The sequence below is a fragment of the Dipodomys merriami genome, unplaced genomic scaffold, assembly GCF_024711535.1.
Source record: "Dipodomys merriami isolate MVZ:Mamm:240054 unplaced genomic scaffold, mDipMer1.0.p SCAF_34, whole genome shotgun sequence".
Lineage (NCBI taxonomy): Eukaryota > Metazoa > Chordata > Mammalia > Rodentia > Heteromyidae > Dipodomys > Dipodomys merriami.
Window position 1 is genome coordinate 17390175 of NW_027204937.1, and position 70915 is coordinate 17461089.

Here is a 70915-nt window from a genome sequence, read left to right on the forward strand (position 1 = left end):
TTTGCTCAAGGCTAGCACTCTACCACTTGAACCTCAATGCCACTTGCTTTTTTCTGCTTATGTGGTACTGAGGAATTGAACCCAGGGCTTTATGCATGCCAGGCAAGCACTTTACCACTCAGCCACATTCCCAGCCCCTGCATACATTTTGGTAAGTAATTCTCTTTCCTCTTCTGCAGTATAGTGTGAATTTTTTCACATCTAGTCTCATAAGAAAGGGAGAGGGGTGAAGACCAATACCTGGGAATGAGTACAAATAGCTTTCTGGACTCCCTTGTTCTTTCCTTTGTCTTTTTTATTATCCTGTGAAGCTTCCCAGTGCAGGGTTTTATGCTGTTGTTTTGTTTTAGAAATACTAACTCCTGATCATAGTCTTCAATTTCTTAATTTGCCCTTAAATTTAATATATCTGATTAGAATTTCAAGACACAGAATATATCTTTCAGGAACTATTTTCAGTATAATTTAGAGTTCAGGAGATCATTAGGGAAGAAGGGATGCTAATAAAATAGCTCAAGGTATTTAAAACAACATGTTCCCATTTTCTTTTAGTCAGACTGGTAGAAATGCCGGGAATGGAAATTGTCTGATGTTTTTCTCACTTCTCATTTGTTTTGGACCACAGGCTCCATTCTGATTTAGGAGTGTTTCCTGCTCAGCATTTCAGTGATAATTCTCCCCATGGTCTACAGGATCCCTGTTCTCCTTGTTTCTATAGCAACAGTCCTGTGTTGCTTGGCTAGAAGCAATTTTCTGCTGCTGTGGTGAAGCCCTATTTTTTCATTCCTTTCTCTCCCGTTGCCTTGGTAACCAGCTTCTTCCTCTTCTTGTTTTTTGGTGGTAAATCCACCCCCCTTTTTTTTTTCTCTTTCTAATAACAGTCACCTGGTCATGACTTGGACAGTACTATTCCACCTGTGAGTAAGCATACTCTGTCACTGTCAGACTGTCATGAAATCAGCCTCCCCTTTCCTTTCTTTGCATCATTTCTCTAGCCTGCCATCTCTCTGGTGGTTGCCAGGGTAGCAATACCCTCTGAAAGTCTCCAGGCAAAGGCTCTACAGCTAACAACCATCATGTGAGAGTGTCTGCCAGTATGTGGCTACACATCTCCATTTTAAACCTAGCCTCAGGCGGGTACCACAAATTAGAGAGAAGAGAGCTTTTCATCAGAGAAGACTGGGTTGAGAGAAGGCAGTACCAAGGACCAAGAACTGATGTTCTCCAAACAATATATGTGGCTATAAGGTTCAGGCTGGGTCTGTAAGAGTAGTTATTATGTCTGAGGAGATTCAAGTGATTGACTAATATATTGGCAGTACTTCTAGGTAGGCAGTGATATTATATGCTATATGCTTCCAGAACTCAGTCCTTTGACACAAGGAATTATTCTGGTCTAACCTAGGCAGAGGCAATCTTAGGGAAATAGCAGTTAGAATCTTTATATCTTTTTTTTTTTTCCTCTGGTACCGGGTCTTGAACTCAGGATCTTACCTTCTCTCTCAGCTTGCTTGCTGGGTCATAGGTTGGAGTCATGCCTCCAAGTATGGCAATTTTCTAGTTAATTGGAGGAGCTGGATGTGTGTGTGTGTGTGTGTGTGTGTGTGTGTGTGTGTGTGTGTGTGTGTGTGTGTGTGTGTGTGTAGTGGAAGTGGCTCATCCTTATAATACTAGCTAGTCTGGAGGCTGAGATCTAAGCATCATGATTTGAAGCAAGAAAATCCAAGAGACTCTTGTCTCCAATTAAACAGCAAAAATTTGAAGCGGAAGTGTGCCTGCCTTAAGTGAAAAGCTAAGGTATAGTGCTGAGGCTCTGAGTTCAAACTGGCATGCACAAAAGAAAATTGAAGGAGTTTTTAATTTTTGTTAGTCTTGGGGCTTGAACTTGGCCTGGGAATTGTCCCTGACCTCTTTTGTTGAAGGCAGCACTCTACCACTCTAAGCCACAGCACCACTTCTGATTTCTTGGTGGTTAATTGGAGATAAAAGTCTCACATGGACTTTTCTGCCCAGGCTGGCTTTAAACCAGGACCCTCAGCTCTCAGCCTCCTGAGTAGCTAGGATTACAAGTGTGAGCAACCTGGACCCTGCTGTAGGAGTCTTATTAGTTAATTAATTTTTGCCTGGGCTGGCTTTAAACCTTGATCTTAGTTTTCTAAGTAGTTAAGATTACAAAGGTGAGCCATTAGCACCCCACTAAAAAGTGTGTGTGTGTGTGTGTGTGTGTGTGCTAGGAATTAAACTCAGAGCCCTATATATGGGGGCAAATGTTCTGCCACTCCAGAAATCAAGTTGGCTAACAAAAAGTTGGTCAAATAGGTGTCCAGGTACTTTTTATGCACATTTCTCTGCTCTTTGGCTGCTGCATTTACCTCTTGAGGGAAGCAGATGGAATATTATGATTATAATAATACAAAATATTCAACAAATGGTGGTTGTTATGTGCCAGGCATTTTCCAGACACTTTTTTCATTATTTTATTTTCTCTTTATGGCAACCCTGAGAAGAATGTAATGACAAGAATACAGAAGTTGAGAGGTGAAATTAGAGGCTTGGAATGTAATCTAGTCATGGAGCCTATGACTAGTTCTGGGAAGTCCTATCTCCCCCAATAAAAGAAAAAAAGTGAATTTAATAAAAAGTCACACAACAAATAAGTTAAAGAGTTGGGATTTGAACTGAAGTTCACTGTATTCCTTTCTTTTTTTCCCCTCAGTCCTGAGGTTTGAACTCAGGGCCTGGGTGCTATCCCTAAGCCTCTTTGTGCTCAAAACCAGTGCTCTACCACTTGAATCACAGCATCACTTTGACTTTTTGTGAGTAGTTTATTGGAGATAAGAATCTCATGGATTTTTCTGCCTTGTCTAGCTTCTAATGTCAATCCTCAGATCTCAGCCTCCTGAGTAAGTAGGATTACAGGCATGAGCCACTGAGCTGGCTTGAAATTCATCTTATTCTAAAGTCTTTTTTTTTTGGATGTTCCTTTTTTAGTTTTGGTGCTGGTACTGAGGGCTTACAAAGAGCCTAAGCTGGCTCTAGTAGCTTTCCCCCCTACTTTTCAAAGCTGGTCCTCTAACACTGAGCCATATCTTTACTTCCAGTGTTTTTACTGGTCAGTTGAAGAGTCTCAGAGTTTTCTGCCCTGGCTGGCTTCAAACTGAGATCCTGAGTAGTTAGCATTACAGGAATAAGCCACTGACACCTAGCTGTTTTTGTTTTGAGACAGGATTTCATTATGTAGTCCATGATGGCTGGCCTCAAATTCATAAAAATCATGCTTCAGACATTTAAGTGCTGAGATTGCAGGAATGTACCATAAAGCCAGTTTATAGTTTGTTGTTTTCTTTGGTTCTGGGGACTGAACCCCAGAACCTTATGGATATGAGGCAAATGCTCTACCACTGAGCTACAACCCAGTTCAGAAAACCTTTTTTTTTTTTTTTTTAAACAGGTCTTAGGGCTTCCAGTAGGCCTGGGCACTGTAGCTGAGCTTTTTTTGCCCAAGGCTAGTGCTCTATCATTTGAGGCACAGTTTCACTTTGGCTTTTTGGTGGTTATTTGGAGATAAGTCTCAGGGATTTTCCTGCCAGATCTGGCTTTAAACTACCATCCTCAGTTTTCAGTCTCCTAGGCATGAGCCACTAGTAAGGGCTTTCCCAAAACTGTTTTTGAAATGGACGTGTGTAAACTCTTAAACCTTGGTCCGTATGGTCCTAAGTTTTCCCATCCTCACTGGAATCTAAGGATTGTCAGTGCTTTATCCTTTCTGCATTCCTTTCATTTCCTTTTCTAGTTTTCTGAATTGTTGTTTACTTGCTTGTTTTTCTGTTCTCTCATCATATCTTTTGTATCCTTTGGCCAAGAGGATGGAAAATTTTGTCCTACCTTCTGATTGCATCTGAGGTTGGGAAGTGAAAACATTTAGAGCAGCCGCCCTTGTGTGAGAACTGAGCAGGTCTAGTTGTGGAGAATGTCACGCCTTTTACCTCCCTACCTTCAGCACCAAACAGGCAAGTCATTCTCTCCTCCATTTAATGATTGAGGTGGGGTGAAGGGGAGAGGGAGGAGTCTATTCTGTAACAGAACTGTGCTTGCTAGGCAGAAGAGATACAGCAATAACCTAAACAGAATTTATCCTTTGTCTTTAAAGTCAGACAATAAAATACACCAGGGGCTAATTTACAATAGTGATATAAAAGAATTGGGTGTCCTAAAGAAAGAAAAATTGCACAGATCTACTTGGATGGAGCTGCCATTCCTCTTTTAAGAGAGCAGGTAGTTGAAGTTCAGATACTAACAGCTAGTTTAGGGCAGTCTTCTAGTGACCCTCGATAGTCTAGGCACCTTTGTCTCCAAGCTCCCTCCTCCCTAGGGCTTTCCCTGGAGAGCCCGAATTCCGCGCAGGCGCACTGACTGTTGCCATGGTGACAGAGGCTCCGGCGCAGGCGCAGAGGAAACCAAGATGGCGGCAGCGGCTGCGGCTGCACGAGCGCTTCCTGTGGGCTCTGGGCTCCAGGGTCTGCAACGCACGCTGCCGCTTGTAGTGATTCTCGGGGCCACCGGCACTGGCAAGTCCACTCTGGCCCTGCAGCTAGGCCAGAGGCTCGGTGGCGAGATCGTCAGCGCTGATTCCATGCAGGTATGGCCCCTGTGGCTGGCCCCGGGCTTGGGAACCTGGGAAGGCGCGTGCAGGCCTTGGGAGAGTGGACACCGGCTCGCGTGGTCGTGGGGGGTGACCTCCGAGCTTCTGCCAGCGGAGGAGGTCGGTGAAGAGAGCCCAGACTCACTAGGCCCACAATGTGCTGAACCTTTCTCCTTTGATCATCTGATTCACTTCCCACGATGTTGCTCTAACTCTCGATACTATTGTGATCTCCACTTAGCGGGTTGACATTGGGGCCTGGACAAATGAAACGGCTCTCCCCTTGTCACATAGCGCGTAAGTGGAGGAAATGGTGTTTCACCTTATGAAGTTGACTCTACTAGTAAATATCTTTTCAAGTGGCAGTTATTCCAGAGCTTTTTGCTGTAATTCTCACCTTAATACGCTGAGATCAGAATAAGTAAAATGCACCTTTCAGTGTGTACTGGGGCAGTGGAACTGGGCGGTCAGTCAGAAGACTTGTATTCTAGTCAGATTCTGCCATTGGCCACGTGGCTTGGGATTCACAGTGTCCTTTATTTGGGTGTTATTTGTGAAGTGGCTGGAGTGATTAATAAAGAGATCGTGAGTGCTACAGTGCAGAGCAGGATGACCTTCCCGAAAAAGGCCAGAGGTATGATAAATACAGAATTAAGATTTTTAATCCTGTGGCTGAGCTAAGGGAGAAGGTTGTTTCCTTCTCTAAGCAGGGAAGCAAGGAATATAGTTTTTCATGTGGGTGCATTTGTGCTTGATTGAGAATGGGTGAATGAATCTAGCAGAAGAATTATAACAACTATTTGCTGGAGAGAATTTGCTGTATGAATGTACGTCGTGTAAATAAGATGTTGGACATGAAATGTCTATCGGTAAACCGAGCATCAGAAAGGTCCATTCTTCTCATTCCACCCCTGAGTCTCCTGTCCTGGTTTCTACCCCAATTGGTTCACTTGGGGTGACAAGAACATCAGCACACATGAAATGATAAGGTAATTCCACAAACATTTGTTAATAATGTATTTGCTGCTAACTTTAGGAGACAGAATTTAGCTCAAATCCCAGCCTTTTACAACTTCAGCCTAACATCTCTGTGACTTTACTTTATTCTTCTGAAAAATAGGAGGGACAAGAGCAATAACACAACATTATTGTAGTTAAATGAGATAACACTATGTGAAACAGTAAGTACAATTTATAGCACACAGAACTAAAAATATGAATATTTTCTGCAAGAACCTATTGCAGAGATAAGACCATAATCCCTGTATTTAAGGAGTTTAGTCTGGTTAGACGTGAAACATGGCAGAGTAAGTATTTATGGTGCTTTGCAAGGTGGACAGGATTGGGAGAGGAGAAAAACTGTAAATAGTTTTTATGGTAAGCTGTTAAATATACAGTTTCTTTTCTTTCTTGCTTTCTTTCCTTCCCTTCCTTCCTTTCCTGCCTGCCTGCCTGCCTGCCTGCCTTCCTTCCTTTCCTTCCTTCCTTCCTTTCTTCCTTCCTTCCTTCCTTCCTTCCTTTCCTTTCCTTTCCTTTCCTTTCCTTCCCCTTTCTTTCTTCCTTTCTTTCTTTCTTGGTCCTGGGGCTTGAATTCAGGTTGGAGGCACTGTTCCTGAGCGTTCTCAAGGGTAGTGCTTTACCATTTTGAGCCACAGCTCAACTTCTGGCTTTTGGTGGTTAATTGGAGATAAGATTCTCACAGATTTTCCTTCCTGGGCTGGCTTTGAACTACAATCCTCAGACCTTAGCCTCCTGAGTAGCTAGGATTACAGGTGTGAGCCACTAGCACTTGGCTTAAATATACTTTCTGAGAAGGAAGAAATCAGTGAAGGTTGGCATGGTTATGGAAAACTCTCTAAAACAGGGCTTGAAAAATAGATCAAGGGCTGGGAAGGTGGCTTAGTGGTAGAGTACTTGCCTAGCATGCATGAAGCCCTGAGTTCAGTTCCTTAGTACCACATAAACAGAAAAAGCCAGAAGTGGTGCCATGGTTCAAGTGGTAGAGTGCTAGCCTTGAGCAAAAAAGAAGCTCGGGGACAGCGCCCAGGCTCTGAGTTCAAGCCAGGACTGGCAAAAAAAAAAAAAAAAAAGGAAAATAGATCAAGTTTGGATAATAAGAAAGAAGACAAAGCATACTAAAGGAAGGAACATGAATGAAGATTTTAGAAAGTAAATAGTCATAGTGAATATGTGAGATGGTAAAGGAGACTTTCCATAGGGAGGTATGGACCAGGAGATGAGTAGTATGAGAAAGGTAACATGGCAAAACATCCGTCTATAAGCAGTGTGTGATGAATTGGACTGGTAGGATGGGGCATATAAAATTTTTGTGTGGTGGGCTGGGAAGGTGGCTCAGCGGTAGGGTGCTTGCCTGCATGCATGAGGGCCTGGGTTCGATTCCTCAGCACCACATAAGCAGAAAAAGCCAGAAGTGGCGCTGTGGCTCCAGTGGTAGAGCGCTAGCCTTAAGCTGAAGAGCTGAGGGACAGCACCCAGACTCAGAGTTCAGGCCCCATAACCAGCAAAAAAAGAAAAAATAAGCCGGGCGCTGGTGGCTCACGCCTGTAATCCTAGCTACTCAGGAGGCTGAGATCTGAGGATCGCGGTTCAAAGCCAGGCCGGGCAGGAGAGACCGTGAGACTCCTATCTCCAATAAACCACCAGAAAACCGGAAGTGGTGCTGTAGCTCAAGTGGTAGAGCGCTTGCCTTGAGCTGAAGAGCTGAGGGACAGCGCCCAGGCCCAGAGTTCAAGCCCCACGACCGACAAAAAAAAAAAAAAAAAAAAAAAAGAAAAGAAATAAAAAACTTTTGTGTGGTATAATTATAAATCTGACACATCAGAATCTCATATCAGTGGATGGTGCCTGTAATCCTAACTACTCAGGAGGCTGTGATCTGAGGATTAGAAGACGCCAGGCAGGGTGGGAAAGTCTGTGAGACACTTGATTTCAAATTAGCTAGCAAAAAACAGAAGTGGTGCAATGTCTCAAGTGGTATTGCACTAGCCTTGAGCAAAAGAAGCTCAGGGACAGAATTTAGGCCCTGAGGGCTGGGAAGGTGGCTCAGCGATAGAGCACTTGCCTAGCATGCTTGAGGCCGTGGGTTCAATTCCTCAGCACCACATAAGCAAAAAGAAAAAAGCCGGAAGTGGCTCTGTGGCTCAAGTGGTAGAGTGCTAGTCTTGAGTTGAAGAGCTGAGGGACAGTGCCCAGGCTCCGAGTTCAGGCCCCACGACCGGACCCAAAAAAAAAAAAAGAAAAGAATTTAGGCCCTGAATTTAGACCTATGAAAAAACAAATAAAAACAAAAAATGTATGTTTGCTTTTTTTTTTTGCGCATGCGGGGGGGGGTGTTGGTGGGGGGAGATGGTACTTAGGTTTTAATTTGGTGTCTCACACTTGTTAGGCAGGTATTCTAACACTTGAGTCATGTCCTGTCCTCAGCCCCTACATAGGTTTGTTTTTGTTTTTTAATCTTTATAATAACTTTAAAAGTGGGCTGGGAAGGTGGCTCAGTGGTAGAGTGCTTGCCTTGCATGCCTGAGGCCCTGGGTTCGATTCCTCAGCACCACATAAGCAAAAAGAAAAAAGCCGGAAGTGGTGCTGTGGCTCAAGTGGTAGAGTGCTAGCCTTGAGCTGAAGAGCTGAGGGATAGCACCCAGGCCCAAAGTTCAGGCCCCACAACCGACCAAAAAAAAAAAACCCAAAAACTTTATTTTATTTTTTTTGGGTCTGGTCATGGGGCCTGAACTCTGGGCCTGGGAGCTGTCCCTCAGCTCTTCAGCTCAAGGCTAGCACTCTACCACTTGAGCCACAGCGCCACTTCCGGCTTTTTTCTTATGTGGTGCTGAGGAATCGAACCCAGAGCATGCAAGGCAAGTGCTCTACCACTGAGCCACCTTCCCAACCCCAAACCCAAAAACTTTAAAAGTAAGTATCATTCTGCTCAAGTGGTAGAACACCAGCTAAAATACAAGGTCCTGTGTTTAAGCCCCAGTATCAGCACAAGACAAAACAAAAAAAACACACAACCAGGGGCCTGGGAAGGTGTCTCAATGGAAGAGTGGTTGCCTTGCATGCATGAGGCCCTGGGTTCCATTCTTCAGTACCACATAAGCAGAAAAAGCTGGAAGTGGGGCTGAGGCTCAAGTGGTAGAGCACTAGTAGACAGCTGAAGAGCCGAGGGACAGTGCCCAGGCTCAGAGTTCAGGCCCCACGACCAACAAAAACAAACAAACAAAAAACCCCACAACCAAAGGGGCTGGGAAAGTGGTTCAGTGGTAGAGTGCTTACCTCGCATGCATGAGGCAAGGGTTCCATTCTTCAGCACCACATAAGCAGAAAAACCAGAAGTGGCGCTGTGGCTCAAGTGGTAGAGTACTAGTCTTGAGCTGAAGAGTGCCCAGGCCCAGTGTTCAGGCCCCACAACCAAAAAAACAAAACAAACAAAAAACAACCAACCCCCCCCACAAAACCTCACTTTGAATTCCCTGCCTCATCTAAGGAAATATGCCTATGTAAGTGATAAAGCATTGGGCATGGAAAGTAGAGACTTTTGTTCAACTCCAGATCTGCTGCTTACTCTGGGATCTTGGGCCTGTTAACTATGAAATAATGGTCTACTTTTTTGAACTCAGGGTGTTGTACTTGCTCTGTTTGTTTGCTCACTAAGTTGGCACTCTTTGTCATTTAAAGCTATTATGCCTCAAGTCCTGCTTTTTGCTAGTAATTGTGGAGATGCAGTCTCAGACTTTTCTAGCTGGTTAGTTACAACCCATCATTCTTCAGATCTCAGCTTCCTGAATATGAGCCACCATTGCCTGGCTACACAGAATGGTTCTTGCATGCATTCATCTTTCATAGGAGTATGCTACACTTTGATCAGGATATAAAAGGTATTTTATATGGGGTGAATTGTTACTGTGAATTCACTACAATATCTGTCAGGTGGAGCTGACTGGTGAGGCAGGATAAATGTTCAGAAGGATAAAATGACTACAGTTGCAAGAGATAATTGTGTGTGTGTGTGTGTGTGTGTGTGTGTGTGTGTGTGTGTGTGTGTGTTTCCTGTACTAGGGTTTGAACTCCCAAGTTTTGAACTTGCTAAGCAGGTGCTCTACCCTTTATTTAAGCCACACCTCTAGCAGTAAGAAATAGGATTTGAATGCCAAGTCAGTACCAAAGACAGAGAATGTTTACTGGAATGAAGGGGAAACTTGGCCTTCTGGAAAACTTAGCACAATAAATTTCTTGTTAACAGCCACCCATGGCTAAAGAGTAACTGAATGGAAAATAGGATAACCAAAAAGTTTTTTTTAAGCTTCTTCTTCTTTTTTTTTTTTTTGGTCGGTCGTGGGGTTTGAACTCTGGGCTTGGGCGCTGTCCCTCAGCTCTTCAGCTCAAGGCGAGCACTCTACCACTAGAGCTACAGTGCCACTTCCGGTTTTCTGGTGGTTTATTGGAGATAGGAGTCTCACGGTCTTTCTTGCCCGGGCTGGCTTTGAACCTCGATCCTCAGATCTCAGCCTCCTGAGTAGCTAGGATTACAGGCGTGAGCCACCAGCGCCCGGCTAAGCTTCTTTTTTGAGTTATTTTTATTTGTTTCTCAGACAGGTTGGAGCTTGGGATCCTTAGTCTTGTATTCCCAACACTGGTTTTGAACCTATGGACTTGAGATCCTTTGTCTCCCAACTAGCTGGAACTGTAGTTCCCTCCCCCTACTCCTACCACCAGGGAGTCAATCTTTTTATTTTAATGATCCTTTTAGGTATAGAAGTGTATCAGTAACTTAAAAAAAATTGTAAAACACCATCTTAAATACTAAATTGTCTTGTATCTTATTGGCTTTTGGTTGCCCCTTGTTCTACCTTAACCATAGGGTCTTTTGCTATTTTGTGGGGGTGGGGGTGGGGGGGCTGGGTGCTGTGCCTCAGCTTAAGGCTAGCGCTCTACCACTTTGAGCCACAGGGCCACTTCCAGCTTTTCCTGCTTATGTGGTGCTGAGGAATCGAACCCTGGGCCTTATGCACGCAAGGGAAGCACTCTACCATTGAGCCACCTTCCCAACCCCAACCATAAGGTCTATCCAAGGCATTTCCTTTTCAAAGAAGTACTTGTTTTGGTAAATATGGATTAAGTAAGTACTTTAAGTATGGAGATTGTTATGTGACATAAAAATATAATGGGGTTGTTAAGGGTAGCAAGTCTAGAGTGGTGATTTTATCTTTGGAGCCTGGTATAGAGTGACTTGTTTCTAAATCCACCTAGCATCTGAAGGCTATGCATGCCTGGCCTCTGGTTTCCCATTATTCTTTTTTTGTTGTTGTTTTTAGTCATGGAACCTGAACTCTGAGCCTGTGCGCTGTTCCTCAGCTCTTCAGCTCAAGGCTAGTGTTCTACCACTTAAGCCACAGCACCACTTCCAGCTTTTTCTGCTTATGTGGTGCTGAGGAATCAAACCCAGAGCCTCCTGCATGCAAAGCAAGTACTCTACCACTGAGCCACCTTCCCAGCCCCAGAACTACTTTTTGAGGGCTCATTTGCTTAGGCATTCTTGTTGGGCTCTACCATAGATTTCTATATGGCAGATCTGACAAAAATGAAAATTCTATGTTTAATTTTTTTTCACAAACCTTGTTTGTTTCACAAATTATAGGAACATAAATAGTTTCATTCAGTAGTTGAGAACCTGAATTCAAGGAGGGACCAGTAATATAATCTCTGTTTTCCAAGATGGAAAAACTGAGATACAGAAAGATTAAAGAGCTGACTAGAGATCCTACTGCAAGATGCCTGCACACCTGGAAATTGGATCTGGGTCTTCTAACTCATTTGTAGAGTCTGATAATATTGCAGGAAGATGATACTGAACATCTTCTTTTCAGCCTGAGTCATCTTCTTGGCATGTAAATTCAAGGTACAATGAATCGCCTTCAGTGACTGGATGAAACATTGTACTGAGAAATTTGAAAGCACTTGCCAAACATGTACAAAGACTGCCTGGAAGCACAGACTAGCAATATATACTAAGAAAAAATAAAGTGTTCTGTTTGGGTTTGTAGAGAGGAAGTATCTCTGATGCCTCAATTCTTCTAGTCATGTGGAGAAGCACTAGTCAGACCTAAGAGTACAGTTCCCTTTGTGCTTTCTCAAACCTACAAGAGGATAAGAAAATGATTTTTGGCAGTCTGACTGGTAAGCACAGTATGTGTCATCTAATAGATGTGGAGCTCTGTGTTCTTTTTGTCTGCTGTGGGATGTAATTTAAGATCAGGGTTTTTTTGTTTTGTTTTTTGTTTTTGTCAGTCATGGGGCTTGAACTCTGGGCTGGGTGCTGTCCCTTAGCTCTTCAGCTCAAAGTGAGCACTCTACCACTTGAACCACAGTGCCATTCTCATTTTCTGGTGGTTAATTTCTCATGGACTTTCCTGCCTTGTGCTGGCTTTGAACTGTGACCTCAAACCTCAGCCTCCTGAGTAGCTATGATTACAGGTGAGAACCACTGACACCCAGCATGATCAGGGTTTTCTACTAAAGGATTGTCTGCTGGTGCTCAAGGAAGATTTGTGGGGGAGAGATATAAGATAGGCCATGGCCGGGCGCTGGTGGCTCACGCCTGTAATCCTAGCTACTCAGGAGGCTGAGATCTGAGGATCGCGGTTCAAAGCCAGCCCGGGCAGGAGAGACCGTGAGACTCCTATCTCCAATAAAACCACCAGAAAACCGGAAGTGGCGCTGTAGCTCAAGTGGTAGAGCGCTCACCTTGAGCTGAAGAGCTGAGGGATAGCACCCAGGCCCAGAGTTCAAGCCCCACGACCGACAAAAAAAAAAAAAAAAAGAGATAGGCCATGAAATAACAGACACAAATATGGGTTAACCAGGAGGTGGGGCCTACCAGAGGCTTTTTGCTATAACTGTTAGAGGTGGTCTTTTTTTTTGGGGGGGAGGGGTCTGGTCGTGGGCCTGAACTCTGGGCCTGGGCACTGTCCCTCAGCTCTTCAGCTCAAGGATAGTGCTCTACCACTTGAGCCACAGCGCCACTTCCGGCTTTTTTTTCTGCTTATGTGGTGTTGAGGAATTGAACCCAGGGCCCCATGCATGCAAGGCAAGTGCTCTACCACTGAGCCACCTTCCCAGCCCTAGAGGTGGTCTTTTTTATTTTTATTTTATTTTTATTTTGTTGGTCGTGGGGCTTGAACTCTGGGCCTGGGTGCTGTCCCTTAGCTCTTCAGCTCAAAGTGAGCACTCTAGTACTTGAGCCACAGCACCACTTCCTGTTTTCTGGTGGTTAATTGGAGATAAGAGTCTCATGGACTTTCGTGCCCAGGCTGGCTTTGAACTGGGATCCTCAGATCTCAGCCTCCTGAGTAGCTAGGATTATAGGCATGAGCCACTGGCACCGAGCAGTCTATTTTTATTTTGTGTTTTTATTTTTATTTTTATTTTTTGTCAGTTGTGGGGCTTGAACTCAGACTCCCAGTGCTGTCCTAGAGCTTTTTCGCTAAGGATAGTGCTCTACCACTTAGAGCCACAGCGACACTTTTGGTTTTCTGATGGTTAATTAGAGATAAGAATCTTCTTATGGACTCTCCTGCCAAGACTAGCTTTGAACCATGTTCCCTGAGTCACTAGGATTTCAGGTGTTAACAACTGGCAAGATAGTCTTTTAAAATGACCATGACAAGGGGCTAAAAAGGAAATCTTAAAATTTTTGATTCATCTACTATAAATATATAAGATCAGTTTTTAGGTCCCTGGGTTCACTTCTCTTTTAAGTAAATTTAGTTTTTCTTTGGCTGTAGTATTAAGCTGTCTAGGTTGTACATATCTGGTTACTTTTTTTGCCACTACAGGGAGAACTTTGAAGTAAAACCTTCCATGTTAGGAGGGAGGAGAAGTGACTACTGGCCAAACAGGAAGCCACAGGAAAGCACAATGGGGCTTGAAGATTCAGATTGGTGCTGAGAGGGGTTGCCCTGATGCTTCAGTGTCTGGGGCAGGGTGCTTCAACTACAAACACATGGTGTACAAGTGTATGTACAAATACATACACTTTAGGTGTATGTGCTCAATTTGATTTAACTGAATTGGACTCTTGGGTAGTTTGATTTTTTTTTTTTTTTTTTGTACATTTGAATTAGACCAGGGTCCTGTTTGCCTCTTTGCTTACAATTGGCATCCTGTTTCTGAGCTGAAACCTCACTGCTTCATTCTCATTGTGGAAGCTACAGTTAAAGCCCTCACTGCTGTACTATGAATGACAAAAATAAACAATACTGGGAAAAAAAATAAGATTAATACGTATCTACCAGACACTGTCCTCACATTTATATTTTCACATACATTGTCATATTATTATCTTGGCCACAGTCTTTTGGGGTAAGCACTGTTATTTCATCCTTCCCAAATTACTTTCTTGAACCCTTACCTCCATGCTGTTCTGTATTTTCCCTCTGTCTCTTTTCTTTTTTCTTTCTTTTTTCTTTTTTTTTTTTTTTGCAGGGCTGAGGACTGAACTCAGGGCTTTGCACTGGCCAGGCAAGTGCTTAGCCACTGCTTATCCTACATCCCTTCTTTCCTCTCTGTCATACTGTGTACATTTTATCAGGCACACAAGCAGGAAGGATATTCTAGAGAAAAAGAACAGCATGAGCGAAGTGAAGGAAGAGCTAAAAGTCCGGTTCTTTGTGTGTCTTCAAAGAATGGTCAGCAGCTATTTGGCACAAAGGATTCTTGAGTGACAGTTATAGGAGGTAACACTAAAAATAAAAGACCCTGGGAACAAATTGTTGAGGCCCTCAGAAGCCATGCCTTGAGATTGGGGTTTTAACAGGAAAGTGATATTAAATCTATTCGATGAAGTAACTCGGTGTTTGGGTGTAGAGTAGGTTAGAGAGTGAAATCAATGGAAGATACTGTGACACTAGCCTGGATGAGGGGGCTGTAGTACGCTGTGGCTGGGGGGAAAGGATAACCTATTTTGACACTTTTGAGATAACTTAGTGATTTGGAAGCTTTAAGAGAAGAAAACCAAATGAAAAGGCCTTTTGTGTTTGAAAAAAGAGAGACATACTTACTGAAAAAGATCCAAATAACACTAAAAAGTACAAAGAAAATAATGTCTAAAAGTGTCCAGGGTGGCCACTTTTAATATCTTTTTTTTTTTTTTTTTTTTTTTTTTTTTGGGTCCGGTCGTGGGGCCTGAACTCTGGGCCTGTGCGCTGTCCCTCAGCTCTTCAGCTCAAGGCTAGCACTCTACCACTTGAGCCACAGAGCCACTTCCGGCCTTTTTTCTTTTTGCTTATGTGGTGCTGAGGAATCGAACCCAGGGCCTCATGCATGCAAGGCAAGGGCTCTACCACTGAGCCACCTTCCCAGCCCCACTTTTAATATCTATTGCACATACTTCCAGAAATAATCTGTGTACTATGTACATGTGCATATGTTTTATGTAAGTTGATACATAGTTGAGGCTCTGCTGTATTCTGCTTTTCATCTTTATTTTACCAAGCTATCATGTACGTCTTTAGCTGTTAATATATATAACTCCATATTAGTGGTATCAATCTGGAATGGTTTTGCTTGCCAAGGGAATATTTGGCAATCTCTGAAAACATTTTATTTGTAGTAACCAAGGAGCTGGTTTCCTGGCACTTGGTGAATATAGGAAAAAACATAGTGAAACATCTTACTAAGTATAAGACAGCCCGCCACAATAAAGAATTGTCTGGACCCCAAATAATAATGGTACTGAAATTAGGAGACAAACAGGTTTTACAAAAGTCTTAAAGATAGCACTGAACGGGCTGGGAAGGTGGCTCAGTGGTAGAGTGCTTGCCTTGCATGCATGAGGTCTTGGGTTCGATTCCTCAGCACCACATAAGCAGAAAAAAAAAGCTAGAAGTGGCGCTGTGGCTCAAGTGGTAGAGTGCTAGCCTTGAGCTGAAGAGCTGGGGGACCAGCACCCAGGCCCAGAGTTCAGGCCCCATGACTGGACCAAAAAAAAAAAAAAAAAGATAGCACTGAATTCCTGTATATATTTTGAGTTTGTACTAATACTAACATCTTGTGTCATCCTATTACATTCATCACAATGAGGAAACTGATTGTAGGTGTCTACCTAGAGTAGACCTGGATTTTTTACCAGCCTTTTCACCAGTGTCCCTTTCTGTTTGAAAATCCAGTTTAGTATCCCATGTTACATTTAGTCATCCTGTGTTTTTGGCTTTTTTTTTTCTTCTTCCAGTCCTGGGGCTTGAACAGGGCCTTGAGCGCCTAGGCACTGTCCTTGGGCTTCTTTTGCCTAAGGCTAACACTCAACCACTTGAGCCACAGCGCCACTTCTGGCCTTTTCTGTTCATGTTGTACCATTAAACATTCCCGGCCTAAGTTGTGATTTTTTCTTTTGGCCAGGCACTGGTGGCTCATGCCTAGAATCCTAGCTACTCAAGAGGCTGAGTTCTAAGGATCAGGGTTCAAAGCCAGTACCCTACTACCACTTTGAGCCATAGTGGCACTTCTTGTTTTCTGGTGGTTAACTGGAGGTAAGAATCTCAAGGGGATTTTTCTTACCAGGCTGGCGTTGAACCACGATCCTCAGATCTTAGCCTCCTGAGTAACTAGGATTACAGACGTGAGCCACCAGCACCCAGTTCCCCTTGCATTTTATTTTATTTTATTTTATTTTATGTTTTTAGCCAGTCTGACTTCAAACTTGTGATTGTCTTGTTTCTGTCTCTTTAGTGCTGGAGAATATATATATATATATATCACTGTGCCAGGCCACCCTTGATGCCCATGTTTTGGTTTTACTTTCCTTCCTTTCTTTGACCTCCATCACTAGAAGTAATGTTAGATATTTAGATATGAGAAACTTGAGAAAATGACTTCTCCAAATCTGAAAGCTTGATTTATGTAGGCCAGGTGTTAGCAACATGATAGGGAAAGAACATTGTGAGGTTAGATGATACAGATTCAGAGTTTGTCTGTGTCACTAATGACCTGTGTGACTTTGGGCAGGTTCCCTAATGCATCTGAGTTTCATTTTCTTCATTGGTAAAGAGAGGGTGTTGGAAGCATAGAACTCAGCATTTGTGCCTGAAGTGTTCACTGTTTTCCTTAGATTTAGTACTGTGTTAGATGCTTGGTTGGACTAAAGGTGCATGTTTCATTTCTTCCCTCAGAACTTGTACGCTAGCTAGCAAGGGAGATAGAGTATTTTAAAGTCATGTACAACAAGTTCTGTAATAGAGGAAGATGCAGGTTATGGTGTGAGGATGGGGAGAGATGGTTTGTGTGTGTGTGTGGTGCCAGTTCTATGGCTTGAGCTCAGGGCCTGTCCCTAAGCTTTTGTGCTCAAGGCTGGTACTCTACCACTTGAGCCACAGATCCACTTCCACCTTTTGGTTGGTTAATTGGAGATAAGAGTCTCACAGACTTTCCTGCCTGGGCTGGCTTCAAACCATGATCCTAGCTGGGCGCCAGTGGCTCATGCCTGTAATTGTAGCTACTCAGGAGGCCTACTTCAGACTTAAAAATAAGAAGGGTGTATAAAGCCAGTGCTGGTAGCTCCTGCCTGTAATCCTAGCTACTCAGGAGTCTGAGATCTGAGGATCGCAGTTCAAAACCAGCCCAGGCAGGAAAGTCCGTGAAACTCTTATCTCCAATAAACCACCAGAAAACCAGAAGTGGGGTTATAGCTCAAGTGGTAGAGTGCTCGCCTTGAGCTGAAGAGCTGAAGAACAGGGCTCAGGCCCAGAGTTCAAGCCCCATGACTGACAAAACAAAAAAACCAAAAAACCCATGATCTTCACATAGGTTGCCAGATAAAACTAAGCTCATTTACTATATTAACTCATTTAATTCTTAAGACAGCCCTGAGATACATGTTATTGTCTCTGTTTTACTGGTAAGAGATTGAGGTGCAGAGGGTTAGAAACTGAATACTCCAAGAACAAATAAAAGTAAGTGGTGGAGTTCAGAATTGAGGCAGCTTGGCGCCAGGGTTTTCTTCCTAACCATAACCCTGCACTGCACCTATCTGACACCCATATAAGTACAGGGAAATGGAAGACAAAAAATGCTTTTAGCATCTTTGTGGGCTCTGTGGAACTTATTATTTGTTCATTCGGTGCTCTATGTAGAATCAGTGATTACAGAGGGCACATTTAATTCCCAAACACTTGTTCCTATTTTCAAACTATTATTTTCAGATCTGTTCTCCATCCGAGACCTTGCATTTACACAAAGTACGCTTGAACTTTTTAGTTCAATTGACAGATCAAGAGCTTACAGACAGGATATTGAGTATTTAGACTATGTGCTCACCCCCTGAAGCAGTAATTTGGATAGATCAAAATGTTTCTACTAGAGTATAGCAAGTATTAGGGGTTTTGACTTCAAAGTGTGTATGTGTGTGTGTTTTATATGTATCTTTGTAGATAGGCCACTTTTCCATAAAACAGAACCAATCTTACATGAATTCTAACAACCTTTTATAACCATTTAAATCCAAGAAATATTTTAAGTATTTTGAAGTAGAATTATGAGCAATGCAAAATTTTACTTTCTTAGAGATTTGTGATAAGTAGAATAACTTGTTGTAAGTAGACTAAACAATACAACCTCCCTTTTTTCTTTTCTTTTCTTTCTTTTTTTTTGTCAGTCGTGGGGCCTGAACTCTGGGCCTCGGTGCTGTCTCTCAGCTCTTCAGCTCAAGGTTAGCACTCTACCACTTGAGCCACAGCACCATTTCTGGCTTTTTCTGCTTATGTAGTGCTGAGGAATCAAACCCAGGCCTCATGCATGCAAGACATTTTCTCCTCCTCCTCCTCCTCCTCCTCCTCCTCCTCCTCCTCCTCCTCCTCCTCCTCCTCCTCCTCTTCTTCTTCTTCTTCTTCTTCCTTCTTCTTCTCCTCCTCCTCCTCTTCTTCCTCCTCCTCCTCCTCCTTTTTCCTTTTTCTCCTCCTCCTCCTCCTTTCTCTCCTCCTCCTCTTCCTCTTCCTCTTCCTCCTCCTCCTCCTCCTCCTCCTCTCCTCCTCCTCTTCCTTTTCCTCCTTCTCCTTTTTCCTCCTCCTCCTTCTTCCTTTTCCTCTTCCTCTTCCTCCTCCTCTTCCTCCTCCTCCTCCTCCTCTTCCTCTTCCTCTCCCTCTCCCTCTTCCTCCTCCTCCTCCTCCTCCTTTCTTCTTTCTTCTTCTTTCTTCTTCCCAGTTTTGGAGCTTGAACTCAGAGCCTGGGCACTGTCCTTGAGCCTCTTTCTGCTCAAGGCTAACACTATCACTTGAGCCATAGCTCCACTTCTGGCTTGTTCTGCTTATGTGGTACTCAGGAATCAAACGCAAGAACCCTCTTTTGATCTTTCATAACTACTTCTTACTTGGGCATGGAATTATACACCCTTCTTCTTTTTTTTTTTTTGGTGGGTTGTGGGGCTTGAACCTCTGGGCCTGGGCGCTGTCCCTCAGCTCTTCAGCTCAAGGCTAGCACTCTACCACTTGGGCCACAGTGCTACTTCCAGTTTTTTGAGTGATTTATTAGAGATAAGAGTCTCACAGACTTTCCTGCCCTGGCTGGCTTTGAACTGTGATCCTCAGATCTCAGACTCCTGAGTAGCTAGAATTACAGGCAGGAGCTACCAGCAATGGCTTTATACACCCTTCTTATATTTAAGTCTGAAGTAGCTATTATTTGATAAATAAGCCACTGTTGTAATTTCTTCTGTGTTGAAGCTTGTGGATCTGCCTGTCCTCTCAGACATAGACTAGACCAGGTGTTTTAAGTCAGTCAAGTGTTTGGCAGGAAGGAGGAATACACAATCATCTTCCCCATTCCTCCTCTCCTCTCTCCCCCATCAAGCATACCTTTTGTGGAGGCAGATGACTTTCCTTATGTTCATTTTCTTTGCCTAGGTCTATGAAGGGCTAGACATCATCACCAACAAGGTTTCTGCCCAAGAGCAGAGGATCTGCCAGCACCACATGATCAGCTTTGTGGATCCTCTCGTGACCAGTTACACAGTGGTGGACTTCAGGAACAAAGCAACTGCTCTGATATCCTTAAAAAAGCCAGGTTAGGGGCTGGGAAGGTGGCTCAGTGGTAGAGTGCTTACCTTGCATGCATGAGTCCCTGGGTTCGATTCCTCAGCACCATATAAGCAGAAAAAGCTGGAAGTGGTGCTGTGGCTAAAGTGCTAAAACATTAGCCTTGAGCTGAAGAGCTGAGGGACAGCACTGAGGCTTAGAGTTCAGGCCCCAAAACCGACCAAAAAATAAAAAGCCAGGTTAGGTGGGGGAAAAGCAACCAAAGCCAGGAAAGGAGTTCTCTTTCTTGTGATAGTTCCTTCAAAGCAAGGGTCCCCATGACCTAAATACCAGTAGGTAGCATGACTGCCACACCTGTGGGGCTTAAAAGATACAGAGCTTTTCCTACTTAAGTCTCAGCCACTCACAGCTGGTTAGAAATGCTGAATCTTAGATACTTCTCCAGAACTACACAACTAGAAGCTGCATTATGACAAGAGGGCCAAGTGATTCTTACGTATAGTAAAATTCGTTTTAGTGACAAAACTCAGATTTAGGACTGAAAAAAGTAGTTCTGGATAAGACTTAAGTTTTTGAGAAAAGATTAATATGACTGTCCTTACACTTCAAAGTCTAGATTTCCTTTAGAATCTGAAATGCCAGATATTAAAGTATACTGAAAATTCATGACAATTATACTAGCATGGAATTTAACATGAAGTTTAGCATGGAATACTAGAAAAATTATGGCACAGACTAGAAAATCCAGTTAGAGGTTCAAATGGTTATGAAGGTGGCATTTCACAATAATAAGAAATGAGGAAGTTGTTAATAATTATTCCTGTGACAGTTAATTGTTTTGGAAAAAAATTAGGTCTTATATTACATATGCCATAATAAATTTCAGATTGGTTTTGATATCTCTATCTCTATCTATCTCTATATATATCTGTGTATGTGTCTGTGTATAAAATGAAACTTTGAAGTAGATAAGAGAGTATACATTTGATTGAATAGAGTCTTGTTGTTGTTATTGTTGTTTTATTTTGTTGATTGTGTGGCTTGAAGTCAGGACCTGGACTTTGTTCCTGAGCTTTTTTGCTCAAGGCTAGAGCTGTACCACTTTGAGCCACAGCACCACTTCTGGTTCTGGTTTTCTGGTAGTTAGTTGGAGATAAGAGTCCCACGGACTTTTCTGTCCCAAGTCCCGGCTGGTTTTGAACTACGATCCTCAGAACACATTCTCCTGCATAGTTAGGATTATAGGCGTGTGCCACTGGCATTTGGCTCATTAGACTATGACTTTAGAGTTTTGTGGAGCTTTGTTGGTAATCTTTTTCTTTTTTTTTGGTGGTACCAGGGTTTGAATTTAGGGACTTGTATAAGGTATTGCACTTAATAGTAAAAATGTAAATTCCTAAGTTCCCACTCAGAGGAGAGTGTATAAAATTTGTTTTACTAGGGCTGGGAAGGTGGCTTAGTGGTAGAGTGCTTGCCTGACATGCTTGAGGCCCTGACTTCCATTGCTCAGCACCACATAAGCAGAAAACTGGAAGTGGTGCTTTGGCTCAAATGGTAGAGACTGCCAGCCTTGAGCTGAAGAGCTGAGGGACAGCGCCCAGGCCCAGAGTTCAGGCCCCACGACCGACCCCCCCCCCAAAAAAAAAAAAACCAACATTGTTTTACTCATAAATTCTTTTCAACTGTGAAAATGAATAAATTGTAGCTAGGTGCATCAGTTGGAATGGAAGAATCTCTTTTCAGAAAGAATGTAAATGTGGGAAGTTACAGAAGAGTACCTGTGTGTATGTCCTATTTATGCTACTATAAATGCTAAAAAGGAAGCAGAACTAACCAATGTGTACTTCTTTATTGGGGACCCATACACATTACTAATAATGTAAGAAAAGTGATGGAATGATAACATTTCAGAATGGCAATTCCTTTTTAGATCAGAGCCAGGTGTTGGGATGAGAATGCATATACTGGAGGCTTCAGTGATATTGGTAGTGCTCTATTTCTTACGTTGAGTTCACAAGTATTTATTTTATTATTAGGCTTCATAATTTATACATGTTTCTTTCTACTGGTATTGGGGCTTGCACTTGGGCCTTGGGCTTTTCCTTAGCTTTTTTTTCTACTCATGATTGATGCTCTACCACTTGAGCATGCCTCCAGTTCCAGTATACAATATACATATTATATATATCCTTTCATATGGAGTACTTTATAATTTAAAAAAGGAGCCAGGTGCCAGTAGCTCACCCCTGTAATCCTAGCTACTCAGGAAGCTGAGATCTGAGAATTGTGGTTCAAAGCCAGTGGGCAGGAAAATCCATGAGACTCTTATCTCTATTAATCAGCAAAAAGCCAGAAGTAGAACTGTGGCTCAAGTGGTGGAACACTAGCTTTGAGCAAAAAAGCCCAGGGAGGGCTGGGTATATGGCCTAGTGTAGAGTGCCTTCCTAACATGCATGAAGCCCTGGGCTTAATTCCTCAGTACTACATATACAGAAAAAGCCAGAAGTGGCATTGTGGCTCAAGTGGTAGAGAACTAACCTTGAGCTGACGAAGCTTAGGAACAGCACCCAGGCCCAGAGTTTTTAAACCCTATGACTGGGGGAAAAAAAAAGCATATAGAATCTCATCACTTTTTTTTTCTTTGTTTTTTGGTTGGTTGTGGGGCTTGAACTCTGGGTCTAGGCATTGTCCCTAAGCTCTTTAGCTGAAGGCAAGTGCTCTACCACTTGAGCCACAACACCACTTCTTGGTTTTCTGGTGGTTAATTAAAGATACGTCTCATGGACTTTCCTGCCCGGACTGAACTGCGATCCTCAGATCTCAGCCTCCTGAGTAGCTAGGGATTATAGGTGTGAGCCACTGGCACCCAACTCCATCACTTTTTTTTGGACCAGTCTTGGGACTTGAACTCAGGGCCTAGGTGCTGTCCCTGAGCTCTGTGCTCAAGACTACCCCTCTACCACTTGAGCTTCAAGTCTACTTAGGATTTTGTGTGTGTGTGTGTGTGTGTGTGTGTGTGTGTGTGTGTGTGTGTGTGTGTGTGTGTGTGTGTGTGTGTGTGTGTGTGTGTGTGTGTGTGTGTGTGTGTGTGTGTGTGTGTGTGTGTGTGTGTGTGTGTGTGTGTGTGTGTGTGTGTGTGTGTGTGTGTTTAATTGGAGATGGGAGTCTCATAGACTTTCCTGTCTGGGCTGGCTTTGAACCAAAATCCTCAGATCTCAATTTCCTGAGGAGCTAGGATTACTGGTGTAAGCCACTGCCTCAGCTCAGAATCCTAGCACTCTTTGCTGCAGGAGGATCAAAAGTTCCTGACTAGGCTAAGCTACACAATGAGCCTAACTAAAAACAAAAGTATCCTGTCAGCCTGTTTGTTTTGTTTGTAAATGGGGTCTTTCTATGTTTGCCAGGCTGGCTGATAGCTCCTGGGCTTAAATGATAGTCGTCCTGCTTCATTCTCCCACTTGTGGTTCAGTCAACTTTTTTCCCTTTTTTTTTTGGGACCAGTGATCTGACCAGGACCTTGTATGAGCTAAGCAAGTACTCTACTCCTGAGCTACTCTCCAGTCAGCCTTATTAATTTAACAGGCAAAGTATTCATACTGAGGCCCAGAGAGTAGAGTATTATCCAAGATCACAATAGTTTCAGGGCTTAGGCAAGTATATTAAACTTTTCCCCATCAAATACATTGTACTACATTTCCCCCCTCTTTTCTACTCTCAGTCTGATATCTCACAGTTTTTCCTTCCTCTTCTCCTAGCTCCCAGCCCCTTTGCTAATTATGTTATATAATGATGCTTTATTTTAGTCTGTAATTATGTTCCCTGTACTTAAAAAGAATAAAAATTTTGTTTTTCTTTTTAAAATACAAGGCAGTGCTTTTTCTTTCTTTCTTTTTTTTTTTTGGTCAGCCATGGGGCTTGAACTCTGGGCCTGGGCGCTGTCCCTCAGCTCTTCAGCTCAAGGCGAGCGCTCTACCACTTGAGCTACAGCGCCACTTCCGGTTTTCTGGTAGTTTATTGGAGGTAGGAGTCTCACGGTCTCTCCTGCCCGGGCTGGCTTTGAACAGCGATCCTCAGATTTCAGCCTCCTGAGTAGCTAGGATTACAGGCGTGAGCCACCAGCACCCAGCAAGTGCTTTTTCTTTATGAGCCTTGATTGGTAACTTTTTTTTTTCCTACGCTACCAGGTCTTCTTAAGTGTTAGTAGGTTTCCTTCTGAAAGAAAGAGATTACCTGTTTCTGTGCCTACAGATTGACTGGGAAGGGAAGGAGGGTAGAGATGGTGATTTTTTTTTTTTTTTAAATCAGTTGGGTTGCTGGTGGCTGTAGTAATCCTAGCTACTCAGGAGGTTGAGATCTGAGGATTATGGCTCAAAGCCAGTTTAGGTCTGAAAGTCTATGAGATTCTTATCCCCAGTTAACCATCAAAAAAGCTGGAGGTAGAGCTGTGGCTCCTGTAGTAGAGCTATCGCTCTTGAGCAAAAAAGGTCAGAGATAGTACCTAGGTCCTGAGTTCAAGCCCCAGGACACACACACACGCACACACGCACACACACGCACGCACGCACGCACACACACGCATGCACGCACGCACACACACACACACACAGAAGTTCTTTTCAAAAGGAAAACCTCTGTTAAAGCAAATAGTAAGTAGCAGGAATATAGAAACAAGTGACTAAAGTAAATGGAGTGCTTGTTATTTTCAGGGGCTTTTAGTGGGGGCTTTACATGTTACATTGGACAGATGAGAAGACTGAATTTCAGACAGGTCGAGTAACTTGCCCAAAAACGGGGCTCTGGAATTTGAAGTCTTTCTGAGAACTTGTGCTTATTTGGTAAAGTCTTGAGTGACAAAAATGTGTACTTTTACAACATAGAAGTAGAGACTTCCTGAGTCTTAAGAGCTGTAGCTTAGAGACCAATTTATATTTTCTCTTAAAAAGCAAAGTTGCACACTGGATGTCACCTTGGTAGCTTCCTCTACAGCTGACACTTGGTTCTGTGAGAACCCTTGTGATTATGCTTGGTAAACTGATTTGAAATAAAAGTTAGAAATTTTCTTTTTTGTCAGTACTGGGGCTTGAACTCAGCCTCATTTGTTAGTCAGGCTCTTCACCACTTGAGCTGCATACCTGGCTTGAAAACTTTGGCTTTTAAGCTGGGCGCTGGTGGCTCACGCCTGTAATCCTAGCTACTCAGGAGGCTGAGATCTGAGGATCGTGGTTCAAAGCCAGCCCGGGCAGGAGAGACCGTGAGACTCCTACCTCCAATAAACCACCAGAAAACCGGAAGTGGCGCTGTAGCTCAAGTGGTAGAGCGCTCGCCTTGAGCTGAAGAGCTGAGGGACAGTGCCCAGGCGCAGAGTTCAAGCCCCACGACTGACCAAAAAAAAAAAGAAAAGAAAAGAAAACTTTGGCTTTTAGCAGCAAAACTCAGAAAGTTCTTTTTTTTGGGGGGGGGGGGGAGGGGTCTGGTCATGGGGCCTGAACTCTGGGCCTGGGCGCTGTCCCTCAGCTCTTCAGCTCAAGGCTAGCGCTCTACCACTTGAGCCACAGAGCCACTTCCGGCTTTTTTCTATTTGCTTATGTGGTGCTGTGGAATCGAACCCAGGGCCTCATGCATGCAAGGCAAGCGCGCTACCACTGAGCCACCTTCCCAGCCCAAAACTCAGAAAGTTCTATAATAAAATAATACTGAAAAGAGACAAAAAGACCTAAAAATTTCTAGACCTTGGAGGTATTACTACCATATATATATTTGTGCCTTGTCTTTTTTATGTAAGTTCCTTCAGAACTAAGTGGAAATGTTTGTGTGAGCTTAGAGGGAACATTCAAGCCTGGCATCAATTCATCTTTGTTCTACCTTTTTTTTTTTCTCTGCAAATGAATGGGATTTCTTCCTAGTACTCTTCCCAAGTGTCAGGATTCTCTTCTTCATATTAACTATGATGATGTCTTCCTTAATGTCCACATTGAAGATATATTTGCTCGGGACAAAATTCCTATTGTTGTGGGAGGAACCAATTACTATATTGAGTCTCTGCTCTGGAAAGTTCTTGTTAATACCAAGGTAAGTTTAGTTCATTTGTAACTCACTGAGGAAATGGGTGTTTCTTTCATGATAGCTAGTTTTAATGGGAGGAAGGTTGACTCTTGGCTTATTTCTTATGCTCAGCAGTTGTAATTTTCCTACTTAGTATTCTGCAGAAAACACTACCTCCATATGTGAAGTATGTTCCTCCAGGCAGGCCTAAGGGCAGGGGCTGTGTGTGGGAAAAAATATTCCTGTGGATTAATTAGCATCTTCATGTAAGTTAACAGTGCATTAGTCTGATTCAGCATTTCCTGGCTGGCAGCATAATACATATGTCAGAGAGATGGCCAACACTGACTGACCTTTCTTGTGGAGATGCCTCTGTGTGGGGAGACTTATCCAAAGGTAATTTACCGGCAGTTCTGGTCCTCTCTTTAGTCATCCTTGCTGAAAGACTAGTTTCCTGGATATGTTAAATGGATGTGTTAGCACCAGTACAGGGAAGGGTAGCTGAGTACTTCCCTATGCAGTAATCCTTCCTTCTTTGTTTGCTGTGGCCTCACAGAACTTAGCATAGAATATTGAAATTTTTGGTTTATGATTTATCTCTCACTATACAGTAAGATCTTCTGATACATCTCTGTTCTTTATTCATAATGCTAACTAAGCAAAATGTCTGGCCCATACAGTCTAAAAGTGTATTGCATTATTAAGTGACATTTACTCTAAATTGCATTTTAACAGTCTCAAGAGATGGGCACTGGGAAAGTAATTGATCTGAAAGTAGAGCTTGAGAAGGAGGATGGCCATGTGCTGCACAAACGCCTAAGCCAGGTAGACCCAGAAATGGCTGCCAAGCTGCACCCACATGACAAGCGCAAAGTGGCCAGGTAAGAAAGCAGCATGTGCCGGGGCTGGGAAGGTGACTCTCCTGGTAAGCTTTGAGGCCCTGGGTTCAATTCCTCACCACCACATAATCAGAAAAAGCAAGAAGTGGTGCTGTGGCTCAAGTGGTAGGACACTAGCCTTGAGCTGAAAAGCTGAGGGACAGCACCTAAGCCCAGAGTTTAGGCTCCATGACAGACAAAAAAAAAAAAAGTAAGCATGTGCCTACTGCTCCTGAATTCTTATAGAGTTGAGAGGCAGAGAAGTTTACTTTGCCTAAGTAACAGAAGACTTCGTAATAGTGGAGATTGATATGTTCTTCCAGCTCAGCAGGTTAGGAGGCCCAGGACTTGAACTGAAACAGTTGGACTGTCTCAGTCCAACTCCCTCAATAAACAGTTGCACCCTACTTTGTTGTTACATTTTAAATGCATAGTACATGATCGTTTTTTTCCCTAGGGCCTATGTAATCTTGCTTCGTTTTCTATTTGATCTTTGCTTGTATAACAGTTTTCATATAAATTTTTTCTGGCATGTAGTCCGTTTACATTGTGATTTGGGTTTCATAATTGATTGTGCAATGCTGAGTTCTGCCCCAGCAGCTTTCCCAGTGGGAGGTGAATTTTGTAAACTGTCTCATAGATCAGCTCACCTTTGCACATGAACACTGTCTCATAGGGAAGAGACGTGGTGAATTACTTCATAAGGTCATGTTTTCTTAGGTGGTTTAGAATTGCAGTTCCATGTGTTAGCTTTACTTTTCTGCCACGTTGAGGGATTATCACATCTAGCACAACGGAACATCTAATGAAGCTGTATGGATACAGTTTACATAGTACAGTAAGAGCTGGGCTTCAGTGCCTCACACCTATAAATCCTAGCTACTCTGGAGGCTGAGATCTGGAGATTGCCATTCATGGGCAGAAAATTTTTGCTAGACTCCATCTCCAAAATAAGTACCAAAAAGCATGGTAGGGTTATGGCTCAACTGGTAAGGGGACAACCCTAGCAATTGGGCTACAAACCCCAATGGGAGGTACATATTATGGAAACATCTAGCAATCATAGAGGTTGTGAAGTAGTTTACCCAAATGATTTTTCTTTCTTCATTATTCTGTCTCCTAGGAGCCTTTTCAGAATATCTTTTCCTAATTGTACCACATCTGCCGATGAAATTTTTCATGAAAAATAATAATTTATTTATTTATTTATTTTTGTGTCTGGGGCTTGAACTCTGGGCCTGGACACTGTTTCTGAGCTCTTTTGTTCAAGGTTATTGTTCTGCCACTTTGGACCACAGCTGCACTTCTGTTTTTCTGGAGGTTAATTGGAGATAAGGGTCTCATGGGGACTTTTCCACCTAGGCTGGCTTCAAACCGTAATCCTCAGATCTCAGCCTCCTGAGTAGCTAGGATTACAGATGTGAGCCACCATTGCCTGACAGAATAAAATCTTTCCAGATAGGATTGTTGTTTAGAGGGCCACCTTTCATTCTAACATTTTTTGTTTCCTTTGGGCAATATCACTCATGTTCTCTCTGGGGTACAGAACCCTCTTTCTACCCACTGCTATCTGGATATTTGTAAGATCATTTGTAGACCATACAAAAGTCAGTATAGGCAGGTGGGCCATGAGTAGCATAGAAGCATATGTGTCTGGCCTGTTAGGTACCAAAAGATTTTAGCTGGTGCCAGTGGCTCATTCTTATAATCCTAGCTACTAAGGAGGCTATGATCTGAGGATCATGGTTCAAAGCCAGCCTGGGCACAAAAGTTCCTGTGAGACTTTTTTTTTTCATTTTATTTATTTATTTATTTTTGTGAACATACTGTACAGAGGGGTTACAATTACATGGGCAGGATAATGCGTACATTTCTTATCAAGCATTGCAGCCTCTTCCTTTGTTTACTGATCCCTTCCCAGCCTCCCCCCTCTCCTCTCCGCCCCTGAGACTTTTTTTTTGTCAGTTGTGGAGCTTGAACTCTGGGCCTGAGCACTGTGCCTGTGCTCTTCAGCTCAAAGGGAGCACTCTACCACTTGAACCACAGCGCCACTTCCGGTTTTCTAGTGGTTTATTGGAGATAAGAGTCTCATGGACTTCGCTGCCTGGGCTGGCTTTGAACCGTGATCCTCAGATCTCAGACTCCTGAGTAGCTAGGATTACAGGCGTGAGCCACTGGTGCCTGGCATCCTGTGAGACTCTTATCTCCCAATTAATCACTCAAAAACAGTAAGTGGAGCTGTGACCCAAGTGGTAGAATGTTAGTCTTGAGCAAAAGATTTTAAGGGACCTTGGACTGTTGTTTGCCACCCCTGTATGATGAAGTTTATACTTTCTAAAATCCAGACATTTTTTAAAAAGCATTTTAATAGAAATACTTCTATTAAAAAAAAACCCTTAGGAATATTTTGATGAGCATTCATTTTTATGACTTTTTTTTGCGGGGGGGGGGGGGGGGGGAGGTTGGTTGTGAGGCTTGAACTCTGGGCCTGGGCGCTGTCCCTCAGCTTTTCAGCTTAAGGCAAGTGCTCTACCACTTGAACCACAGTACCACTTTGGTTAATTGGAAATAAGAGTCTCACAGAATTTCCTGCTCTGGCTGGCTCTAAACCACCATCCTCAGATCTCAGCCTCCTGGGCAGGCATGAGCTACTGGGGCCTGGCTTATGACATGATTTTTTTTTTTTGGTCGTGGGGCCTGAATTATGGGCCTGGGCTCTGTCCCTCAGCTTGTTAGCTCAAGGCTAGTGCTCTACCACTTGAGCCATAGCACAATGTCTAGCTTTTTTTTTTTTTTTTTTTTTTTTTTTTTTTGCTTTTGTGGTGCTGAGGAATCAAACCCAGGGCCTCATGCATGCAAGGCAAGCACCACCACTGAACCACCTTCCCAGCCCATGACATGATTTTTTTTGGGTCCAGTTGTGGGGCCTGAACTCTGGGCCTGGGCGCTGTCCCTCAGCTCTTCAGCTCAAGGCTAGCACTCTACCACTTGAGCCATAGCACCACTTCCGGCTTTTTTTTTCTGCTTATGTGGTGCTGAGGAATCGAACCCAGGGCCTCATGCATGCAAGGCAAGCGCTCTACCACTGAGCCACCTTCCCAGCCTCCATGACATGATTTTAAAGCGAGGTGTTTATTCTGTTTCTGTCAGTTTGTCTCTCTGTCCACCTGTCCCTCTCCTCGGTTTCACATTTTGTGGTCCTAGGAGTTGAACTCAGGGTCTCTATTTGCCAGGTAGATATTGTACCATTTGTGCTGTACCTCAACTCTTATTCTCCACTCCTTGGACAAATCAGTTAAAAAATTGTTATTGTTACTTATTAAGTAGTTGTATATACAGGTTACAATTCCATACCTCAGGTAATGAGTATATGCTTCTTGGGTGTCACCCCTTCCTTCATTCTCTCTCCCATTTTCCCCTTCCCACGGCGACCCTCAAGTTATATAGTTCATTTTTTACATAATGTAAAAATGTAAATTCAATATAATGACTACATTTTCTTACCTTTCCTCCCTGCATTCCTGTAGCCTGCCCCCCTTTGTTTACCCCCAAAACATGCTTCCACTTCCTGGTATTCATTTTGATATTTTAGTTGTTCAGAAGAGTTACACCTTTGGATTCCTTCTCCCCTGAGCATACTGTACCCTCCTGTAATCAGTTTGGACAAATCAGTTTTTTCTTTCTTAGCATTGCTCTTTATTTTGCTGCTTCTATGAGCTTGAGGATCATGTTTTAATGAGTCATTAGAAGAGTTCTAGAGTCTCTCCTTTAGAGAAGACTGAGGGTTGTGTGTGTGTTTTCACCTTTATTTTGGGTTGAGTCTGCATTCTAAACTCCTTATAAGTGAAATATGTTACTTTTTTGTTTCTGATAGATCCACTTTGAGTGGTCATTGATACTGAAAGACAAGGGGTCTCTACTCTTGTGTTAGAGTTCCCGAAAACAGAAGTGAGTCAGAAAGGGAAAGATCACTTTCAAGCTGATAAGTTGCAATCATGTAGAGTGGTAGAGTATAGTTTGAGAGTTTAGTTACTTAGTGCTGCATAATATAATAGACACACACAGCTTAGAGTAAGTCTGTGTATTTTTTCTTCAGTGATCTTTGTGCCAACAGAGTACTGGATTAGCCAGGAGTATTCTTGATTAATTTTAGACATATTTAAGAAGAAAGTTGATGAGCTGGATATACTACATACTTTCGAACTGTGGGAAAGGCACTCCAGCGAGACCAGACTTGTTGGCTTGTACAGAGTGTCCCAACCAAGCTCTTTTACTGTTCACTTGAAAGTGAGTCTCATTCTATTTGTGTGGAGAAAACTTAGTTATTTTTGAACCTATTTAACTTGTTTTAGAATATTGGTTGTATTTCTCACATTCTATAGAATTTTCCTATTTAAGATCTTTCTGAGACCTAAGATTATACTCACCCTGGACCTTGTTTGGGGGAAGGGGGAAAGATACACCATAAAAATGAAAATGTGGCTTTCTGTAACATTTGTCCTTTTTCTTTGTTTCAGTCGGGAATGATTATTTACTAATAATTTCTATGGATTCCTTCCCCCTTTAAACAACTTAGGAGCTTGCAAGTGTTTGAAGAAACAGGAATCTCTCACAGTGAATTTCTTCGTCGTCAACATGCAGAGGAAGGCGGTGGTCCCCTCGGAGGCCCTCTGAAGTTCCCTAACCCTTGCATCCTCTGGCTTCATGCTGACCAGACAGGTAAAAGCCCTTTGATCACCTAGAGTCCATTTGAGGTAAAACTTACAATGCTAAGTTACTATTTATGCAGTGTTAGAACCATGGGTGGCTCATAATAATCACTAGTTAGTGCTAGCTATTAAATTTATTATCGCAATTATTATTTGTTGACTTAGGCACAGTGCCATTCCCTTAGGTATCTGTCTGAAAAGTGAAGGTTAATGCTGGTTCTAAACATGAGATGCATGGCTTGAATGAGATGAGTAGAATGGAAGTAAGATGGCTGTCTAGTGAAGGTCCAAAGGAGAATAGAAAAGGAAGTTTTCCTGTGGAAAGCATCCCATCGGGGTTGGCTGGAGGGTGGATCACTCATAATTTTAGCACAGGCCTGAGAAGTGGATATGATGATATGCTGATGGTGTTTATTGCTCAAACATAACAGTGTCCTGTAATAATAGTAACTCATCCAACAAAGATTCAGTGAGCATTCTAATGAAGAACCATGTATTCTATGAAGTAACTAGGTTTCAGAGACGATGTCTGCTCTTAAGGACTGCCCAGTCTGGTAGGGTGCCAATAAAGAGATGGATATACTGCAATGTGAGAAATGCAGGTTAGTAGTATGTTCAGAGTGCTGGGAGCCACAGAAAAGAGATGGTGATCATTCTCTCGGGAGGTGGACAGTTTGTAAAGGTGTGAGCTGGGGCTGAGAATGAGATGATTGTGTAGTATAGTCATAAGCAGAACTTGTGCCAGTACTAGCTAGGACTTGAACTCAGGACCTGGGCACTGTGTTAGCTTTTTTGCTCAATGATGACATTCTACCACTTGAGCCACACACAGTTCTACTTCTGGCTTTTTGGTGGTTAATTGGAGATGTACGTCTCAGATGTTTTTGCCTTGGCTTTGGACTGTGATCCTCAGATCTTAGCCTCTTGAGTAACTAGGATTATGAATTACAGGTTTGAGCTACCAGTGCCTGGCCTGTGTGAGTTTTTAGTTTACTTTCTGTGCTCCAGTTCTTCTATGAAATGGAGATAATCATAGAACATATTTCATAGCATCAGTGAGGATTAATGAATTAATAATACATACTGAGTTGTGGGCCAGGGTATATAGCTCAGTAGTAGAACATTTGCCTGACATGCACAGGACCCCTAGGTTAAATCCCAGCACTGCTAAGTAAAGGAGTTAATAAATGAAACACAAGATTTTTTTTTTTGGGGGGTCCGGTCGTGGGGCCTGAACTCTGGGCCTGAGCACTGTCCCTCAGCTCTTCAGCTCAAGGCTAGCACTCTACCACTTGAGCCACAGCGCCACTTCCGGCTTTTTTCTTTTTGCTTATGTGGTGTTGAGGAATCGAACCCAGGGCCTCATGCATGCAAGGCAAGCACTCTACCACTGAGCCACCTTCTCAGCCCCACACAAGATATTTAGAATGTACCTGGCAAGTGGTCACCCTCAACAATGCAAACTTTTTAGGAAAGTAAGAAAGTATACATCATTGCATGATGATAAGTAGCAGAGATAGCAATGGAGAATGTAACTGAAATGATAAACACTTGGTGTTATTCTGTTACTAAGTTTATGGAAAAAATTATATATATTTGTGATGGTCCTGGGGTGTGAACTCAGGGCCTGGATACTGTTTCCGAGTTTTGTTTTGGGTTTGTTTGTTTGTTGTTTTTTGTTTTTTTTGGTCAGTTGTGGGGCTTGAACTCTGGGCCTGGGCACTGTCCCTCAGCTCTTCAGCTCGAGGCAAGGGCTCTACCACTTGAGCCACAGCACCACTTCTGGTTTTCTGGTGGTTAATTGGAGATGAGTCTCACAGCCTTTCCTTCCCGGACTGGCTGCTGTGAAAGTGGATCCTCTTATCTCAGCCTGAAGGTCTTTTTTTTTTTGCTCACAGCTAGTGCTGTATAGAGTCACAGTTCCACTTCTGGCTTTTTGGTGATTAATTTGAGATAAGAATTTCATGGGGGCTGGGAATGTGGCTTAGTGGTAGAGTGCTTGCCTTGCATGCATGATGCCCTGGGTTTGATTTTTCAGTACCACATAAGCAGAAAAAGCCAGAAGTGGCACTGTGGCTCAAATGGCTAACCTTGAGCTAAAGAGATGAGAGACAGTGCCCAGGCCCAGAGTTCAGGCCCAAGGACCGACAAAAAAAAGAATCTCATGGACCTTCCTGGGCTTTGAACCATGATCCTTAGATCTCATTCTCCTGAGTAGCCACTAGCACCCAGCTCAGAAGATTTTTTTGTGTGTGCCAGTTTTGAACTCAGGGCAAGAGTGCTGTCCTGGGCCTTTTTTTTTTTTTTTTGCTCAGGGCTAGCCCTGAGTTCGGTCGTGGGGCCTGAATTCTGGGCCTGGGCGCTGTCCCTCAGTTCTTCAGCTCCAGGATAGCACTTTACCATTTGAGCCACAGCGCCACTTCTGGCTTTTTATTTTTATTTTTTTGCTTATGTGGTGCTAAGGAATCCAACCCAAGGCCTCATGCACATGCATGCAAGGCAAGCTCTCTACCACTGAGCCACCTTCCCAGCCCCCGAGGATGGTTTGAATGAACTTCTGAGATCTGAGGAACATGTTTGAAGACAGCCCAGGCAGAAAGTCTGTGAGACTTACCTCCAAGTGGTATATTGCTAGGTTTGAATGAAGAAGCTCAGGGACAGTGCAAGTGACAAATATAAGACAAGAGTTAAGAAAGAGCAGATGCTGGTGGCTCATGCCTGTAACCGTAATACTCAGAAGGCTGAAACCTGATGATAATGGTTCGAAGTCAGCTTGGGCAGGAAAATCTATGAGACTCTTGTCTCTTAAGTACCTCAAAAGAGGTAGAAATGGAGCTGTTAAGAACAGTAAACTAGGGGATCCTTACTCACCTTTACAAAGCTAGTAAGTGCAGTTTATATAAAAATAAAATATTAGGGCTGGGAATGTGGCTCAGTGGTAGAGCTAGTAAGTACACAGTTTATATAAAAATAAAATATTAGGGCTGGGAAGATGGCTCAGTGGTAGAGCGCTTGCCTTGCATGCATGAAAAAAGCCAGAAGTGGTGCTGTGGCTCAAGTGGTAGAGCGCTAAGCCTTGAGCTGAAGAGCTGAGGGACAGGGTCCAGGCCCAGAGTTCAGGCCCCACGACTGGACCCCAAAAAAATAAAATAAAGTATTACCCTTTACACAGTTGTATATAGCTTTATATAATGAGAATGGTTATGTTTTATTTTGGCCATTTTTGTTTGGAGTTGCTGAATCTGTCATGAGTTAAGTTATATAAATTATTATCTCACTTTTCCTGGGTTGGTTGTGGGGCTTGAACTCAGGGCGTGGCCCTGTCCCTGAGCATCTCTGTGCTCAAGGCTAGTGCTCTACCACTCAAGCCACAGCACTACTTTCTGTTTTTGAGTGGTTATTGGAGATAAGAGTCTTATAGGGACTTCTCTGCCTAGGCTGGCTTTGAACCACAATCTTCAGATCTCAGCCTCCTGAGTAGCTAAGATTACAGATATGAGCCACTGGTACCCAGCTATTAGCTCACTTATAAAATCTGAATAGCTCTTCCATTTGAACAGATTCTTTTCTTTGTGGCAGCCTGTCCATTTACTGTGTAAGTATACAGGAGGTACCTGCAATATGTTGCTAGTTCATGGGCTAATTTGATTTAAGTTTTAGATGAGCGCTTGGATAAGAGAGTGGATGACATGCTTGCTGCTGGTCTCTTGGAGGAGCTAAGAGATTTTCACAGGCGCTATAATCAGAAGAAAGTTTCAGAAAAGAGGTGAGTATTTGACTGTGACTTTAAAACTCTCCACTCTTTGCCTTTGGCTGAAAGACCAGAGACATAAATACTAGCTTTGGATCTTGTTTATCAGTCTTTACCCTAGGCTTTGGGAGAGCTGGAAGGCAGATTAGTGTACTTGTTACAGTTGGAGTTTTTATTCAGGCATTCCTGGGAGTTACTTTTCAAGGAAGTAATCTGGGAGGGAAGGGGGAGAATTTTAGAGTCAGTATCTGCTCTGAATCTCAATGTTTTCATCTGAAATGAAATGGTTCTAGAAGACAGTGTCCAAGGCTTAGTTTTCAGAGGCAATGGCTCATCTGCTAATGCTCTCCTGTTCCCAGCCAGGACTATCAACATGGTATCTTCCAGTCAATTGGCTTCAAGGAATTTCACGAGTACCTGATCACTGAGGGAAAATGCACACCAGAGACAAGTAACCAGCTTCTAAAGAAAGGTGTGAATCCATCCTTCTAACTAGTCTTGGACATCCTTGGATGAGAGAGCACCCTACTGTTATGGTCTGAGCAAGAGTTGAGGCTAGAAGAAGCCCCCAAATGGCCGTCAACTCAAAACTGAGATTGCTGCCTATGTAGTCTAACTTTGTGCTGCTTTTCTTTCTTTCTTTCTTTCTTTCTTTCTTTCTTTCTTTCTTTCTTTCTTTCTTTCTTTCTTCCTTTCTTTCCTTCTCTCGCTCTTTCTCTTTCTCCTTCCTTCCTTCCTTCCTTCCTTCCTTCCTTCCTTCCTTCCTTCCTTCCTTCCTTCCTTTCTTTCTTTCTTTCTTTCTTTCTTTCTTTCTTTCTTTCTTTCTTTCTTTCCTTTTTTTTGCCAGTCCTGGGACTTGAACTCAGGACCTGGGCACTGTCCTTGAGTTCCTTTTGCTTAAGGCTAGCACTATACTACTTGAGCCACAGCGCCACTTGCAGCTTTTTCTGTGTATGTGGTACTGAGGAATCGAACCCAGGGCTTCATGCATGCGATACCACTAAGACACATTCCCAGCTCCTGTTCTGCTTTTCTCTGTTGGGTTGTGTGGGCCTTTTCTTTTCTTTCTTTTCTTTTTTTTTTGGGGGTCCGGTTGTGGGGCCTGAACTCTGGACCTGGGCGCTGTCCCTCAGCTCTTCAGCTCAAGGTGAGCATTCTACCACTTGAGCCACAGCGCCACTTTCCAGCTTTTATCTTTTTGCTTATGTGGTGCTGAGGAATTGAACCCAGGGCCTCAGGCATGCAAGGCAAGCGCTCTACCACTGAGCCACCTTCCCAGCATGTGAGCCTTTTCTTAACAAGGAAAGAAATGCTTACCTAAATTCTCCTGTATCTACCATATCTTTCAGGTATCGAGTCTTTGAAGCAAGTAACTAAGAGATATGCCCGGAAGCAAAACCGATGGGTTAAAAACCGTTTTTTGAGCAGTAAGTCTCTTGTTTATCATTATCCCTTGGGACCATTCTTGATAGAATATAGGTATCCTCTTCTCATCCAGAAAATGAACTTGTGTTTCTGTACCTTGCCTGGGGGAAGACCTGCCTATATAAATAAATGATTGTTCAGGGGTATTTTCTTGTGATATCCCAGAAAAAATCCAGACAAAAATGACTTAAGTTTCTATTGAGTAGTCTCCTTACACTTTGATGAGATGGTATTGACTTCTAATATATAAGGGTAAATGAGGGGGTAGGGGGGAAGGCTGGGAAGGGATGTGAAGGGTAAACAAAGGAGGAGGCTGCAATGCTTGATAAGAAATGTACGCATTATTCTGCCCATGTAATTCTAACCCCTCTGTACAGTGTTCACAAAAAAAAAAAAGGGTAAATGAGCAATGTATCAGCAGAGTTGATGTTCATGGTTGATTTTAGCTTCAGCTTTGTATCTAAAGAACACTTAGAAATCTATAGAGTGGTACTGTGGCTCAAGTGGTAGAGCGCTTGCCATGAGCTGAAGAGCTGAGGGACAGCACTCAGACCTAGAGTTCAAGCTCCACGGCCTAGTTAGTATGGAGTCCTGAGTTCAGACTACAGTACTGAAAAAAAAGCTTCTGAGCCAGGTGCCGGTGGCTCACACCTGTAATCCTAGCTACTCAGGAGGCTGAGATCTGAGGATCCTGGTTCAAAGTCAGCCCCATGACCTGCCAAAAAACAAAAAAAAAGCTTTTGAGCCGGATGGTCACATATAAAGACAAAACTGTGCTGAGTAAATATGGCTTAGTGATAAGAGTACTTACCTAGCATGCATTAAATCCTGGGCTCGATTCCTTAGTACCACATAAACAGAAAAAGCCAGAAGTGGCACAGTGGCTCAAGTGGTAGAGTGCTAGCCTTGAGCAAAAGAAGCTCAGGAACAGTGCCCAGGCCCTGAGTTCAGGCCCCCAAAAACCTTCAAGCCAGCTTGGTGCCAGTGGCTCTAGCCTATAATCCTACCTACTCAGGAGGCTGAGATCTAAGGAATACACTTCATATTCAGCCTGGGCAGAAAAGTCAGTGAAACTCTAATCTCCAATAAACCACCAGAAAACTGGAAGTGGTGCTGTGGCTCAAGTGGTAGAGCACTTGCGTTGAGCTGAAGAGTCCAGGGACAGTACCCAGGCCCTGAGTTCAAGCCCCACGATTAAAAAAAAAAAAAAAAAAAAACCAAAACAAACCTTTAAACCAGGTGCTAGTGGCTCATGTCTATAATCTTAGCTACTTAGGAGGCTGAGATCTAAGGATTGTGGTTCTAAGCCAGCCTGGGCAGGAGAGCCCCTGAGACATTTTTTTCTTTTTAATTACAGTTCTGAAACTTGGTACCTGCCACTTTTGCTCATTGGCTAGTACTCCACCAACTGAGCCACACCTCTAACCCCAAGAGCTGCTTATTTCTCTTCTTCCCCCACCCCCCATAAGGCTTTTATCTCCAATTAACCACCAAAAGGACATAGAAGTGGAGTTATGAGGTCTCAGAAAAAAAAAACAAAACAGACAAAAACAGTTATGGCTCATGTGGTACAGCATTAGCCTTGAACAAAAAAGCTGAGTGAAAACTGGGCACTGGTGGCTCATGACTGTAATCCTACCTTCTCAGGAATCTGAGATCTGAGGATCATTGTTCAAAGCAGCTCAAGCGGGATGTAAGACTCTTATCTCCAGTTAGCCACCAGAAAACCAGAAGTGGCACAGTAACCCTGAGCAAGAGCTCTGGGAGAGGGTCCAGGCCCTGAGTTCAAGCCCCATTACCAACAACAACAGAAAGCTTAGGTACAGCGCTTATACTCTGAATTCAAGTCCTATGACTGGCACACACAAAAAAGACAAAATTTTCACCGTTTCTCCCAGCATCTTCTTATGGTCAGAAATGGTTTCATTTAATTACTTCAAATGAAATGTTAGCTGAACAGAACTCTTTTTTTTTTTTTTCCCAGTCCTGGCACTGGAACCTAGGCCTGGGTACTGCCCCTGAGCTTTTTTGCTCAAGGCTAATGCTCTACCACTTGAGCTACAGGTCCATTTCCAGCTCTTTGGTGGTTAATTGAAGGTAAGAGTCTCATGGACTTTCCTTCCTGGGCTAGCTATGAACAGTGATCTCATATCTCAGCCTTCTGAGTAGCTAGGATTGATTATAGACATGAGCTACCAGCACTTGGTTGAACAGAATTTTTTTCTTTCTAGTCCTAGGACTTGAACTCTGGGCCTGGGCACTATGGCTGAGCTATTGTGCCCTCTACCACCAGTGCCCAGCCAAACTGAACTTAAAAAAACGTTTTTTAAAAATTGTTACTATAAAGGTGATATGCAGAATGGTTACAGTTACGTAAGTCAGGTAAAGAGTACATTTCTTTTTAGACAGTGTCACCCCTTCCCTTGCTTTCTTCCAGTTTTTTTCTCTTGTCCCCCTCACAAGTTATTTAGTTCATTTTCAACATAGTTTCTATTGAGTACCACTGCTAAATTGAACAGAATTTTTTTTGTCAGTTGTGGGACTTGAACTCTAGGCCTGGGCCCTGTCCCTCAGCTCTCCAGCTCAAGGCTAGTGCTCTACCACTTAAGCCACAGCACCACTTCAAGTTTTCAGAGTGGTTTATTGGAGATAAGAGTCTCACAAACTTTCCTGCCTGGGCTGGCTTTGAACCGAGATCCTCAGATCTCAGCCTCCTAAGTAGCTAGGATTACAGGTGTGAGCCACCGGCGCCCAGCTGAACAGAACTTTTAAGGGAAGGAAATTCTCATAAGTTGACCCTGTCTCCTGATTCTTGCCCTAAATTTGGTGTTCTGTGTAGTGTGTATAGTGTTGAGCCTTCAAGATATAGAGGCTATATCTGTCTGTCTGTCTGGCTGCCTGTCTATCTATGTGTGTATTTATTTTTGCCAGTCCTGAGGCTTGAACTTGGGACCTGGGCACTGTCCCTGAGCTCTTTTGCTCAAGGCTAGCACTCTGCCACTTTGAGTCATAGCTCCACTTCTGGTATTTTGGTGGATAATTGATTATAAGAGTTTCATGGGCTTGGACTGGGAAGGTGGCTCAGTGGTAGAGCGCTTGCCTTGCATGCCTGAGGCCCTGGGTTCGATTCCTCAGCACCACATAAGCATAAAGAAAAAAAGCCGGAAGTGGCACTGTGGCTCAAGTGGTAGGGCGCTAGCCTTGAGCTGAAGAGCTCAGGGACAGCGCCCAGGCTGAGTTCAGGCCCCATGACCAGACCCCCCCCCCCAAAAAAAAAAAAAAAAAAAAAGAGTTTCATGGGCTTTCCTACCCAGGCTGGCTTTGAATCACGATCCTCAGATCTCAGCATCCTGAGTGGCTAGAATTACGGGTATGAGCCACCAGTACCTGGCTTTATTTCTTTTTATAGGTATAAGAAAATGAAGGACTTGAGAGGTTAAACAATTTGCCACAAATACCTCAGGTAGTAGGCAGTAGAGACTGAATGTAGGCCTGACTCAAAAATCTATACTCTCCTTGTTTCTTGTACTGTACTGTTGCCTAGGCAGCAGTGGTTTTTCCTTAGGTTGTTGTTTTTCTTTTTCTTTTCTTTTTTTTTTTTTTTTTTTTTGGTGGGGGGGGGGGGTCTGGTCGTGGGGCCTGAACTCTGGGCCTGGGAGCTGTCCCTCAGCTCTTCAGCTCAAGGCTAGCGCTCTACCACTTGAGCCACAGTGCCACTTCCGGCTTTTTTCTTTTTTCTTATGTGGTGCTGAGGAATCGAACCCAGGGCCTCATGCATGCAAGGCAAGCGCTCTACCACTGAGCCACCTTCCCAGCCCCAGGTTGTTGTTTTTCCTTGTTGTTGTTGGTCATGGGGCTTGATCTCTGGGCCTGGGCACTGTCCCTGAGCTCCTCAGCTCAAGGTGAGTGCTCTACAACTCGAGCCAACAGCTCTACTTCTGGTTTTCTGGTGGTTAATTGGAGATAAGAGTCTTATGGACTTTCTTGCCCGGGCTGGCTTTGAACCATGATCCTCAGATCTCAGCCTCCTGAATAGCTAGGATTATAGGCGTGAGCCACTGGTGCCTAGTTAAGTACAACATTTCTGAGCTTATGAACTAAAAGGAAATTAAGTGTGAGTGAAACTCCAGTATTTTTTTAAAATTTAATTTAATTTTATTTTATTTGTGAACATACTGTACAGAGGAGTTACAATTACATGGGCAGGATAATGCGTACATTTCTTACCAAGCATTGCAGCCTCCTCCTTTGTTTACCCTTCACATCCCTTCCCAGCCTCCCCCCTCCCCCGAAACTCCAATATTATCCCGTGGAAACTTTTTTTTTTTTTTTGTCAATAGTGGGGCCTGAACTCTGGACCTGAGTGCTGTCCCTCAGCCCTTTAGCCCAAGGCTAGCGCTCTACCACTTGAGCCACAGTGCCACTTCCAGCTGCCCCACTGTGGAAACTTTTAAATATGCTTCTTAATCATCTCATATTTGTGTTTTGTCAGTAGACTTCTGCATTTAGTTATAAGGAAGGCTAGCTGAAGTTTCTGCCCCTGTCTTTTGGTATCTCTGAGTATATGTACCTTATCCTGTGCTTTCTTCTTACCCTCTTTTCTTTGTACATCTTGACAGATAGAGGGGAAGATAGTCTCAGCTAAAGTTGACATATTTCCAATATAACTCTTTTCCTAAGTTTGACAATCAGTCTGAAACAAAAGGGCCCTTTTTATAATAATTTAGAACTTCCTTCTGTGATTACACTACAACTCCCCCATCTCTGAGGCAGGAGGAGTTGATGGCATAGTGTGTCATATGTCTGTTCCTCATTCACGTGTGCTGGCACAGTCCTGGTGCTAGAGTGAAAGGCACAGCTGCCCTGTAAGTCAGGAGCCACGTTTGATTGGCCATGGCAGATCTTCTGGGATATGGTCTGGCATGAAGCCAGGGGGACTTCCCCACCCCAGCTTGGCCTTGGATCCAGGCCAGAAATAGCAGCTGGGAGCCGAGAACTTGTTGAAAGGTGCTTAGACAGGGCACAGAAGCCCAACAAAGGACTTAGAGGAGAAAGGAAAATGTAGAGTGTCCTGGAAACAGGTGCAGAGCTTAGCCAAGGCCAGGTGTGCTGTGGGTGCTGCCTGCACCCTCATAGTCTCACCTTTCCGTGTGGTGGCAGGTGCAGCCCAGTCCAGTTTACGAAGAATCTTATTTGTGGTTGGCACAATCAAAAGGCTAGCACCTGCCAGCCGTTGGCATCTCCATGCCTTTGATGTTTTTGTCCATGGAGCAATGTTCTTTGCCTTTCAGTAACTGACTTTACCTGGCCAGGGAAGGTAAATGTGTCTAGTGGCTGGTGAAGCTATCCGCAGAGACTAAACTCTGGCAGCAAGGCTGACTGAAGTGATAAATGAATGCCTGGAGCTGAACTCTTGGCTGCCTCCAGTCTCATCCCTACTTGGAAGTGTTGTTTGAGTACTCCACTAGATCTGGCTATCAAAGAAAGGGTTCAACTCAATCGATTCCAGGGCTCTTTCTAGTTCTCAGTTTCGGTGGCTTATTGGCTCCTGTTATTGTTCCCAGCCCACCTTATCAGCATGCTGTTTCCTGAACACTGGGCTGCCAAAGGGATATGCAAATTTGAGGCTAGTGTCTACTTCTAAAGAGAGCAGTGAACTTTCTTTCTTGCCACAGAGAGCCATAGATGTCATAGAACTTAAAAAAGGCACTTAAAGCTGTGAGTTTATTTCCTTCTATGATATACTGTTGTTATTTTTTACTTAAAAAGTTTTTGTTTTTGTTTTTGGTACTAACTGGGGCCTGAAGTCAGTACCTGGACCTTGCACTTGTTAGGCAAGTGCTCTGACTTGAGCCACACCTTCAGCCCATGTGCTGTCTGTATGTCGTAGTCCATACACAAGTCATAGAACTGTTACTCCATTCAGTTTACTGATTTTAAAGATTGTGCATCCAAGTCTCTGGTTGTATGTTTTAGGTATTGGCTACAGATGAGTCATGTTCTGGGTCTTTCTTGGACCGTGGGTAGTATTGATAATGAAAAGTGTAGTCAGAATGATGATTCCGTCATCCTTTCTCTTGAGGGATTTAAGAGTCTTGAGAGTAGAATAGGGTATTGAAGATGACCTCCCAAATTTTCTTTGTCTTATTAGGACCTGGTCCCAATGTCCCCTCGGTATATGGCTTAGAGGTGTCTGATGTCTCCAAGTGGGAGGAGTTTGTTCTCAAACCTGCTCTTGATATCGTGCAAAGTTTTATCCAGGTGACTATTAATAATGGTTGAGTCTATTGTTAGATTTTCAGCGCATTTTTATTTGCTGACACTTTTGTTACTGTGTCAGGAAACCAAGCCTTCTTTTTTATAGAATGAAGCAGCAGGGCTGGCTTCTTTTAAATCTGGAGCCTCTGTTTCTTCTTTCACATTTAGAAAGGTTGTTGCTAAAACCTGTTCACAGCCCACCTGCTTCCTGGGGTACAAAAAAGGAATCTTGGGAAAATCCTTCCCCTCTTAATATCAGAGAATTATATCCAGATCTCTTTGAATCTAATGTTCCACTTATTCTGGTTTTCTTAGGGCCACAAACCTGCTGCCACTCCAATAAAGACATCACACAATGAAACTGAGAACAAGAGAAGCTACCATATGTGTGACCTCTGTGACCGAATCATCATTGGGGACCGTGAGTGGGCAGGTAGAGTTCAGGGAAGGGAATGGAGAAATCGTAAGCGTGGGGGAGGGGAGAGTCATGCTGACTTGCTGAAATTTAAAGGTCTTGGTATTGAATTGTTGGAATGTTAAGGGACTGTCAGGTTCCTTTAAGACCCTGTGCTTATATTCTTTGGAGGTTTTCCCATACTAAGGAGCTGCTTCCACATTCTGAAATGCAAAGGAAGGGCATATGACCTCTAGCTCCATCTGGCATGAGTGTTCCTTTGACTTCATGATTCTGCTCAAGAGGACTTTCTTGACCTTTCATGTTTAGGATTCAGTGGAGGTGAGATACCATTATAAAGGAATGAAGGCAACTCATGCAAGAGACTGAAGAAGCAGAAGCACAGCTGGGAGGGAGCAGGAAGTACAGTCATTCCTTTAGAGCATGGTCTTGAGAAGCCATGCCTCTTCAGTACTTCCCAAGGTAGTTTATTGAAGTAGTGTAGTGGCTGAGATTGTGTTGAAAGATGGCAAGGGAAAAGCTTTAAGAGCCAACCTGTCAGTCAAATGTAGAGAGTAGTAGTACCATTGGCACAAAGGCACTGCCCAGAGGCTCAGTGTCTGCTTAGATCCGCCCTCTGATAGTCACCATTCATTCTATTGGACTCTCCTGTGGGATTTCTGTAGTCACACAGTGAAGGCCCAGGAGGTCTCACCCCATTTGAATTTAGTCACATTCCAGGGCTCACTTCTTTTAGGCATGGTGGGTCTTACAGTTTACCCAGCAGCCTGGAATCCTGCTCAGAGTACTGCTTTGCTTGGATTCTTAGAAAAGTGTTTTTTTGTTTTTGCTTTTTTTCTCCATTATCAACCAGTAGAATGATTAGGTCTATTAACTGGTAACCCTGGCAAAATGAACTCCATTGTCAGAGACTGGGGATGGCTGTGATTGCCCAACCAGCAGAAGAAGCCACGATTGTTCTTGGTTTATAATGATGAAAGGGGAAGAGAAAGAGTGTCTGATTGTTTTGTAAAGGAAACTTAGTGATTTGGTTTGTCAAATGTCCTTCAGAGAGCCTTAGAGAAGCAACATTTGTGAGTCTTTGTGAGCTTGGCTGTGTAAGCCCATCTATAGTGCCATCTGTCAAGTCCTTGCTCCCATCTCCTGCTGCCATGGAGAGTCAGTCCAGAGCCCAGTTTTTTGCCTTAGGCTCTAGCTGGAGAACAAAGCTGACTTTTCTCTCCAAGTAAATTGTCTGACTTCTAACCTTTTTCTTACTTAGGTTTGCTTCTGAATCCTTAAAAATGATGTTTTAAATATACAAAAGAATTTATTCCAGCCATCCCTCTCTTTAGGTATTTCCAGGTGAGGTTTCCTTGGGTGGATGAGTACAGACAGGATAGTGAAAATGAGCCTATATAAGTTAGCTAGCCTATATAAGTGGTGCACACCTGTAAGATAGCTACTCAGGAGGCTGAGATCTGAGAATCACAATTCAAAGCCAGCCTAGGCAGGAAAATCTGTGAGACTTGTCCCCAAATTAACCACCAAAAAAAAATCACAAATAGAGCTGTGGCTCAAGTGATAGAGTGTTAGCCTTGAGCAAAAAGCACACAGACAGCATCCAACCCCTGAGTTCAAGCCCTAGGACTGGCTGGCACAACAACAAACAAAAAGAAATGCTAATCAGGTAGGTATGGTAGTACATATCTGTTATCTCAGCACTCAGGAGGATCACATAGTTCAAGGGCAGCCTGGGCTACATAGTGTGAGCCTATCTCAAGAAAACAACAGCTCTGCCTCTATATGTGTTGATCCTGTTATTTATTATGAAAGGATTGTATAGTTAAGTTTAATATATCTTTTAATATTAAATTTTGAGTTTTTGATTGTTTGTTTTTGTTTTCTCAGCACATAGGAAATCCAAATCTCACTTGCACCACCTGAAGAAAAGAAGAAGATTGGACTCAGACGCCATCAGTACCATAGAAAGACAGAGTATTTCTCCAAACTGAAACATAGAACTTCAAGAGAAGAGATCCTTGGGACAGCATGATCAAGGGCCAAAATAAGCATTTAAGAGATATGTTCAGTGGCCTTTGCAAAGGAGGAAGGGTCAAGTTCAGGAAGGAGGTTGCATCTGTTTGTACTGCCCTGGAATGCAGAATGCTGGACAGAACGCCCATGCTCTTTCTGTAGTATGGTCTTAAGGTCTCCTGTCCCTGGCAGCAGTCTTTCAGCTCCAGTGTGGCTGTTGTGTCTGGTAATGATATAGTTCAGGGTGGGATTTTTTTTTTCTTTGAACCTTAAAGGTTTGATTTTAGAAAGAGGCACAGATTGCACATTTAATACATGAGCATCCTTTTAGGGGTGAATACAGGAATTCACTTACATCCCTTAAAAGAATGCTTTTGTCCCTGATACTGGCTAAAAATATCTGATTTGCAGATGCTTTTGTAGATGACTGAGGTATTGTGAGGCACAAATCAGGAGTTCTGGATTTGGGTACAGCAGGAAAGGGTAAGCCCTAGTGAGATAGTTAAGTGAGCCAGAGCAGCTCTTAGAATTCTAGAGGAGGAGGAACCAGGCCGAATTAGTTGTGACCTAGAGTATAAAGACAGAAAGCTGTTGGGCTATTCCTGTGTGATAACTGATGTTACTGGTATCTTTCTAGTAAGGTAGAAATCTATATTTTTATTGAAAATTAAATAAAAAGTTTGCAAGGATCTCTATAATCATTTGAAATGTACATATGTCCGTGGCTGGTTTATGAATTGTGTGCCAAGTATCTTTTTATTTTTTTGCCAATCCTGAGGCTTGAACCTAGAGTCTGGGCACTGTCCCTGAGCTTCTTTTGCTCAAAGCTAGCACTCTACTACTTGAGCCACAGCATCACTTCTGGCTTTTTCTGTTTATGTGGTACTGAGGAATGGGACCCAGGGTTTCATATATGCTAGACAAGCACTCTACCACTAAGCCACGTTCCTAGCCCACCCGAGTATCTTCATAGGTCATGCTTTCTACTGATTTGTGCAGCAGATATGTTCCTGGAATAATCTGGATGGTTTGTCATTAGAGGTCTTTTGTTTAAAGCTCTTACTGTAGTGATTTGAGCTGCCAGCAGTATTATTTATTAACTTGCAGGAATTCAACATCTGTGAGGCAGTAACTCTGACCAAAATGAATTTGTTCAGAATCTTGGTATGAGAGGCTCTAGACTTAGGTAATACAGAGGTGAGATGTGACTCTTTGTTTTCAAGGAGCTTATATATATTGTGCACATAACCACCCAGTCTAGGTAAGAGGGTATCAAGGTATATAAAAGTTGTGCAGAATTTCATTTTAGAGAGGAGAAAAAGGAATCATGGAAAAAGGAACATTTCTTCTGGACCTTAAAAAAATGCTTTTGGGCTGGGAAGGTAGCTCAGTGGTAGAGTGCTTGCCTTGCGTGCATGAGGCCCTGGGTTTGATTCCTCAGTACCATGTAAGCAGAAAAAGCCGGAAGTGGCGCTGTGGCTCAAGTGATAGAGCGCTAGCCTTGAGCTGGAGAGCTGAGGGACAGCGCCCAGGCCCAGAATTCAGGCCCCACAACTGCCCCCCCCCCAAAAAAAAAGCTACTTTTGTGGTGGTTATACACCTGTAATCCTAGCACTTAGAAGGCTAAGGCAAGAGATTGCAAGTTTCATGCTACATAGTGAGATTTCCTCCTCTCATCCCCAAAAATGCCCCAAAGGTTTTGCTCAAATTGTTGTTACGGGGGCAGAGGCCTAATGAAGAGTACAGCCAACAAGTGACAGGGCTGGACTTGAGATAAGCAGCTAGACTGGAGCTCTTAAGTGCTGGGTTAAGCTGGCTGCTTTTAAGGAGGAAGTTTAGTCTCCGAAATGTTCTTCACTCAAGTTGCTAAATATGTTTAATGCTTTAAAAAGTCTCAATGGACAAACAGGAAGAACTAGTTCTAATAATCCTGCTTCATAAAGCTTTTAATCCTTCTATCTAAAATACCAGGGCAGTAACTTCTCACTGAATTCACTGCTATCTCTGCCAGTTGGATTTCAGGAATCCCCCCCTTCCCCAAAAGAAAAAAAAAAAATCAAAGTGCATATATATATGTATATTTTTAATTTTTAATTTTTTGCCAGTCCTAGGGATTGAACTCAGGGCCTGGGCACTGTCCCTGAGCTTCTCTTGCTCAAAGCTAGCACTCTACTTACCACTTGAGCCACAGTGCCATTTCCAGCTTTTTCTATGTATGTGGTACTGAGGAATCAAATCCAGGGCTTCATGCATGCTAGGCAAGCACTCTACCACTAAACTACATTACCAGCCCATACCTAATTTTTTTTATTAAACGCCTGCTAAATTAAAGGCACTGTGATTGAGCTCACTGCTCACTTTTTTTTTTTAAATTCACATTCTTAGAAACTGTCGTATCAGCAAGATGAAATTTATTCCAGCATCACCACAAAAGATCCTGGACAAGATAGAACATTAGCAATCTGCTAAGTGCCCAGGTATGAATGAGGATGGGTCCCCTCAGCCTGCTTCTCTCTGGGGACTGATGATGAAGGCCGGAGAGGATTCTTTTGTGCCTCGTGATTGTCTTCCAGGTAGAGATGAAACAGTCCTTAGCATCTTTTTGTATAGTTGCGAAACTGAGACCCCAAGCAAATATGTTACTGTCATGGTAAAGTTGGGATAATCTTTAAATCACTTCCCTCACCAGCTCCTAAATCTCATGCCAATTTTTCTTTGATAACTAGGAATTCCCATTGAGACCTACTTTGACTGTTTGTTCAGCCTGGAGTGAGGATAAGGAATGCACCAACTGGCCTTAGCTAGTCCCCAGAGAAGCAGAGCCTTTCAGTCTAGATACTCAGTCTCCAGGCCATCAGCAGTGCTATCTAGATGGCTCTGGGAATTCATTTCAACATTTTGTGAGGCATTAGGTTCCTCTACCTCTGTGAGTAGAAATCTTGATTTGTCTTCTTGCTGTTAGTACTTCTTGTTATTTAAACAATGTTGTTTCAAATGGGCAAAGGAACTTCAGTCTCAAGAGTTGGTGTTTTCTTTTTTGTTGTCATTTTTTGTTTTATATGTATGTGTGCTATTACTGGGCCTTGACCTTGAGGCCTGGACACTGACCTTTAGTTTTTTTATTCAAGGCTAGCTCTACTGCTTGAGCCACTGTTCCACATTCCAACTTTTGGTATTTAATTGGAGATAATAAGTGTCTCATAGACTTAGGAAAGTCTGAGCTGGCCTTGAACCACACTCCTCAGATCTTAGTCTTTTGAATAGTTAAGATTACAGGAGTGAGCCATTGGCATCTAGCTGATAGTTGGATTTGTAATTTTCAAATAGTTAATCTTTAGGCTTAAGCAGAGTTCATCTATAGTCCCCAGTTCATGATCTGAACCTTTATTTTTATTTTTATTTTTTGGGTCCAGTCCTGGGGCCTGAACTCTGGGCCTGGGCGCTGTCCCTCAGCTCTTCAGCTCAAGGCTAGCGTTCTACCACTTGAACCACAGGGCCACTTCTGGCTTTTTTTCTTTTTGCTTATGTGGTGCAGGGGAATCGAACCTAGGGTCTCAGGCATGCAAGGCAAGCGCTCTACCACTGAGCCACCTTCCCAGCCCCAATCTGAACCTTTATAACTCTCAGTAATTATTTGTACTCCTAGCCTCACTTCCCCATTTAGTAAAGAAGATTTTTCTACTTACACACACACCACCACCACCACCACTACCACAAAGGATAGGGGAGTAACGCAGGGCAGTGAGCTTGCTTCTTCTGCTTCTTCTGGTTAAAACCAAAGTCTTAATAAGCCAATATCTAACACCTGTAATCCTAGCTACTCAGGAGTCTGAGATCTAAGGATTGAGGTTCAAAGACAGACCAAGCAGGAAAGTCCTTGGGACTCTTATCTCCAATTAACTACCAAATAACCAGAAGTGGATCTGTGGCTCAAAGTGGTAGAGCACTAGCTTTAAGCAAAAGAGCTCATAGACAGCGCCTAGACCCTGAGTTCAAGCCCCACAACTGACCCCCTTCCCCCCCAAAAAAAGACTGGTTTTGATCAACCACACTGCAAGAAAACAAAATCATACAACATATGAAAGGCCAACAACAGAAGTAATATATATCTGTGTATACATGCACACACACAGCAAATTTTTATGAGTGCAGTGACTATGTCCAGAGCACCAACAGCTTAATATTGATTAAATTAATTGCATAAAAGCTAAATGGGTCTCTTAAGTAATCTGATTCAACCATTAAATACTCTATAAACAGGATGAAGAAGTCTTGGTACAGTAGCCCCAGGTAGGAATTTCAATATTTGATTATCACCTACTTGGTGGGTTAGGGGTGTTTTCTAAAATGTGGGCTAAAGCTTTTCTGAGTATGTACAAAGGCAGATAAATGGTTGTTTTAGTTGAAGTAAAAGGCTAAGCTGCTGTAACAAAGAGACTCAACAATGCAGTGGCTTAGAGAACAAAGCAGTTGATTATTTCTCCTGTAACAGCTCTGAGTTAGTCTTTCTGAAAAGAGTGGTCCAGGTCAGTGGGGCAGCTCTGTTCCAGATGGTCATTCAGGGACACGGTTTCCTTGTATCACGTTGCTTTTCCATCCTGTAGTGCATTATTCTCTTCCGCACTTGAAGCTGGGTCATCCCTGGTCCCAGCCAGTGGGAAGGGGAAAGGGAGGAGGCAGGAGGCACGCCTGTTGCCTGAAGGCCTGGACCCTGCAGTGGCATGCCTTCATCCACTCACTTTCCATTGGCAGGAATTTAGTCATATGGCCACACCTACCTGCCAGGGAGCCTGAGAAAAGGAATCAAGCCCTGTGCCAAGAAAGAATGGGAGAACAGATTTTGGTGGACAACTTGCAATCTCCACTAAATTGATAGCAGAAAGAACACTGAATTCCAACCTCATTTAACTAATTAGCTGTTAGTTTGCTAAGGGCAAATCTATTTTCTCCATCTGTGAAATTAGTGAGTCCTATGAACTGACCTCTTGAAATATTTCAAAAAGTAAAGCTTGACAAAATCCTAGCTGGTAAAACTTGTTCAAAACAAGAATTTAAAAAAGCATTAACAGAGACTATTAGTCTGTGTGAACCTCCAGGTCAATAGCAACTGTACCAAAAATGGTAAGGAGGGAAGATGGAAAGTGTTTCGGTGGTATTGTAGAATAACCAGACTAGTGGCTAGCTACCTGCCTCCAGACTTCTTTTTTTTTTTTTTTTTTTTTTGGTCGTGGGATCTGAACTCTGGGCTTGGGCACTGTCCCTCAGCTCTTCAGCCCAAGGCTAGCGCTCTACCACTTGAGCCACAGTGCCACTTCCACCTTTTTCTGCTTATGTGGTACTGAGGAATTGAACCCAGTGCCGCATGCATGCAAGGCAAAGCACTCTACCACTGAGCCACCTTCCCAGCCCCATCCATACTTCTTTTTATGAGAGGAAACCCCAGTATTTGTAGATATAAATACTGTAAGATATTTTCTCCTATCCTACTAGGTAGATTATATAACCTTTGGGAAACTAAGCCATCTCATTTTGTTTTTGTGTAAAAATGGAGTAATGTTTCTTTCAGGGACATAGGAAGAATTGAGTGAAATAGCATATTGAGGAGCTGGGAAGGTGGCTCAGTTGTAGAGTGCTTGCCTTGCATGCCTGAGGCCCTGGGTTCTATTCTTCAACACCACATAGCAGAAAAAGCCAGAAGTGGTGCTGTAGCTCAAGTGGTAGAGTGCTAGCCTTGAGCTGAAGAGCTGAGGGACAGCGCCCAAGCCCAGAGTTCAGGCCCTACAACCAACAAAAAAAAGAAAAAAGAACTAGCATATCGATTTGGTAGTGCTTAGTAAAGAATAGGTATAAATTCAATTTATTTGCTTCATTGCAGTAAATTTGATAATGCTGTTAGTGTTGGTTCATGGTATGCTGTCAGTTAGGGCATCTCTGACTTCACACTGACTGGTTTGCTTGGTAATGGTTAAAGATGGTGCCTCAGGCTTTACTTCCCAACCAACTGGGCTTCAGTGGCAAGGTTTGTTTGAATGCATGTTTTCTTCCTTGGGTCAGCTTACTTGCTTGAATTATTTTCTTCACCTGAAACACCCTTTTCCTTCTCTTCACCTAGTGAACTCAACATCCTTCAAGGCCCATCTATAATGCCCTCTTCTCCCCCATTTCCTCTCCCCTCCCCCCCCCCCCCCCCCAGGCAGGTCCTGAGGCTCTGTCCCTAAGTCACTCTGTACTGAATCAGTGCTGGTGTTCTACCACTTGAGCCACAGTGCTACTTCTGGGATGTCCTCATTTTTGTTTTTTGGTCCGTCGTGGGGTGTGAACTCTGGGCCTAGGCGCTGTCCCTCAGCTTTTCAGCTCAAGGCTAGCACTCTACCACTTGAGCCACAGGGCCACTTTTGGTTTTCTGAGTGGTTTATTGGAGATAAGAGTCTCACAGGCTTTCCTCCCCAGGCTGGCTTTGAACCATGATCCTCAGATCTCATCCTCCTGAGTAGCTAGGATTGCAGGCATAAAGCCACCAGCACCGGGCTTGGGATGTCCTCTCTTTACTGTGATTTTTTTTTTTTTTTTTTTGCCTGTCGTGGGTCCTGAACTTTGGGCCTGGGCTATACCTCAGCTCTTCACTCAAGGCTAGCGCTCTACCACTTGAACCACAGCCCCACTTCCAGCTTTTTCTTTTTTTGGGGGTGGGGGTCCAGTCGTGGGTCCAGTCTGGGCCTGGGCGCTGTCCCTCAGCTCTTCAGCTCAAGGCCAGCACTCTACCACTTGAGCCACAGCTCCACTTCTGGCTTTTTTCTTTTTGCTTATGTGGTGCTGAGGAATCGAACCCAGGGCCTCATGCATGCAAGGCAAGCGCTCTACCACTGAGCCACCTTCCCAGCCCCCACTTCCAGCTTTTTCTGCTTATGTGGTGCTGAGGAATCGAATCCAGGGTCTCATACATGCAAGGCAAGCACTCTACCACTTAGCCACCTTCCTAGCCCGTGAGATGTCCTCTCTTATTAGAACTTGTTGGCTCTTTGAGAGTGGCTTAGTTCTTCCTTGCTACATGATCTCTACATCATAGTATTAATGTCAGTGGCTGCTTTATATCACTCATTGCTGAGCACTGTTTTAAGTACTCCTGTATATGTGTGTATGAGGGGAGGGGCTTGAACTCAAAATTTGGGCACTGTACCTGAGCTCTTTGCTCAAGTTAGCACTACCATTTGAGTCACAGCTCTTCAAGTGTTGTTTTTTTTGTTGTTGTTGTTTTTGTTTTGTTTTGTTTTTTGTTGGTCATGGGGTTTGAACTCTGGGCCTGGGTGCTGTCTCTCAGCTCTTTAGCTCAAGGCTAAAACCCTCTTACCACTTGAGCACTTCCAGTTTTCTGGTGCTTTTTTGGAAATAAGAGTCTCATAGACTTTCCTTCCTGGGCTGGCTTTGAACTATGATCCTCAGATCTCAGTCTCCTGAGTAGCTAGGATTAGAGGCATGAGCCACCAGTGCCCAGCTTCTAGTATTTTAAAGTAACTTATTGGAGGTAAGATTCTCACAAACTGTCCTGCCCTGGTTGGTTTCAAACCATTATCCTCAGATCTTAGCTTCCTGAGTAGCTAGGATTATAGACGTAAGCCATCAGCGCCTGGTTGGTTCTAAGTATTTTTACATATAATCTCATTTAATCCTCACAACAGTCCCTGTGACAACAGGTAATATTGTCATTTTCCTTATTAGCTCCATTTAAAATTGAGGAAGTGTGGAAAGCAGTTAAGTGAGAACAGCCTGGGATTTGAGATAGGTGGCTCTCCCTATTCATTCTACCACAGCACATAGCACCTGGAGCTATCTCTTGTTTCATTGGACAGTAAATTCTGCAGGATATAAGTCCTGTTTTAAGATAATGTGGAACTGGAGTGGATGCTCAATAGATGTGAAACTGCAAACCTGCCCTCTAAACATGGCTGCTGGTCATTGAGTCTTCTGCCAGGCTTCCTGTGGTGAGCACATGCAAACAGGCCCAACAATTCACTGTCTCCTTACAAAGAGCAAGCACTTTCAGTTTTATTTACTTATTTATAGTGTGTGGGTGTGTATACTGGGCTTGAAATTAGGGCCTAGGTACTCCCTAGCTGTTTTTTTTTCAGTGATTGCTTTTTACCACTTCTGGCTTGAAGATAAGTCTCATGGACTTACTGCCCAGGCTGGCTTTGAACCAGGATCTTTAGATCTCAGCCTTGTTAACAACTAGGATTACAGGCATGAGCCACCAGCACCCGGTCGCATTCACAGTTTAACAGTGACAGCTACAGAATAAACATGCCTATGTTGGCTGAATGCTAGAAATCTAGCTTTGGGAGGGCAAGGATTTTTTCCCCCCTGTTCACTACTTTACCTTTGGCACCCACAATAGCCTGCTTCTTGAAGTAAATATTTGTATGCTATGGTTTTTACTTTAAGCTAGTCTTTACATCTTCGCAGCTTTATTGAACTGTAATTAACAAAATTGTATCTATCTAAGGTATGCAACTTGATGCTTTGAAATAATCACGAAATAATTACTATAATCATGTTACTTAATATATCCAGTAACATTTGTTGTTGAACTAGGATTTGGAAGCCAGATTGGGTTGACTCCAAACCCTGCACTAACCACTACACTCTACTTCTCTAAGCACATTCCTGTTTTTTGTTCTGTTTCTTTTTCTTTTTTTTTTTTTTTTTTTTGTGCCTGTCCTGAGGCTTGAACTCAGGGCCTGGGCACTGTCCCTGAGCTTTTGTGCACAGTTATTAGCACCTACCACTTTGAACCATAGCATCATTTTTACCTTTTTGGTAGGTAGTTGGGGAGAAGAGTCTTGTGGACTTTCCTGTCTAGGTTGGCCTTTTTTTTTTTAATTTCATTTTTGTTTTTTTTGTTGTAATAAAGGTGACTTTTGCAACTCAGGTAAAGAGCACATTTTTTAATACACAATGTCATTCCTTCTGTTGCTCCCTCCCGGTTTTTCCTTCCTGTTTTTACCCACAAGTTGTATAATTCATTTTCAACATCGTGTCTAGTGAATACAGGGCTATCTTTGAACCTCAATCAGTTTTTAGCCTCCTGAGTAGCTAGTATTATAGGTATGAGCCACTGACTCCTAGTGCCTGTTGGTGTTTTTTAAATACACATTATCTATATCCTATCTACTTGTAAAAAGGTTGATCAAAGGGATTGGGAATGTGGCTTAGTGGTAGAGTACTTGCCTAGGATGCATGAAGCCCTGTGTTCAATTCCTCAGTATCACATAAACAGAAAAGGCTGGAAGTGGTGCTGTGGCTCAAGGGGCATAGAGTGCTAGCCTTGAGCAAAAGAAAGCTCAGGGACAGTGCCCAGGCGCTGAGTTCAAGCCTCAGGACTGGGGGAAAAAAAGGGGGGAAGGGGACTTCAAGAAGAAAAAGTAGATAAGTTCTCTACAGAGCTAACTTTTGTGTTAAGATATTGATAACAACTAGCTGGGCACTAGTGGCTAATGCCTGTAATCCTAGCTACTCAGGAAGCTGAAATCTGAGGATCCTGGTTCAAAGACAGCCCTGGCAGAAAAGACTATGAGATTTTTATGTCCAGTTAACTACCAGAAAACCAGAAGTGACTCTGGCTCAAAGTGGCAGAGCGCTAGCCTTAAGCAAAAGAGCTCAGGACAGTGCCCAGGTCCAGATGTCAAGCCCCATGACTGACAAATAAATAAACAAATAAGTAAAAACCCATGATTATACAAATGGAACAAGCCTGACTCAAACTAAGTATAAATGCCATTCATAATCAGGTCACTGAAATATCTCATCCCATTCAAGTACAGGAAAAGCATCTCATCCTAGCCACAACTCGTACCAGGTAAGCAAGGCTATGGAGACTTTCTGTGCTCCCCAGCCCACCCTTTTCTCACTTCTCCCAGGCTTTCTTCACTTGTTAGAGGCACCTCGGTTTAACAAGCTTATGGTGCTGATGCTTACTGTAGTACTATGTTCCAAAGTCCCAGAATACCTCACACATCAGGGTGATAGTAACAGATGTTGACAAGAATGTGGAGAAGCATCACTCTGTGCAGCTGCTATGGAAGACAATATGACAATTCCTCAAAAGCTTAAAAACAGAATTACCATATGATCTAGCAATCCCACTTGTGGGTGTATATTGCAAAGAACTGAAAGCAGGATCTCAGATACTTACATGCAGCAGTATTCACAAAGCCAGAGTGGAGGCAGCCCAAGGGTCCATAAAGGGATGGAGGATAATATGGTGGCTATGTACCATGAAATAGTCTTATGAAGGAAGGAAATTGACACATGCGACAATATGAATGGACTTTGAAGACATTCTGCTAAATTAAATAAGCCAGTCAAGATAAATGTGTGATTCCACCTATCTGAGCTGTCATGTTCAGGCCTGGGATGTGGCTCACATGAACTGAGTCTCCTTCCCCGGCTGACTTTGAAACATGATTCTCAGATCTCAGCCTCCTTAGTAGCTAGGTTTACAGGCAGGAGCTACTGATACCCAACTGGTGGTTTTGGTTTTGCAAAATGGAAAAGTTCTGGAGATACTGCTGAATTGGAGACAACTACTAAGCTTAAAAATGAAAACTGGTTAAGATGGTAAATTTTACCTTGTATGTAAAGCAATTTTTCTTTATTTTGGTCAGTCATAGGACTTGAATTCTGGGCCTGGTCGCTGTCCCCAAGTTCTCATTTTTTTGCTCAGGATTGGTGCTCTACCACTCTGAACCACAGCACCCCTTCTGGTTTTCTGGTGATGAGTCTCAATGAACTTTCCTGCTTGGGCTGGCTTTGAATCATGATTGTCAGATGTCAGCCTCCTGAGTAGCTAGGATTACAGGTGTAGCATCAGTGGTCCGGAGCTTTTTTTTTTTTTTAAGTCCCAAGAAGAGGATCCATTGCCCTTGAAGCCCGCCAACCAAACTGGGGTGGATTCCTGAAAGGATAGAGCAGTTCCCCTGAAAACGAAGGATGGGGTGGAGGTGGAATAATTCCCAGAAGAATGAAGTATGAGTTGGTGGGTGGAAGGGTAGCTGGACAGACAAGCAGTGAGCATCTACTGTGGACTTACTGCTTGTAAGACAGGTCACTTGTTCTAAGGTAAACTCCCTCTAGGTAGCATGTGCTGTCATCCTCATCCTCCTGTCTAATAATCACTCATTAAAAATTACAGACTCACCATATTTGAGTCATTTGACATAGGGCTTGTGTTTATTTCATTTGTAAGGGACCAAAAGCCAGTTTGAACATTTTAGATATCAAGGAAGATTTATAGCTTCATGGGATCCAAGGAAAAGTCAAAACTCTAAGCCCTCCCACCACATCCCTGGAGGGCAAGGCTGTGCTGCTGGTCCTCAGAAACCACCGTCAGGGGTCGCTGCAGGTACTCTGCTCCATTTCTCCTCTATATGCTGATTTAATTTTCCTCTTCATGCAGATGAGCTCTCCACTGGAAGCTTCTACACTTTACATCTCACAGATTTTCCCCACTACAAAGAAGTAGACCTCTGCCCCAGGCTAAACAATCATGGGTTCAGAAGGTAGATCTGGATTCTGTTGTCTCCCCTAGATGAAGCAGGAGAATCTATCATCTAAGAAACACAGCAGCTCCCTGTGGAAATGGGCATGGAGAAAAACACTTTTCTGAAAGAACGGGGGTGAGATTGGTGCCAAGCAGATCAAACATGGAGAGTCCTCAGTTTTGACAAGTAGAGAGAAGGCCAGGTCTGATGAGCCATGCTGACTCTGGAACACTTCCCATGGAAGGAAGGGCTCAACTCTGCAAGGCCCCTGGGACAGTGTAAGCAGATGTGAGGTCAGTGTGAGTCACTAGGAGTGAGGTGACTTAAAGGGAAAACCACTTTTACCTGTGTCTGCTGTGTGAGCTTCCTCGTCACTTTGTAGTGTGGGGATTAAGCCCAGCGCTGTCTGTGGGCTAGGCAAGCATTCTACCATGCTCTACTCCTTGTCCTCATCAATTCCAAGGATGGTTGAGGGAGCTAGATTGTGTCTATGTAATTGTTATACAAATAACATTTTCAAAAGTTCATGTAGGGGCTGGGAAGGTGGCTCAGCAGTAGAGTGCTTGCCTTGCATGCCTGAGGCCCTGGGTTCGATTCCTCAGCACCACATAAGCAAAAAGAAAAAAGCTGGAAGTGGTGTGGCTCAAGTGGTAGAGCGCTGAAGAGCTGAAGAGCTGAGGGACAGTGCCCAGGCCCAGAGTTCAGGCCCCATGACCGGACCCAAAAAAAAAAAAAATGTTCATGTACTACTACATCTGCATAATGGAGTTTCATGGGGACTGGTGGGTCTTTTGACAGAAGACTGACTAAGAGTCAACTCTCCCTCTCCAAGATTTTGCTATTAGAGACTTTTTTTAAAAAAAATGCATATTTGGACTAGTAGCCATTGGATCACACTTGGAATCCTAGCTGCTTAGAAGGTTGAGATCTGGGGATCATAGTTCAAAGCCAGTAACTGGGACCAAAAGTGTGTATAACCAGGGCCTTGCAATCAGAATTGATAAGTGCATTTCAGAAACTACTTTTGTTCGTTTGTTGGTTTTTGTTTGTTTCTTTGTAGGTTGTGGGGCTTGAACTCAGGGCCTGGTAGCTGTCCCTGAGCTTCCTTGTGCTCAAGGCTACCACTCTACCACTTGAGCCACAGCATCACTTCCAGTTTTTGAGTTGTTAATTGGAGATATGAGTCACATGGGGACTCTTCTGCTCCAGCTGGCTTCGAACAGCGATCCTCAGATCTCAGCCTCCTGAGTACACTAGCTAGGATTACAGGCATGAGCCGCTGGCACCCATTAAAAACTTTCTTATGCTGGACATTGGTGGCTCATACCTATAATCCTAGTAACTCCGAGGCTGAGATATAGAGGATTGAGGTTTGAGGCCAGCCTGGGAAGAAAAGATCTTTTTTTTTTTTTATTGTGAAAATACTGTACAGAGGGGTTATAATTACATGGGCAAGATAATGAGTACATTTCTTATCAAGCATTGTAGTCTCCTCCTTTGTTTCCCCTTCCCATCCTTTCCCATCTTCCCAAAGATCTTAAGATTCTATCTGCAAACAAGTTGAGCAAGCATGAGACCCTGAGTTCACATCCTCATACTAGAGAAAAAAAGAAAAAGAAACTACCTTCTTACTTTAACAACATTCATGACTTTCAGTGTTTAAAAATGTCAGCATGTAAAAGATACATGGTGGAATGGCTCAAGTGGTTAAGAGTGCCAGCCTTGAAAAAAAAAAAAAAAAAGCCAAGCCAACCCTGGCGCATGTACACGTGCGCGCGCGCGCGCGCACACACACACACACACACACACACACACACACACAGGTTACAGGAATTAAGTGATCATCTGGTTCATTTGATTTAAAGCCTATTTTAGCTAAAGATTTCTATTTTCCCCTCAAAACCATAAATTAATCCCAATATTGAGGAGCAATCCAAATGGAGCAGTTTGAGATGCTAGGAAACAGTCTTCAGGCTCCTCTGCTTCAGTCTTCTCCCCTGTGAAACATTCTGAGAACCATTGGTCTAGATTAGCCACTTTAGACGGAAAGGAGAAATTGAGTCCTGGAGAGACTAAGGAAGGAGTCATCACAGCATAAAGAGTTTGTAGAAGAGCCATAAGTATCTGGGCCCTGGTCTCCTGGTTTAGCTTTCCTTGTACTGTTTTATACTGCTTCTGGCTATTTTTGAATAAGCCTCCAACAAAAGTAGTTGCATTCTTTTCAGCTACATGGTAATTTGAACTGGACCAACATGAAGGCAAGTAGAGGACTTTGGGAGTCTCATGTAATAAGCAGATAAGAGCTTTGTAATTAGGAACATCTGTTTGTTAATGTACCCAGCAGATTTAATGAGTGCTAGAGATGAGTGAACAAGACAATTCCTGTCTTCAAAGACTTCAAGCCTTCTGTGCTATTTCAGTGAAGGTGATAAATGCTGTAATAGAGGTGTTGAGGGAGCACACATGCTTTTGCCTGATCTATCCAGCATTGTCTGGGAAGGCTTTTCTGAGGAAAAAGCACCTTGGAAACATCAGAAAGGATGATGGGAGTGAGCTACGCAGTGGCAAAAAAAAGGGCCCAAGAGGTTTGCAGAAAGCAGGTCATATATTGCCTGCAACACATGAGTCCTAAGATAGCATCAGACATGTTTACTGGTGAGATCACTGTGCAGTTGTGGGGAATGGATGGGCTGGAGACACCCTAGGGGCAGGAAGACAGTTAAGATACTTAGCAGGTACAATTTGCAAGGCTTGATGAAGTGGTGAGAGAGGAGAACATCTAGAACGAAGTTCAGGCTTCCGGCTTGAGCAGTTGGCCAAGATGAGAACATTGGAGAAGAGGTTTGGGTCTTGCTGGGACTAAACTGCAGAGTCCTGATGGAAAGTACAGTAAGGAACTGGCTAGTCAGGTTCAGCCCAGATTGCATCCTAGGTGAGAGATAGGATCTTGAGTCATCAGCCCTGATGGTATTTGAAGCTGTGGAAGATGAGGTCACTAGAGCAGAGTGGAGAAACAGTCCAAGCAGAACCTTAAGGAATAAAACACTCTCCCAAGTTATCTTATCACATTTATTACTGATTAACATAGAGATGAAGGATCGTCCTGTGGAAAAAGGGTCAGAGTTGGTGTAACCCCTTTAGAGGAGTAAGCCCCTAGCTTTTAGATCAGTGGAGGATCAACAGGCTGGGCTAATTGGACTCTTCCTTGGAACTGAAAATTACAACTTAGTTACACACACTTCAACACATTGAAACTGAAGAATGGTAGTTGGGTATATTTACAAGACAAATACTTGTTGTGTGAACCTGTGCCTTGCAAAAGAGAGAAGTCTGATTTGCGGGAGAGAAACCAAGCAGATGTAGGAGCAAAGCCCAGACAAGGAAGAGAGCAAGATAAATGGCTTCCTGTTAACACCCAGTTCCCATTTCTAACTCTCCTGCTCCTGGTGTGCTTCCTTGGGTTCATGATATGCCTCTGTTTTCTTATTTCAAAACAAAACAAACCAAAAAAACCTCTGTTTTTGCTTAACTGGCTTTCATGTTGAACTCTAGGACTAGGGTGAGCACTTGAAAAGCTACTGTCCTTCATATCTGTGTTAACACTCTTACCTGGGCTGCTGGTGTCTGGCTTTCCGCAGCCTCAACTTGGACTTTGTTACTGCTTTTTTTTTGGCGGGGGTGGGGCGAGGGGAGGAAGAGGGTTGTCGGTTGTGGGCCTGAGCTCTGGGCCTGGGCACTGTCCTTCAGCTCTTCAGCTCAAGGTTAGCTCTCTACCACTTGAGCCACAGCGCCACTTCTGGCTTTTTCTGCTTATGTGGTGCTGAAGAATCGAACCCAGGGCCTCATGCATGCAAGGCAAGCACTCTACCACTGAGCCACCTTCCCAGCCCTGTTACTGGTTTTTGTTTCTAGTTGTATGAGCCTGTAAGGTTATCTTAAAGGTGATTAAATTTACATTTATTTCATTCTTTGGTCAGAGCATCATTTTTCCTGAGATAATGTTAGGCCCATATTGTGTACATGTCAAATCCTGAGTAGAATCTTAGGGTTACAGTTCAAAACCAGCCCACATCTGGGTTTTTACAGGCATAATGACACACAGTGTCCATATTCTCTTTCTTTTTTTTTTTTTTTTTTGTCGGTCGTGGGGCTTGAACTCTGGGCCTGGGCGCTGTCCCTCAGCTCTTCAGCTCAAGGCAAGCGCTCTACCACTTGAGCTACAGCACCACTTCCGGTTTTCTGGTGGTTTATTGGAGATAGGAGTCTCACGGTCTCTCCTGCCCGGGCTGGCTTTGAACCGCGATCCTCAGATCTCAGCCTCCTGAGTAGCTAGGATTACAGGCGTGAGCCACCAGCACCCGGCTTTCTCTTTCATTTTTTTTTTTTTTTTGTCGGTCATGGGGCTTGAACTCTGGGCTTGGGCGCTGTCCCTCAGCTCTTCAGCTCAAGGCGAGCGCTCTACCACTTGAGCTACAGCACCACTTCCGGTTTTCTAGTGGTTTATTGGAGATAGGAGTCTCACGGTCTTTCCTGCCCGGGCTGGCTTTGAACCGCGATTCTCAGATCTCAGCCTCCTGAGTAGCTAGGATTACAGGCGTGAGCCACCGGCGCCCGGCTTCTCTTTCATTTTTTATAATTGATAGAAGGTAAAATACAAGTTCATTCATAAAACCTTCCTTGAGCTCCTACTATGTGTCAAGCCTCGGGATATAAAATTGAGAACTTCAGGGGTCCCTTCCTCTCATTTTGTCTATTGTATTAAAGTCAGCTGCCTGCCCACCCCTCCACCACAGACTGATTTTTGTCTGTTATCAGGTCTTAGCTCGGCCTGTTCAGCAGGATGAACAGGCCTTGTAAAATCACATGTGACTTTTACCCCATGCCCTTTGTATTCAGTGTTTGGATGTGGAGTTTGACCCATGGAAAACCCCAGTGAGGTATGTCTGTTGCTATCAGAATCACCCAATAACTTGAGGTATATAACTTCAGATAGACCTGAGAGCCAGGAAAACCCTTCAAAAGTCAATTGAGCTCACCAGAAGCAGCTCAGCAGACCTGATCTCACTGGACCTTTGTTTTATGAGCTGGCCCAAAGGCCCTGGCTCATGTGAGTCTGCCTGCACCCCATGGTTTGTAGCCGCATCATTTCAGTCTATCCATGTGCCATGCCTTCTTCCTCCTCACTCTGATTTCCTACCTCTTAGGATCTTGTGATCATAATTTCCTCATCTCAGGATCCTTAATTTAGCCACATCTGTAAAGTCCCCTTTGTTACATAAAATGGCACTCAGGTTCTGAGGATTAAGACATGGACATCTTTGACATCATCCCAGCTATATAACCTATGTAACCTTCCTGTCATCTGCTCCAATTGTCATTGCACTCCAGGCCAGCTCATCTGGGCTGTCTTAACAACCTCCTGATTGGTTTCTACTCTGACCCTGCCCCTCCCACCCATTATTCTCTACTTGTATCTTCAGTCGTGCAGAAGTTCCCCAGATAACATCCAAAATTCTTAGGATGCCGCAGTACAGAGCTGTGGGAGTTTCAGGGCTTCTGGAGCCACAATTCTTAGGCTCAAGCCTCAGCTTTGCCATTTGTCATACAAGAATTCTTGGGCCAATAACAACGTTGGTGTGCTGTTGTGATGATTAAACTGAATTTTTTAAATTGGTGGTGGTGGTTGTAGAGCTTGAACTTGGGGCCTGGGCGCTGTCCCTGCCTGAGCTCTTTTGCTCAAGGCTAGTGCTCTACCACTTGGAGCCACAGTGCCACTTTCAGTTTTCTGGTGGTTAATTGGAGATAAGAGTCTCATGGATTTCCCTGCCTGGGCTGGCTTTGAACTGTGCTCCTCAGATCTCAGCCTCATGGATAGCTAAGATAATAGGCATGAGCCACCAGCACCCAGCTTAACCTAATATTTTAGTTAATTATTTTAGGTCTAAGACTGGGGCTTGAACTGGGTACCTGAGGCTTTCACTCATTGGCTAGGGCTCTATCAACTGAGCCATGCCTTCAACTCCTAAACTGACATTTTAAAAGTAATAGTTAAGGCAGTGCTCGGCACACAGCTTTTTTCTACTTCATCTGTGTTCTTTTCAGTACCATTGTTGCCATTTGGCATGCTCTCCCCACACCTCTGGTTCTCTAGCAGTTTTTCCCAATCCTTAGAAGTTCTGCATTGGCCTCCCTGCTTGTCCTTCCCACTGCTGCCAGGAGAGGTGGCTGTTTTCTTCTTGAACTCCAGGAACTCTGTCATCTCTGACTAGAGGCCTTACTACCTTATATTTATCATGATTTGGTCATGTGTATAGAAGAAAAGCATCTCAATATACTAATATTTGTTTTTATTTGTCACTTCCTTGTATGTGACCTTCCACCTGGCCAGCCAGCAGCATTTACATGGCCTTTAAGAATCAGTATTTGGGGCTAGGAGTGTAGCTTAGTGGTAGAGCACTTGTCTAGCATACATAAGGCTCTGGGTTTGATCCCTAGTGATGTAAAACTTAATAATATTAGGCTTTTAGTAGCAAAAATATCAAAAGAAAACTTCAGTATCTTCCAAAGTAGATTTCAATATGGACATCCAAATGAACAGTTTTGAAAGCTAAGTATAAGGCTGGATGGAGGGAAGGGGCTACCTTAGGAACCAAAGGAACATCCCTGAAGGAAGCAGAGATTTTGTGGGTTGAGAAGGCTATAGGAAGGGGTCTGGCCCATCTTGCTTACAGGGAAGCTGGTTTGGGATAATGGGCTGGGAACAGGGACAGGAGACAGCTTTCAAAGCAACCACATAGATCTGAGATGAAAACAAAGCCATGGAGAGGAATGATGTCAGTATTAAGAAACTTCCCAACCAGGCGCTGGTGGCTCATGCCTGTAATCCTAGCTACTCAGGAGGCTGGGATCTGAGGATCATGGTTCAAAGCCAGCTCGGACAGGAAAGCCCATGAGACTCATCTCCAGTAAACCACTCAGAAAACAAGAAGTGGTGCTGTGGCTCAAGTGGTAGAGCACTAGCCTTAAGCTGAAGAGCTGAGGGACAGTGCCTAGGCCCAGAGTTCAAGCCCCATGACTGAGAGAGAGAGAGAGAGAGAGAGGAGAGAGAGGGAGAGACTTCTCAGCATCAAGCCCTTTGCATCACTGCAACCAGGCCACGCTGGTAACCAGGAAAATGGTCTTCAAGCAGCATACTGTCACCTCTGCTGCTCCACATTCCTATGGCTGCTGAAGTCCTTGGAAGCTGCTCATTTATTGTCCCAGTCTTCCAGCAAAAGTCAAATCTAGCAGTGCCAGGTCCCACTGAAGACATTTCCTGTGGATACACACTTTTCTTAATAGTTCAGGAGTCTTGGAAACTTCTTCACATGAAGGATGTGATGTTGGCTCTGTCAATTTGGAAAGAAAGTCCCCAGCCCCTGAACTTGGGAGGAACTGGGCGGTGAGGTAGACACATATGACTGACTATAGGCCAAGCCAGACCGGGCCTCTGGGAAGGCAGCAAACCTGGAGTTAGGACTTCTTTGAACTCTGACATGACATTGGTGCTCTCTAGGTACTTATTATACTAAAAGAATGAGTGAAAATCACAGTCTGGCAAGGAAGACAGGTACATAAAAAGACAGCCTAAGTGCCGTGATAGAGGATTGTAGAAATCGGTGCTTGAACAGAAGCAGAAAGGAGATCTCCTGTGGTAATACCAGAACTAGTGTGTAGGTGTGTTGACTCCCATGCCAGAGTGCCATTGGAGCAGATGCCCTTGGAGATGCCTTCCTGTCCCACACCAATCTTCTGACAACCCAGCCATAGTTGATGGACCCCATTGGTCAATAGGTTCTCCCTCCCATGATTTTGCTGTTAGGATTCAAGGTGACAGTCTTTATTTGTCTGTTTTCCATTGCTATAACAAAATACTCAAGGTTGATTGATTTTGAAATGAAAGAGGTTTAATGTCACTCAGCTCTAGAGGTCTAAAAACATGGTATTGGCTTCTGCTTAGCTCTGGTGGAGGTCTAATAGCAGACAGCATCACAGTGATGAGAGTCTGTGCTGTAGAGATTGCATAGCAAGACAGGAAGCCAGAGAACCAAAAGGCACCAAGCTTGCTTCTCTATGACACTCCACTCAAGAGAACCAACCAGGGATTTAAGAGCACTCCATTAATTCCTTGCAAGTGCACTTCTTTCAATGACTAACACATCTTGCTCTAGGCTCTGCCTCTTGAAGGTCCCATCACCTGAAGGCCCCCAAACTGGACCGAGCTCCCCATAGCATGTGGGGGACACGTTCAAATCATAGGTCAATTCCTGACCCAAGAACAGAGCTGGTTGTGTTCAGATAAGTGGAGGCTTTGTTGTGAGGGATGAAAGTGAAGCAGAAGCATAGAAAGAAGGGAATGGCAAGGCAAAGAGAGGGAGAAATGTATATTCCCTTTTTGCTTTAGTTTGCCTGAGATTTTGTTTTCTGCATCCAAGCGGGAGAGAAAGAGAGAGAGAGAGTGTGTGTGTGTGTGTGCGCGCGCGCGCACGCATGCACACTGGTATTGCAGCTTGAACTCAAGAGCCTCATACTCTTGCGTGGCTCTTTTGCTCAAAGCTGGTGCTCTGCCACCTGAGACATAGCTCCATGTCTGGCTTTTTGCTGGTTAAGTGGAGATAAGAGTTTCACAGACTATTCTGCCTGGGCTGACTTTGAACTTCAGTCCTTGGATCTCAGTCTCTTGAGAAGTCAGGACTACATACATGAGCCACCAGTGTGTGGTTAGCATTCATTCCATGGATGTCGGAATCACCATCATAGCAAACATTTCCATGGCTCGTACTAGTCCCAGGAATTCTGCGAGCATCACAGGTCATAACTTGCCTAGTCCCCACAATAACGCTATGAGATGGGCACAGTGATCATCCCCATTTTTCAAACAAATGAGGCACAGACAGGTTGAGTAACTTGTCTATGTCCCACATCTAATGAATGGTGAGGCAGGATTCCAATTTTATTGAGCAAGAGTTTGTATTTTTAACCCATTCCCCTGGAAGTATGCAGTCTCAAGTGTGCAGTCTGTCTAGACTCAGGGTCCTTGCCAGAGTCGTGGGCTGGGTGGGCTGAGAGCCTGGCAGACTCTGTTTTCTCCACAGGCCTTGCCTCTCTCTCACTTTGCCGGGCCTGGCAGAGAAAGCGCGGGAAGGAGTTGCTGAGCCAGGTACAGGGTTTGGCGGCAAAGCTGCTTGTGGGGCGGGAGGCCAGAGCCGCGCCCTGGCACCTGGCAGGCAGCCCAGCCCTGCCGTTGAGAAAATACCTGGTACAAAGGAGGCCTCCCGCCACACTGGCCGCCTCTCCTTGTCCCTGTAGCACCTCAGCTGAGGAATCTCACCTCCAGGCCAGGCCAGGTTGGGTCCTTACAGGGCCTTAGAAGGCTGCGGATGCTCAGCCGGGACGGGCTGGCCGGGATGGTCACTGTAGAGGGGTCCCCAGTACCACTCCATGCTGTATGGATTCTGAATTGATCACTACCCAGCTATTCTGTGAGGCTTCTTCACCACCACCACCACCACCACGTCCTCCTCCTCCTTCTCCTTCTTCTTTTCTTCCCCCCACCCCTCCTCCTCCTCTTCCTCCTCCTCCTTCTCCCTCCTCTTCTGTCCTTGTCCTCCTCCTCCTTCTTTTTTGCCTGTCCTGGGGCTTGAACTCTGGGCCTGGGTGCTCTCGCTGAGCTTCTTTTTGCTCAAGGCTAGCACTCTGCCACGTGAACTACAGCACTACTTTTGGCCTTTTCTGGGTAGTTTATTGAAGATAAGAATCTCACAGAGCTTTCTGCCTAGTTTGGATTTGAATTGCAATCCTCAAATCTCAGCCTCCTAGGATTACAAGCGTGAGCCATGAGCGCCCAGCTTGCTTCCTAACATCACTTGGCTTCATAGTTCTGGAACCAGGTGTCTACTTGGTAGATCTAGTTTGTTTGAGGTGCAGACTGGACAGATATGTCTGTGGTGGAGAAGGAAAGGCCCCGTGAGGGATTTATTAGATGCAAGGACACTTTGAAAAAGAAATTTGAACTGGGAGTCAGGGCGAATGCAAAGTGGGGAGGTCTCTGGACCCCCGAGGGTTTGCAAATGGTCTCAGTGGACATACCTAAAACACTGCACACACTGAGGCTCCCACAGGGGAGGTCTGGCTCCTGAGCAGGAAGCCCCTCCATTGTTCCTTTCTTTTTCAGAAAGGGCTCAAGTGCATGAGGCCAGACAGGAGGCCATCTTGCTACTTTTTCATTCAAGGAGGGCTGGCCCCAGAGAACAGGTCGGCATCAAGCCTCCCTCTAGCCCTGCGTGGTTTGGACAGTGACTTAGAAGAAGCAACCATTTTCTGTAGGTGGGTACAGCCCTGCTCCAGAGTCCCCAGCGGTGCTAGGCAGGGCAGGCTATGGAACTGAACATCAATCCCCACTTGCCTCTCAGCTGTGTGACCTCTCCTAGACTCATCCTGTACTGTCCCATGTAAGGGAGGTGGCTGTTTGGATGGTCTAAAACATGGCTAAAGGTCCCTGATCCCCTGCCAAACTCGGCCTCCTTACTGTGGTACTTCCAGAGGCTGAAAAGGAGGTCAACCCATGTGGCCATTCTTCACTGGCTTAAACCTACCTCCAACAGCAAGGCCAAGACTCAGGAGTGGTCCCAGAGTGCAGATTTGGAACCTCTGGCAGGAGCCTTCTTCATAGTAGAACCTTCTGGAGTCTGAGTTGAGAGAGTGCCCCTGCTAGGCAGGTTCGTGAGGCTAGTCTGAGGGCAGAATGCGCTCCAGGGGGTGCCCTCACCCCTAGTGTGTGATTTTTTTTGTGGAAGACAAGCAGATCCTGGTTAGTGAGCAGAGAGCCACACTCTCAAGCTTGCCCTTTGGTATCCTGGACTCACCACTGTTCAAGGGTTATATGCAAGGATTCTCTATGCTGTAGGCCTGGCCTAACTTAGTTTGTTCAATTCCTCCTTATTCACTTCAGGGCCCACGGATGGCACCTGGTACCCACCATGGGAGCAGGCTCTGAGTGCCTCCTGCCCATCAAATGAGCGAGTTGAGTTGTCAAAGGGCTGAGTGTTGGTGGCTCACGTACATAGTCATAGCTACTCAGCAGGCAAGCCCAGGCAGGAAAGGCTAGGAAACTCATCTCCAATAAACTACTCAGAAAAAGCCAGAAGTGGCACAGTGGCTCAAGTGGTAGAGCGCTAGCCTTGAGCAAAAGAAGCTCAGGGACAGTAGAAGGTGCTGAGTTCAAGCTCCACAACTGGGGGAAAAAAAGAGTTCTCAAAGGAAGCAGGAGACTGTCTTGCTGGAGGGGTTTTGAGTTCTCTGAATCTCTTACCCTACCATGGCTGGCTGTGGGACTCAAGTCATGTCTTCCCTGGGGAAGTCAGGTGTCACAGACACCTGCCCCAGGTGGCTTCTGGGAAGCTCACCACTGATGATAAAAACAGCAGCAATAGCACACTACCACTGGGGGCTGGGAACTTCCTTTGTCACCAGTGCTGGGTGTCCAGCAGGACATTGCTTCCCAGCTCACAAGGATGTGGTCACAACGAGCCTGGCTCAGGAAATGGCAGCTGTGGCTTTTCTGTGTGCAGCACAGTGTGGGCGGTGTGGAGTTTGCCTGTCTGTGGGGTTCCCAGGTTGGGCTCTTGATCCATGCCCACCATACCTCTCCCACTTCCCCCAGGCTCCAGAACTGGCAGGTTGGAGATCTGGGTGCTGGCCTAGATCTACTCTTGATTGGCTCTGACACTGGGGGCAGCCACAATCCCTCCACAGGCCTGAGGGGAAGTGAGAATTAGAGGGGCAGGCCCCTTGATCATCAAGATCTCTCACCACAAAGAGCAGTTCAGGGAAGTGCCAGGAAAACGCAGGAGCCTGTCTGAATCCCTAGCCTCTCTCTGCCCCCTGGTGGCCAACAGCAGCCTAGCACTCAGAGGAGCTGAACACAGCTGAACATAGTCCTCTGTGACCTCCGCCAAGGCTCCCACTCCTCTGTAGAGCTAACAGTACTAACGTCATCAAGATGCTGCGAGGACTTTGTCCTATAACATATGGGAAACTCTTTCTTCTGAATCACAGATGCAGAAAGTGCCGGTGACCACTACTTATTTACTTATCATCAATCACTCAGCACTGAGTCTTCTCACCCCCTCTCCGTCCCTTTGCCCCAGGGAGGGCTTCCCGCTCTCTCTTCTGTCTCCCCAGCCCTCTATGTCTCCATCCAGTCACCCAGCCTACCTACTTCACAAAAACTACCCATCTCCACAGTGGTCCTTGCCCCTCAGCCTAGCCTCAGGTGCATGACCACCTCTGCAGCCTCTGCTTTTCTGCGCCAAGATTCGGCCCACATCTGTCACCAGCCTGCTTGCCCTCAGGCCCCTTGGTCCTGACTCTTGACTGCTCATTGGAAGGCAACTTCAGTGGTATCTCCTGGCTCTGCTGGAGTTCAGAACCTTCCCTAGGCCTCTGTTTCCCCCTCAGCCAAATTGGATGCTTGTGAGAATGAAGAGATAATACACTGAAGGCCCAAAGAAGCCACTCAGCAAGTCAGGTGCCTGCAACTGAGGAGGCAGGTTCAGTTCTTTCACTGGTGCACTGGAGAGTCACAATGTACTGTTTAGAATGGGGAGTAAAGAGAGGTTCATGGCCTACCACCCACCGCCAACTCCACTCCACAGAGACATCCTTTGAGCAGTGAGCACAGACCTGGCAGGGCCCAGGTCATTTGCCCGCTTCAATGTGCTTTACTCTGCCCATCCACTGCAGAGTCAGATGGAGAACAGGCCTAGCCTGGGGCCTCAGGGAACAGGACAGGGACTCAGGTGGGATGGCCTGAAGCTGATTAAAGAGACAGGAGGCAGACTCCTTCCACCTCTGTGCAGGGGCTGAGGCCAGAGCTGTGGACTAGAGTCCTAAAATTCTGTATACAAAGTAGAAGAGCCAGTTCCTTGCTAGTGAGTTGGTCACCACAAAAAAGATGAAAAAAGGAACTCAATCTCTTTAATTTTGATCTTTATCCTTATGTTTAATATATGATAGTTTTCAATAGTTTTTTCTTAACCAATTAAGTCTCAATTGGGAGACTTAATCTATTTAAATTTAATAGACATATTGGTACTAGTTTGTATTTTGTTTTAGTATTGTTAGGGATATTAGGTTAATATTAATTGGTACACTCTTTCTAGATAATACAAGGAAGTTCCTTTCTGATTTATCTTCTGATTTATATGTCATTTTTATTGTATCATTGTAATTTATATGTATTTTATATGTTTATGTATTTATCTTTTCTTTTCTAGCTGTAGGGCTTGAACTCAGGTCCTGGGCACTGTCCCTGAGCCTCTTTGTGCTCAAGTTAAGTGCTCAACCCCTTGAGCCACAGCACTACTTAAAGCTCTTTCTTTCTTTTTTTTTCTTTTCTTTTCTTTTTTTTTGGGGGGGTGGGGTCCGGTCGTGGGGCCTGAACTCTGGGCCTGGGCGCTGTCCCTCAGCTCTTCAGCTCAAGGCTAACGCTCTACCACTTGAGCCACAGCGCCACTTCCAGCTTTTTTCTTTTTGCTTATATGGTGCTGAGGAATTGAACCCAGGGCCTCAGGCATTCAAGGCAACCACTGAGCCACCTTCCCAGCCCCACTTCCAGCTCTTTCTAAGTAGTTTATAGAAATAAACTTTCCTGCCTGGGCTGGCTTCGAACTGTGATCCTCAGATTTCAGCTTCCTGAGGATTACAGGTGTGAGCTACCCGCACCAGGCTTATTTTTATTTTTTGATGGCATTGGAGTTTGAACTCAGGGTTTCATGTTACTAAGCAGGTGCTCTAATGCATGAGCCTACCTTCAGATCTTTTTGCTCTGACTAGTTGTTTGTGTGTGTGTGTATGCCAGTGCTAGGACTTGAACTCAGGGCTTCATACTCTCCTTTGGCTGGGGTATTACTGCTTGAGGTATATCTCCACTTCTGGCTTTTTGGTGATTAACTAGAGATAAGAGTCTCTTGAACTTTCCTGCTTAAGCTGGCTTTGAAACCTGATCCTCAGATCTCAGCCTCCTAAGGAGTTAGGATTGCAGACTTAAACCACTGTCACCCAGCATAACTTAATTTATTAAGAGTATTTTTCATCATTGTAGAATTATTTTTAAAAATTATTTTCTTGTTACACATTATATATGAAAGCCATAATCAAAGTAT

General features: G+C 44.1%; 1 protein-coding gene across 2 annotated transcripts; it reads left to right on the top strand.

The window, feature by feature from the left end:
* Positions 1-4445: 4445 nt before the first annotated feature.
* On the top strand, positions 4446-46079 carry LOC138803481 (tRNA dimethylallyltransferase). 2 transcript variants are annotated; one of them, XM_069987567.1, is made up of 11 exons: positions 4446-4639; positions 19549-19689; positions 25651-25749; positions 26458-26603; positions 31177-31319; positions 34964-35075; positions 35420-35532; positions 36410-36487; positions 42637-42746; positions 43059-43176; positions 45049-46079. In XM_069987567.1, exons 1-11 carry the CDS (start codon positions 4463-4465, stop codon positions 45150-45152), a joined length of 1341 nt encoding a protein of 446 aa, XP_069843668.1. In that variant the 5' UTR covers positions 4446-4462; the 3' UTR covers positions 45153-46079. The 2 variants fall into 2 exon arrangements, 1 of the variants encoding a protein (XP_069843668.1); XR_011364950.1 differs by lacking the exon at positions 42637-42746 and having other exon boundaries at positions 45049-45135.
* Positions 46080-70915: the final 24836 nt, after the last annotated feature.

Excerpts from the sequence above, each read along its gene's own strand:
- LOC138803481 (XM_069987567.1), top strand. The coding sequence starts at position 4,463 with ATGGCGGCAGCGGCTGCGGCTGCACGAGCGCTTCCTGTGGGCTCTGGG. Across the intron at positions 26,604-31,176 it reads GACAAGCGCAAAGTGGCCAG|GAGCTTGCAAGTGTTTGAAG; the intron begins GTAAGAAAGCAG and ends TAAACAACTTAG. Across the intron at positions 36,488-42,636 it reads TAAAAACCGTTTTTTGAGCA|GACCTGGTCCCAATGTCCCC; the intron begins GTAAGTCTCTTG and ends TTGTCTTATTAG.